The sequence below is a fragment of the Falco biarmicus genome, chromosome 5 (assembly GCF_023638135.1).
Source record: "Falco biarmicus isolate bFalBia1 chromosome 5, bFalBia1.pri, whole genome shotgun sequence".
NCBI lineage: Eukaryota > Metazoa > Chordata > Aves > Falconiformes > Falconidae > Falco > Falco biarmicus.
The window spans coordinates 83,047,626-83,118,596 of NC_079292.1; the positions used below are offsets into that span (position 1 = coordinate 83,047,626).

Genomic DNA, 70,971 nt, shown 5'->3' on the forward strand with positions numbered 1-70,971 from the left:
TATCTAGAATGTTTTATTAGGTCTTGTGGCTTTTTCTTATGACCCCAATTTCTAGAACTAGAGATTATGGAAGAATCTTTGCCATCACAGAAAAGAAAAAAAAAACAAACCACAAAAAAACCCAAAAGCTTGAAAGTGAGACTTCAGTGTCCAAACTTAAAAGTAATTAAATGTACTACTGTTTTTAAGCTCATGTGTTTCAGAGGATCCTTGCTGATGGTATGCTGAGGTTTACGCTGGCAACGTAGCAACCATCGCATCAGGATGCCATCCAACAACTTGCTACATTAGTATTTTACCTCCTTATCAGAAGGCTCCATCTTATCACCTGCCGTCTTGAAGATCCATATCAACCATAGCTCTGCCTCAAACTCCAGCTTAGACTGCACTAACCACTCAAAGAAACCTCCATCACTGGGAAGAGAAAATGCACAGGAAAGTCTCTGACAACTTCTCAGAAGTGCTTTTTCCTTCACACCCAGGTGGTTTTGACTTGATGGTGACTCCAGAGGATTTCTGGGAGGAAAGCTTATGCAAATGAAGCTCTATCACTGATCCCTCCCCTTAATCAGCAACAGGTGGGAGCAGACAGCTCCCTCATCAAAGCAGTGCCTCCCAACCTCCCCCTAGCCCCTGCCCTCCTTGCAGAGAGGTCTCTTCCATCCTTCCTAATACTGGCAGGAGAAAAGAAGCTACTGTCAGGCTCACAACCTCACCCATACCCCACTTAAGGTTGTGATCTGTAACTGGGAAGTTACTACTGTGTCACAGGAGGAAAAAGCTTTATCAAAAATGTCACACAATTAAACACCTCAAAAGTGGTTGAAACAAAGCAGGATGGTGCCTACCAACAAAAGGCACTTAGGCTCCCAGAGACTTCAAGGGACACAACAGGCATGCACCTTTTCTTATGGAATACCATGCGCTTTAGCAAGGTTAAATTCCATCTGCCCTTCCAATCCTCTTTCCTTTGCTTTTCCCCAGTGAAGATGAAGCTTCAGAAACCTACTAAGAAGAGATTATAACTAAATGGGAAAACTCCCAGAGGGAGAAAATTATGCCTCTGACTGGAGTCCATTGGCATCAGCATCACGTCCTTGGGAGTCAAAAAGAGGATCGAACTGCTTTTCATTTGCACCAGCTGATGAATACCGTGCTTCCATGAAAACCATGGGGTTTGCCTTTCCCTGGTCAGCCACGGTTTGAAGGCAGATGTGGGTCACCATGCAGAGCTCCTCAGAGCGCTGAAACTTCCAGCGTCCCTGGCCAGTGGTCATGCTGACAGTCTCTGAACATGAGCACTCTGCTGACAGACAGAGCCTTTTGAAGCTGTTCAGTGAAGAACCAATTTTTAGGATCAACAGGGAAGTAAAAACCCTGTTAGTGCAGTAGATGACCATCCCAGTGAAGTCATTGATCTACCCCACTCTTCCATGATACGGTCTTCCCATGGCCTTGCTTTGGGCTTTTCCTGTAGGATTTTCTTCTGGAGTGCTAAAAAACCTTCTGAGCTGTGGAGGGGACCTTGGGAATAAATGTTTGATGAACCCCTTTGAGCTCAGCACCTTTGTTCAGTGGCCTGTGATTTGCAGAGGACTTGCCTTGGTGATGAAGGTGATCCCTTCCAATGCCATGCTACTTTTTAGAGCAAAAATTTTATTTCTTTTGTTTACAAAGTACTGTCCCCATTAATAATGTTTTATAGATTATAAGAATTCCTTGGTGCAAAATATTAAGTATATAATATATCACTGTGTAAGCAATCCCCTCAAGATATTTTGTTTGCTTTAAGCTTTAGCTAAAAGCATTTTATAACATTTGGGTTGTTGCTGATACTGTGTTCCTTCACCTCCTTGGTTTGCTCAGATTACTGCCAGATTTCTTAATTCCCCTTCATGCCAACTGAGATGATGCAGTATCTCCAGGCCAGTACCATGTTGCAGCCTGTCAAAATGTGATGGAAGATGGCCCTGAAGCCTTCCTTGACTTAAACTGCAGCTGTCGTTTTCCATCAGTGCCCACTGTTGTAGCTTAGCTCCTGCTGGCACAGCACCCTATGCAGAGTTTAAGCTGTGCTTTTCACTGCAGGTCTCCACTTTTCACACAACTGACACTTTTAACTCTCCCCCTTTCCCACCACCGAAAAGCTTCCTCTTGCTCCTCTGACTTTTCTTCTCTGACCCTGTTCCTTCCATGCCTGAGGTCCCACACTGTTCTCTCCCCTCACTCACACTGCCCCATCCATGCTTTCTCCACAGTATTAAGCCATCATTACTGGGAGCAGAAAACAAAAGCTTTCAGAGGAACATCTTCCTAGGCTCTCAATGTCAAATGAAGAGTATTTGCAATAAGGGACAGGTACCAGCAACGTCTCTCCAATATCAGATCCTGCTCTTAAGATGACAATTCATCCACACTGACTGAAGAGCACCATCCCAAGCAGGGCTGGTAACTATAACCTGGGCTCCCATTATGGTACCGGCCACACATGCAGCAGTACAATGAGAGGCAGCAGGTGGGTCTGAACTGAAGGGCAAGGAGCCCAGGGAAGAAATTAGATGGTACCATTCAGCATGCTGAGCTGCAGTCACAGGACACCAGATGCACTGCGACTGCCAAGTTTCTGCAGGGGTCGAGGAAGAGAAGAGCAGCATGGAAAGGTCTGCGGGATGGTGAAGAGGCTCTGCTACGTTTTATAAGGAGCACTTTCCCCTTGTAAAGACCGGTAGAGGAGAAAGGGCACATTTTTTGGGAAGTGCCAACAGTGGACTAGCGGTGTCCCATATATCGCTTACCCCTTTATGCTTCTTTTCCTCATCCCCTTCAATTACATGTCCTGATCTCACTGATAGGACGAACATGGAAAATAACTTTTCCAGCACAGAAGCTGGCATTATGTCAGGCTACATGAGAGCTAATTCAGCCAGAGCATTACATTTTTTTCAGTTGACTGCAAGATAAATGCCTCTCAAGTCTGCTTCTCCTTCACAAGGCTGTAATGCACGTAGACCTACACCAACAGAGCAATGCGTCTTGGCAGGCTGACATATGCCCAAGGCTGGCTTCACTGTCTTAAGCTGTTAAAAACCACATAATATTTTCACTCTGTCCTTCTATCTGTTGCAAGCATTTTGTATAACAGGTGAACGCCAGAGAAACATTCACATGTTTCTCCTCACAGCTCTTGTCGCTGGGGAAGTGGACCACAGGTCTAAAATGACTGGGCTGCCCTAAGAGAAGATGGAGCTGAACCCAGGTCTCCTTGCCAGCACATGGACATGTGTCCCTGGGTGTCTGAGCCTGCACAAACACAAATCCATGGCACAATCTTTTCCCCAGCAACCTTGCAATGCCGCATGTAAGACAAGAGACAGATGAAGCAAAGCAGGAAAATGGGACACAGTTGAGCCACTTCAGACCAAGGATCCACCTAGCCCTGTAGCTTGTCTCCAGCTATTCCCAAATTTCTTTTATTGCTTTCTTTTCCTGTTCCAGTATCAGGCCTGGGTTTGGTGCTTCCCCCTGTCTCCCACTACGCTCACACCAGAGCCCACCACTGGCAGTGTCCCAAGCAGCTGTGACACAGCACTCTCTCAGGGAGGCTGAGCAGAGCTGGGCATAACCCTTCTACCCTCCCTTGTCCATCTGTCTGCATATCCCTCCCCCCATCCTGAGCCCACACTGCTCTCCTCAGCACACACAAATGTCCATGCTGGCAAAGCCCCTTGGCAGAGGGGGCAAAGGGTGGCCAGCTCTGTGCCAAACCCATCGTTATACACCCTGGCCTTCCCCTTCCCTCATCAAAAAAGCCTCCTACACTTTGCTTGGGTTGAGCTGACCAGAGAATTCCCCATGGTGCCCCCTCCCATGGCACCGGGATCTGCCTCTGTCCTTGTGCTCACTTGTGCAAGAGTGGACAGTGGATGGTGCCAGCTGAATGGGTCAGTTGCTGCTGCTTTGGGTTTTTTTCTCATATGTGTGGAAGGATTACTTCAAGAATGGAAAAAACAGTTAAGGAAACATGAAAAACAAACAAAGCAAGCTGATGTCCCCAGGGTCCACAGGAAAAACCCAGAGCTGTAAGGAAACATGAGAGATGCAGGAACGGGACAAGTGCACACGATACTTCCCCACGTACACTCCCATTTCCATCCTGCTCAGGAGACAATGGCAGCCAGTGTGCCTGGCTGAGCCCACCGTTCCCTGCCTGCTGAACAGCTGGCAAAATTTACTGAATCAAACCTCAAAGCGCGCCAAAGATGGACATACATCGAGATAACTGTATCTGCTTTCCTTGTAGACAGAGGGGAGCTATGTGATTCGCATGTGTCAGAGCTGGAACCACCCAGGAAGCCCTGATCCTCTTGTAAGCCCTGACCATAAAAACAGGGGCTCCCCTTAGAAGGCAACATCCAAGTTAAATGGCAGAAAGAAATGTAAGCATTAGTCTGTGAGACAGCATTTCCCTTTCTGTCACATGAAAGACGAGTTCATTATAGAACATCCTCTCTCAAGCCTGTAGGGAAAAGCTTGGAGGCTCACAGATAAAACAGATTGAGTTATGTCTTCCTTCATTTTCAGTGAGTACAAGTACAAGGATTTTTATTGTCCACAATGTTAGCAACATTGCATCGTCCAAAAGACCTTGTTCATTTATCAGCTTTCTTCAAAATCTTTTGTTCACAAGCCTGCTTGTGTGTGAACACAGAAAAAATCCAGCTCTATCTAGTATCAGCCTGCAGCTGTTCAGTGACAGAAGGATTCAAAAGCTACGGATATGAACATGGGAAAATCCACCCAAAGCAGAAGGAAGACACTGTAAGCAACAGCTGCATGACAAGAATATGCTGTTTCTGTACTGTGAGAAGAAGGAAAAAAAAAAAAAAGCTACAGTTACAGTAAGCATCAGAAAGTTGTCAGCAAACATTACAACTGTGATTCCAGTCAGAAGAGAAGCAAAATTACTTCTCCTTCTAACTTTCTCTAGGTATCTGATGCTCTTCTGGACATATGTTCTGATTCCCAGCAGGGTCTGGAAACTCTGAGCCAGGAGCTGGGTCCTTTGAACCATCTTCTAAGTGCTGGAGTCAGCAGATTTCAATCTGTCCCTGACTTTCACAGGAAAAAGGATAAAAAGAGCAAAAAAATAACCCACAGTCCCCCAGACCTGCTAAATCCTTTCAAACCCCTACACATAATATTCTCATTAATCATAATAAGGCTGTGTTTGGGTCATAGTATGTTGGACACATGCTTTTTATGCTTCCTTAAACCAAACAGATCCCAGGCACAGTAGATTTCTAAGCGTGTTCTCAGTGCACAGGTCTTCCCTCAAGTACTTCTCCCTGAGACCCCACAGCCAGACCCAGAGACTAACAGTGGCTTTCCCAGCTCTCCAGGAGTTTCAGCTTATGTTTCTGCATGCACTCCACTCTTGTAGGTCCTCTACTGTATATTTTACCACCTCAGGGATAAATAGCTATTAAAATACATACCAGATCGACTCTGTCACATTTGCAAAAATTATCACTCTCTCCTTGAGATGCACAAGAAAATACACAGAGATAAATAATGCAACAGAAGACCCCACGTGCACTTCCCTGCACCTGGTTCTTCACTATCCCTTTCCAGGTCCTCTCAGGAGGACCTTCTGTCACTCCTGCACAAGGTGTCACCACATCAAATTGAAACCTTTCTTCTGTAGCTCGCCTTCACAGGTGCTGTCTCATTATAAAGTATTCTGGTTTGCAGAAGTATGTTCCTCTCTTGTTTTTTACCCTCCTAAGCTTTCTTTTAGCCCTTCTTAGCTTCTAAGGGAATGCTTGTCCCTGTATCCCAGCCCACTCCAGAGAATCTGGATAGCCTGACCTTCTCAAGATGGAGCAATTCCTTTGTTATCTGAAGATAATGAGCCCGTTCAGGTGCCAGCAGTCTCTAATAGTCCATCTGTTCACAGACAGAGAAACCAGTTCCCTTCCTTCTTTCCTAGTGCAACGTTTGTGAGATAAAGGCACAGCAGAAGAAAGTGCTACAACGTAAGGGTGGGAACCATCTGTAAAATGAAACAGGGATTCTATACTGCACATAGATTCTTTAAAAATACTACCTATCCCATCCACTTTGATGAGGGAGATACTCAGGTATTACTCTGACATCCGAAAGGCAGTAGTACTCCAAGATATGCTGTGAAGCTCCTGTAGGCTGTAGCTTTACACCACAGAGCCTCAGCTGCCCATTTCTAAAACAGAAATTACACCTCCCTAACCTGCAGGTCATTTTGAAGCATCTGTTCTGAGGATGGTGGTTGCTACCAATGAGCCTTATAAACAAAAATTTGAAACCCAAGAAAGAAATAGTTCATGCCTGGACATCAGAACAGCCACCCAGGCAAAAGGTCCCCTAAGCCAGTGCTCTGACTCTGCCAGCAGACAGTACCTAGGAAAGAACTGAAGAACCCGATGAGGAGCTAGCAACACTGCCCCAGGAACCAGCTCCCTGTTCAAAGAGGCTACTGCTGCATTAAGATGAGGCGGAAAGCCCAGGTGAGAGTTTCAGCATACAGAGAAATGAGACAGTACAAGTTTTGCTAGGGGTACGGATCTGCAGTAATCAGGGATGAAGGAAGAACATAGCTCACTACCAAGAATGGAGCTGAGGGAGGAGACAAGTGGAGGATATCTGGAGATTTCAATGAAGGAGAGCAGTGTGGAACATGTGCTAGTGATTTTCTTAGTTAATAAAGCAGTTTAGTTCAATTTACCAATAAACCCCACATCTACAGATCCTGCACACTACATCCTGAGCTATGTATATGGAGTTATGCCAATGGACAGCAAGCAGCTACCACTGCTTCTTGCTGTTCCTCAAATACTCGGGAAACTTCAAGGTGATAGACAAACACTGCAGCCAGGCAAACTCTGACCAGGCACAAGTGAAAGGTTCTTCCCTGAGACTGATGCAGCACTGAGACAGATTACTCAGAGAGGCTAGGGCATCTCCATCCTTGGATATTTTGGCTGGACAAGGCCCTGAGCCACCCAATCTAGCTTGGAAGGTGGCCCCGCTGTGAGCAGTGGATTGGGCTGGATGACTTCCAACCTAACTTTCTATGAGCAATGTTTCTCCCAGAGTTGTGTATATTTACATCCAGTAAGACAGCTGAAGGGCAGCACCACCCTTTAGGGAGCATCAAACCACACACAGGAAGCTGTGTACGCCTGTGAGCACCAACTTCAGAATCAGGGAAAACAGTAATCGAGCAAAAGTGTCTCCTAGCCAAGAGCAAAGCAGAATGCTGTAGAAGTGAGGTAGCAGAGCTGCAGAGAGAAGAGAAGGGCATCTCTTCTGACAGCCCTGGGGAGAGGTAGCTCTTGAGAAATTGCACGCCATTGCTCAGCTGGTGCAGAAGTGTTTTGCTTGTGTGGGGTAATGGAGGAGCTTTGGGAATTCTCCAGGGGCAGCAGCAGTGAATTTTGCAGAAACTGGTGAGAATTTCTTTCCACTTCATCAGGAGAGCAACTATCATTTCAGCTGCCTTCCTGTCTCGGTCCCTGCACAAATGACCTTCTTACCCACATCAGGAGTTTTGCCCGGACCAAACAGGAACCTCTTTAGATTTTGGATGTAACTCAGACAAAGCAGACATGACTTTCACCATGCCTAGTGAGACACCCCAGTCAGCCAGAAGCTACCTGTATGAAAGTGCTAGGAGCTTAGATCTGAAACAGCTGAGGGTAGGGCTTGAAGCAAAGATGTTCATCGCCCCATTGTGCCAAGGCAGAGGGCCAGTCCCTGAGGTCTTTGTTCTCCACTACTAGGGTAAGCACCCAGCAAAACCTCAGCAAGGGCAGCAGTGCTGAGCATGAGGACTTGGGGTAGCAAGGGATGCTAACATGCTCGTACGTGAGAGGGGTTTCACACCACCCACATTTTCTTACTGAAAAAAAGAAAAACATGTCTTCAAAAGCCATGTGGCACTCGGCAAGTGACTGAAGACTCTGGCTGTAATTGCCACTGTGAGAAGGGGCACAGCCTTTCAAAATGCATTAATTTCATGATTAACTTCAAAATGCATACTTCTTCATTTGTAGCACACCGGTGCTGAGACACTCCATTACAGAAATGAAATACCACATTCCCAAAAGAGAATGAGGGAAAAAAGAAGCAAATTATAGTACCACATACAGGTGGTCATTAATATTATATGCAACGTAGTATTTTAGACTATTAATGTGTTTAAAGTAATTCATTTTCCCAGGTGCAGGTGTAATTGACACAGAGAAAAGCAGTAAAATATCTGCACTATTGAACCATGGGAATAGATTTTAATTCAGCAGTTTCAGAAGAGGAAATTAACAAGTAAAACTGTTTACTTCAGTAGAGGACATTTATTTACACTGCTTTATTTTGGTTTACTCTTGTTTTGTTTTTCATGTGCTTGTCAGGCAATAAAACTTTCCATTACATTGGTTTGACCATGTTAAGAAGACCAAAGTCAACAGGTCTAGAGAGCATTTCATAGTCCCTGAAAAGCAAAGAGGACATATAAAATACTGTATTGATGGTTATATAAGCCAGAATACTTGTGAAACTAATATTTCTTTATGAACAGTTTTTGATGCTTTTACAGAGGAAACAAGCCAAGTGCTGAGGGAAAACAATTTTTCTTCCCTTTAAAGATCCCCCTGTTTTCAGAACTCAGTGCTCTGTACATCTGCACAAAATGAGAAGTCCAACTTATCCCCTAAACAAGTTGTCACTTAACACAGTTGTTCACATGGCTTCCGAAACAAAATCTCACACTGATGTAGCTTTGTATAAAATATCTTGCTATTTGCCAGACAATATATGCCTCATATGTTTCAGCAAACTATTCAGCGTGGGAACCTGTATCAGGATAATTCTCTTCCTGCAGATTAACAGAATCATTACCCTTACTTTTAAAATACAGCTGCTTCTGGGATTATTTAGCAGCTCACAGCAATGTTAAGACAAGCAAAGCATGCAGTATCCCTTCCCAACTCCTCATACAGGAGCAATTTGTCCGAAGGTCTTCCTCACCCCTCCCATTTGTATAGACCTGGGCATGTTACACACATATATTGAATGCACAGTCTTTGTCTACATGTAGGCAGAAAGAAAATAAAATGGAATTGAAGCTCCACGTTTGTTTTGGTAAGAGCAGAACCGCATGTGTTGGATCAAGATCAAGAGACCACAGAGAAAAGTCAGAACATTACTTTTGAAGGAAGGTGTGTGTGACAGAAAGACGCTTCAAATGTTGTTGATAAACTGAAGGTCTGGGGACAGACAGTCTTTTAGTAATCTCCCCTAACAGTCCAGAAAGAAAAAAGATTGTGCATTTAACGTCAAAGCCATCTTTGAACTAAGGATTGATACAAACATCCCAGACAGCAGGGAAACCACGGCGGAATGCAAGAGATTAACAGCAAAGTCAATTTTAAGCAGAAAAGCAAGCTGGTTTATAAGCAAAGAAAAAAAAAAGGATTCCTTCAGATCACCTTCAGACACTATTCATGATGAAAGAGATATCAATGTTCATACCTGTAATTTGTCAGAACTGTTCCTGCTCTTTCAAATATCTCCTCCAAAAGCCAATTTTTTTTTCCCAACACCCCTTAGTACAAAAAGAGTAACGGCGTTTATGTACAGTTCTGCATACCGGGGGCCCGATCCTGTAAAAAATCTCAAGAGCTCTCCCTTTCAGTTGACTTCCTGGCTTGTGGGAGGCACCTGTTAAGTGTTCCTGTACCCTGTAAATGAACAGCAGCCTTATCACCCAGCTCACCAAGGACAGGATCGAGTCGGCAGCACTTGCTGCAAAGTACGTGGCACCTCTGCAAGATAAGGCTATGGCACTGGGAGAGTTTAAGCAACACAAAATTTTCCCTGTCTCCCTTATAGCAAGAAAAATGCCAATCCCAGACTTCCAGCTCCAGCAGAAATTTCTCATCCGTTTGAACTCTGTTGCTGCAGAAAAAACTGCAACATCTCACCTTAATTGTGCACGTGGCTGTGCTACCACAGGTTGTAGGTTCTATACAGATTCACAGATCGCCAGAAGGCAACACAATGATTATGGATCTGGGTTTTTTTGGTGTAACACTGGTCACAGAACCCCATGTAGTAACTCCTCCTTCAACTCTGTGACTGTGATTTGTGGTAGAATATACTTTTCAGGATTTAACCCCACCTAACCTTAAAGACACAGCCCTAAATGAAATACCAAAGGATTAATTAAACTCGTAGTTGAAAAGTTCACATTATTGTTAGGCTCAATGTACCACCATCACCTCTACCATCCTAAATTTCCCTGAATTTCTCTAGATTTCTCTAGCTTGCATTCATGTCAAACCTGGGATTGTCTTTGGGCTAACGGTGATGAATTTATGAAGTCTTCCAGCCTAAAACATGAGTCGCGGGTACGTGATCATTCTTGTAGCTCTTTTTTGAGTCCCTTCCCATCCTGCCTAATAAAAAAATCTATGAGTGGAGTTGCATGCTCCTTGCACTGGGCATTGCACAAACACAGTTTCTAATTACTGCCCTGACGAAGTTTAAGTTAAGGAATGAGAAAGGATAAAAAAGAAACTTTGCATGAAACAGAAAGGAGTAAATACTTCAAAACCTGTTAAGCAATCATACAGAATTCATTAGTTAATGCTGTAACTGTTGTGCCTGCATAAAATCACCCTCTAAAGGCAAGTATAATTTTATTACAGGATATATTTCACATGCTCAGTAATTACGTTGTTTAAGGTGGCTGTTAATGATAACACTGCCACTGCACAGGTATTTAGAGTCAAAATTTGCCTGTACAATTAAAAATAACTCCTTGAAAATACACAGGCAATGCACAGCAGTTCCTGCAGTATCCAAATCCTTTCCTTGTCTTTAATCAGAAACCAGAGGAAGGAAAAAATAATCTTTATTGTGTTGTTCATGTTGAATGCACAGCATGGAATTACGGAATTTACCTTTGGACAGCTAAAAGTCAGATATTAAAAAAACCCAAACAACCAACCTCCAAGACAGACTGCTTCCAGTGACTGAAGTTGGAATAATTTTATTTCAAATCTATCGCACATTTTATTATTCACGGTGTTTGTTTGCTTTCAGGGATTTCCTCAGCTTGGACAGTGGCAACACATTCATCTGTTTCTTTTTTGGCTTCCAGTCGGTTTCACTTTCAGATTCTCATGTTTCACACTCCAGCCTTCAGGTTTCAAGCACTGCAAGGGAATACTCATTTCATTTAAACAAACAAAAAAACTGCGGCCGGCGGGCGCACAGGCAGCATGTCTGTCGGTCAGCAGTTCAAACGCAAAGCTTAATCCCATGCTGTCCCCCGAAGCATCTTCACGATGGTTCTCTGGGCTTTGCAAAGGAAAGGAGTGAAATAAATCGGAGTGATGACGAATTAAGGATCTATTAAAAAGAAAAACCAAGAGTCACCGCGTTTCGCTGCGCTCTCGGACCAACACCGATAAAATACCATTACACATTACCGATGCCCTGACAACCGCGCGTCGGATTAACGCCGAGGAGCCCCGACACCAGGCTTGATGACCTGAAGAAGAGGGGCTCCCAAGGCACAAGCAGCGACCCCGGCGGCATGGCCCCGCGGGCAGCGGTGGCGGCAGGACAGCCCCCTGCCCGCCGGGCTGCGGGGGGCGGCGGCGGCTCCGCGCAGGGCGCAGCGCGGCTCCGCGGGAGCGCCCGCCGGGGGCTGCGCGCACCGCCGCCCCGAGCCGCCGGGGGAAGCAACGGTGATTTAATCACTTGTGCTTTTAAACGGGCGAAGCGGCTCCGCAGAAGAAGGGGAGCGAGTGCGAAAAGTTTTTTTTTTTCTTTTCCGGAGGGAGGGTGGTATTTAACATATGGCACTCGGTAATCTCTACACGGAGGCTGTTAAAACATCTGCTGCCTCCAAACGCATGCGGCAGCGCCCGTGGGCACGGGGACAAGGCGAAGGGGCACCTCGGGCACGCTGGCTTCCGCGGCCGCGGGTCCCCGCCGCCCGCCCCGGCTGCCCGCCCGCGGCCGGCGGCTCCCCGTTGGAAACGGGTACCGCGTATGTAAAAGCCGTCGAACCGGGGAAAAACAGAGGTTGTGGTGGTTTTTTTTTTTTTTACGACGTCGCTGCACATCAACGGCACCTCCGCGTGCAGAGCTGGCATCCTTCCATTTATTGATTTTCGTGGGGGTTTTTTCCTAACGGGACACACACCCCCGCCAAGGTGGCGGAGAGGCAACGGCACGCCAGCGGGGGCCACGGCCGTTCCCCCGGCGGCCGCCCCATCGCGGAGCGCAGGGGGCCCCCGCATCCCTCCCCCGGTCCCCGCGGCTCCCCGCCGCCGGCAGCCGCGCCGTGCCCCAGACATCACCCCACTTCGGAAAGTCGGTGCCGGACAATTAGGACACCCGTTGTCCTCCCCCCCGAAACGCACATAAATCACAATCGCTGCATTGTCGGGCTACAAAGCCAGACGGGAGCGCTTATGAATTTAAGTTTGGAGAAGGAAAACGTGCGCTGACACAACACGCTCCCTGTTCACAGGAGTAGCCAGGAAGGGGAAATGAATGGTGGAAGTTAAAGAGCCTTTCATTGCGGAGCACGCCGCGCCGCAGCGGGTACCCGATCGCCGCCCTCGACGTACGGCGGGGGGGTGCCCCCTCCTCGCTCCCTTCCTTCGCCCTCCGCAAACGCGAGCCTCGCCGGCCAAAGCTCTGCCCAAATCCGCCTGCGGCGGGCTCGCCCCCGGTAAGCTTCCGCCTCGGGGGGATGGGGGTGCGAGGGGCCACACACGGTGCCCGACAGCTCCCAGACGACGCTTCGTTTTGGCGGTGGCCGGGAGCTGCTCGCTTCGGGGACGGGACGGGACGAGGCAGGCGCGGAACTGGTTTCGCGGAGACATGCTGCTAGCAAGGCGTGGGGGGCTCGGCTGTCCTGGCCCAGCCCCGCGTTTATCGGGGGTTGGGTGTGGGGGCGCCGGGGCTGGGGGGGAGGCCTGCTGGCGTTTTAGTGGTGCAGTGGCCCTTTGCTCCGACGGGCGGGTTAGGTGCGGGGCCGTCCCAGCCGGTTTTTGCAAGGGAGCCGCTGGACTCCGCAGATATGCAACCCTCGGCAAAGCCGGTCCCATCCCGCCCGTCCGTTTTGATGCAGAGGGGCGAGGGCTGGCGTGGGAGGGGGCGCGTTTGCCCACTCGCGGGCAACGACGGCCGGTCGCCAGCCTTCCCCGATACCGGCAGGGCCCGTGCGGTTCCCGGGACCGGCGGTGCGGCCAGGTGAGGACGCCCCACCTCGCCCCCTTCCCTCCCGGGCTGCTTTCGATGCCGGGCAGCATGCGTCCTTAAAATATAATCTGCCCGGTAACAATCAGCGCGCAGCGGCGAGAGCCCCAGAGCTATTGGCTATGCAAATGGAGGGAGGGGAAGCGGCGCCCCAAACTCCCCACTCAGCCTTTAAGGCGGTATTTTTTTCCCCACCGCCAAGCCCACCTCCGCGGCGCCCCGGCGGGGAGCAGGGGGAGGCAGGACGCCCCCCCCCCCCTCCCCCCCCCCCCCCCCCCGGCAGCCCTGCTCCTCGCATGCCCCGGGGTGGGCGGCTCATCCCCGGCTGGCCCCGGGCAGCTCCTTCCCCCTCGGGAGCCTCTGCTCTGCAGCGGCAGAGACCTCGCAAAGTTGACACATTTCAGGCGGGGAGCGACTGCGACGCCGGCGAAGTGGAGGGTGGAAGTCACCCGGTGCGGGGCATAACTCCTCTCCCCCCCCCCCCCCCCCTTCCTGCGCGGCGTTTCCTAGAAAGTTATATCAGTGTGGCCATGCAGTGCTAAAACGGTTCGCCTGCTAGAAACACGTATATGTGCCGGAGGAAGTAGCGTGGTGATTATTGTTAGATTTCACCCCGAAAAAGCCGAGGAACCCCCACTCGTCACGGGTCATTTTCGGGTTTGCCGTGAGGCTGCAGTTCGCAGGGAGCTCTGTACCCCTCCAGCTGCAGATTAAGGGGGTGCCAGAGGGGAGAGTGGGTCAAGGGCTGGAGGGGTGGGGGTCGGGATGTGGAGCTGGCACCCTGCTAAGCCAGGGCGTTTCATCCTTTACCCCAGTCGTCTCAGTGGGTACCGAAGGGGAGCCCTTAGTTTCCTGCAATAAGAAAAGGAGGGGGAAATACATTCAGATGGGCTCCCAGAGAAGGAAAGCGTGGAGCGGATTTCATTTGGTGGCTGGAAGGAAGAAAAAGAGAAGCTGTCATTTGTGTGCGTGTGTGTCCCTATACGAGGGCCTCCTGGTTCCTTGTTAGCTTATAGAGAGGAGGGGAAAAAAAAAAACCCGCGTTTGATGTTACGTCTGACCAGCTGCTGTTCTCCATAATAACAAGAGAGAACTGCTGCCCTGAGAGTTGCGTCACTTTGCTTCAACTTTAGGCTAGAAATCGAGAGAGGGAGAGACGAGCTTCAAGGGAGGCAGGAGCGAGCTGGAAAGCCCTGCCGTCTTCCTCCCACCCACCTACCCCTCCTCCTTTACCCCTCTCCTTTCCCCACCCCCTTTCCCCCCTCCGAAAAAAAAAAAACTTTTCCATCAGAGAAAGAGGGAGATCTCTTTGGAAACATGGAGCTGCTGTGCTGCGAGGTGGATCCCGTGAGGAGAGCTCTGCCTGACCCAAAACTTGCTCTACGATGACCGCGTTTTGCACAACTTACTAACCATAGAGGAGAGGTATCTGCCCCAATGCTCCTACTTCAAGTGCGTCCAGAAGGACATCCAGCCCTTCATGAGGAGGATGGTGGCCACTTGGATGCTGGAGGTTTGTATCCCGGCTCCTTCCCCCGGCCCCTCGGAGCGGTGCCGGCCGGGGCGGGGGGAGGCAGGGCGGCCGGCTGCGGGCTCCCCGCCGCGGGCAGCACCTCCGCCGCGCCTCGTCCGCGCTCCCCCCTGCAGCCCCTCGCCCCTCCGGTCACGGTGGGGTTTCTTCTTGTATCCCCCCCCCACCTCCTCCTCCTCCCCCCCACCCTCCTGAGCTCACCCGGTGCGGTGCGGTGGGGGAAGGGGCGCGGGGAGCGTGGACAGCCCGCGGTGGAAATGGCCCCTTCCGGGGGGCTGCTGCAAAGCGGGGTGCAGGAGGGGAGGAAGCAGAGCGGTGGTGGTGGGGAGGGAGAGTTGGAAAAGTCATTTGCAATTAAAAAGCAAAGAAAAGCCGCCTCCGGCTGCGGCCAGCCGGGAGCGCTTGAGATTGAGGGTTTTCTGGGAAAAGGGAGCTGCGCCCGGGGCAGGGCGAGGGACGGGGGGTGCTCGGTGCCCCCCGCGTTTTGCCCAGCCAGGATTTCGTGCCCACGTATGCAGTAGTGAGGACGTGCCTTTTTTTCGCCATGTTGCGTTGCATGCAACTCTGCTCCGAGGCGCCGAGCCCGTCTGCCCCCCTTCCTTTGCAAGAAGGGGCTGGGGACTGCCCCCCGCCGCTGCGGCGCGGCCCCCGGCCTGGCGGGGGGCTGTCGGGAGGCCCGAGCAGGCGGCGGAGCCCCCCTTCGCCCCGATACTTAAGGCGGGGCGGCAGCGGGCCCAGGTCCCCGCAGACTCGCTTGCCTTGCCCTGGCCCCACCACCCATCATTTGCCCCTTCGGATCTCCTTTGGGGGGGACTTTTCGCGGACCAAACCCCTTGGGTTGGAAAGACCAGACTCCCCGCTTGGTTTTCATGTGCGATTTGTGCTTTTTCTCCCCGGCTCCGATTTTTGGTAAATTTTTGAAATAATTTTTTCGCTCGCTCCTGCTAAAAGGATCCGGGCTGCTCGGGCTCTCCCCACCCCACCTCGCCCTCGCTGTGTCTCCCGTCCTTACCCCCCCCCGCCGCCGGATCGGGGGCGCAGGGCTGGGGGACACCCCCCGCGGGAATTTTTGCAATTGTCGGAAACGATAGGGGATCGTCCTGGGATGCCACCGGCACCAAAATCGGGACCCCCGGGGAAGTTGTAATATTTTTATCGATTTTTTGAAAATATGACGAAATAAAAAAAAAAAAAAGAAGAAAAATTGGGTCGCAAAAAAAAAAAAAAAAAGTCGGAGACTGCTCGCTTGCTGCTGGATGGGGCTTTTCGGCTCTCCCACACAGTGTCTTGAATTCATTTCTTACTGAATGAACTAAAGGAATGTGAAAGCCGATTGACAGCCTTCCCAGCCTCTCCAGAGATCTCCCCCTCCCCCAAAATTTAGCTCCCCGGGAAACAAAAATAGCAGGAGCCATAGCAGGCAGGCAGTGGTCTGTTTCGTGGGATCACTCATTTATTTATTTTTTCCTTCTTGTCTCTTTCTCTCTTCCTCCACCGCCCCCCCCCCCTCCCGCCGTCCCATCCTCCCCTCCCCATGCTCCTCGCTTGCAGGTCTGTGAAGAGCAGAAGTGCGAAGAAGAAGTTTTCCCTCTGGCCATGAATTACTTGGACAGATTCTTAGCTGTGGTGCCCACCCGAAAGTGCCATCTGCAGCTGCTGGGGGCGGTGTGCATGTTCCTGGCCTCCAAGCTGAAAGAGACAATCCCCCTCACAGCCGAGAAGCTGTGCATATATACGGACAATTCCATCAAACCCCAAGAGCTGCTGGTAAGCAGCCCCCTTCCACCTTCCCCCCGCTGGCCCCGCACCGGCCGCCTTCTCCCTGCCTCTCCCTGTCCCCTGTCTCCCCATCACTGTTGCCACCCCCACCCCCCCCCCCGCCTTTTTAAAAAGTCACTCTTCCCACGGGTTCTTGAGCATTCTATGCATTGTCAGAAAGGGCTAAAGACACCGAGGAGGGTCGACCCGAGCCCGCAGGCACACGGTGCTGGGGGGGATGCTCAGCACCTCCCGGTCGGCTGCTCCGATGCTGTCCCATGCGGTGCGGCGCAGACCCGCCTCCAGCTGCAGTCGCGGGCGCAGCGCTGCCGGCGGGACCCCGCGGGGGCTGGGGTGGCCGCGGGGATCTGCTCCACGCCGCGTGTCCCACCCTCCCCCTCCGTGGGCGCGGGTGTCCCCGCAAGGGACCTCGCCGGGAGGGAGGCGCCGGGCGCACGTGCGCGGGGCGGGCGGCGCGGGGCGGGGGCGCCACCTGGCGGCAGACACGCGGCGCCGGGCGTGACTTCACCCCCCGAGCGGCTGCCAGGCGGCCCCGCGCCCCCGGCCGGGCAGGGGCGGGCGGGGCGGGGCGGGGCCGGGCCGGGGGGCGCCGCCGCGGGCGGTGTGTGGCCGGGGCAGCGGCGGTGGGTGCGCGGCCGCCTCCCCCGGCTGGGTGAGCTCCCCTCCGTGCTGAAACCGGGGGGGACCGCGGCTGTGGGGTGGCGCCCGGGAGGGCTCGTGGCTGCGGTGCCGAGGTGGGAGGCCGCGGCCTCGTCCGGTGGCTCCTGGGGCGTGGTGGCCGCTGGTCAGCGCCGAGGCAGGCGACGGGACAATTCAGCTCGCTTAAACAGCCCCCTGAGCAAAAGTCTGTCTCTGGTACATCTGCGGAGCAAGTCCAACATCAGTTCAGACGTAGCGAAAGCAGAAAGTTAAAAAATATCAGAGTGATTTCAGGGAATAACTTAGTATTTGCAAAGCGCTTCGTGGCGCGGAGCCGCTAGACGAGCACTCGGGCCTCCCGGTGCGGTGTTACTCAGCCGGCCAGCTTTGCTCTCACAGATCACAGGCAAATCCCAGGAGAATTTCTCCTGTGAATCACTGGGTGATGGCAGTGGGAATTCCCCCGGGAAGGCTGGGAGCTCCGGCTTCTGCGGAGCGAAGAGCTTTGCACTGCAAACGCTGCCATGGCTGTCGCAGCCGTCAGGTGTCCCTTGGTGTACGGACCCTGTCGGGGCAGGCGCCGCGGCCCCGCGAGAAGGTGTGGAAGGCTGTGCCTGCCCTTGTGCGCCATGTGGATTTAAGCGTGTGTTTTAAGCGCTTTCCAGTATTCAGTCCTCTAGATTAAAGTGGTCTTCTATGTCAGTATCTGTCACATTAGCAATGTTGGGAAGATCGGTCCTTAGTTAACATGATTGCCATTATATTCAAACATTTTCCAGGTTTTCTCGAGAAACAGAAAAACCCGATCTGCTTTCCAGGGCCTTTTACATACGTGAATGTGAGATTTTTCAAGCTATAGAGGGCTCTGTCATAATCCAGTAGGAATGTCTGTAGGAAAGTAACTTGCTGTTAAAGTGGGCATCTATTCAGAGAAACGACTGCAGAAATGGCATTGTGGGGTCCATGTTTATGGTTTCTCAGCAACGCTGGTTGACGTCTCCTCGGCTGCAAAATTAAAGGACTTTTTTTTGACTTGCCAGCTCTACAAGCTTAGCTGGGGCTCCCCACCACGCTGGGCTCCATCAGGCGCACGCATCATCGGGACTCAAGAATCAGTGCATGGAATTTAGTTAATAGCTAATACTTGATACAGAAATGAGTTCAAGGCCTGAGCTTTGTCCTCTCTGTGGTGCACTGTAAGGTATTCAGGACTTATTTTAAATGTTGAAGCATGCAGGTCTAGCCCTGCTTGAACACCACGGCTGGGTTTGTGGATGAGGTACCGTTTCTACGTGTAGTCACGTTGCAGGGAATGACCAGTAGTTACATACGTGCCCAAGCCTTCCTTTGATTTCACTGGGAGTTTTGGGCGTTCAAAGAATGTGGGAATGGATCGTACATGATTTATTGGCAGATAATTTACACAGACTACTTGGCTGCATTACGTGCATTTCCTTTCTGCAAAGCCTGTCTTGGAGTAGTTTAAGCACCATCAGATTTATCTGCAGAAGCTTTTGAATACGGTTTTGGGAGAGAATGCCATCAAGCTAACTTCCCCAGTTCTGAAAAAAAGAATGTATATCTAGGTTATTTTTGTGCATGGTTATCCCTAGGGCTTGAAATGGCTATAAAGTAAGGACTATAGCCATTTAAAAGAAGTTACTAGGAAAGGACCACAGTGACCTTGGCAATATCTAATTGCAGGCTAAACTTTCTGGGTGGGCATTCAGCACTGGATACAAAAAAAGTAAAATCTTGGCAGGAGCTGCCAGGTCTCATTATTTTCAGTAGAGCCTGACATTTCCAGTGATTTTTTTTTTTTTTTAAAAAAAAAAGAATAAAAAGAACAAAGTCGACAACTTCAAAGCAGTAGGGGCATACAGAAAAAATGTTTGAGCAAAACCAATTTAGCAGTGATATAATTACAATCAGAGAAATAAGAAAGTGGGTTTTTTTTCAGGCTTGCTTATGGCTTTTCTTCTTTTCTCCTCTCCCCGTGCCCCCCTGCAGGAATGGGAGCTGGTGGTGCTGGGGAAGTTGAAGTGGAACCTTGCAGCCATCACCCCGCACGATTTCATTGAACACATCTTAAGGAAGCTGCCTGTACCTAAAGACAAGTTGCTTTTGATCCGGAAGCATGCACAAACGTTCATTGCCCTTTGTGCCACAGGTAGGCCAAGGTGCTCTGGGTGTGTCTGCTGCTTGCCGTGTGGTTGGAAGTGCAGATTAGTCACTGGTGGTGCGAAACCTTTTCACCCCCTCCATCCTTACATGATGCGGGAAGAGTGGCTGAAGGCAATGGGACTGTTTGCAAAGGGCATCGTGAATTAGGTCCAAAATTGCATATAAACAGAATCCTTGCCATTGGGAACTGTAGTGCAGTTGCAGTACTGCTCCTAACGCATGCGGTATTTTTGCAGTGAAGTCAGTAAGAGGAGATTAAACGGTACAATTTTCTACTTTGCCCATTCACTAATTTTTTTAAAGGGCCACAGATCATTTGTAAGGGCAGCCAAATTACTGGAAGCTCTTATGGCCCATTAGCCCCAAGTGCATTGAGCTAATTCATTAAATGAATGTAAATTTTTCATTAACTGGACGCTGTCCATATGCAAGGTAAAAATTGTATTTTAATATGTATGTGATACTACCATATTATTGAAGCGTAGGGAACAACAATCGAAAAAGTAATGCCTTTTTTAATAAACATTTGGATACTTTCTCTTCACTCCAAGAAAGCAGTGAAACTGGTCTGTTTCATAGGGAACCGTTACACTCTCCTTTTGTCATATGTTTGGTTGAATACAGTTTCTGAAGATTTAGATGAGAGTAATTGCTTCAGTGGAAGAGAGGCTTTTAATGTATACCAGGCTGAAAACCCCTGTTTTTTGTTTGGCTTTTTTTTTTTTTCCCCCATTGACTTTTAGAAATCAACGTGCTCCAATTTTCATCCAAAGGATTATCAGTTAGACCACTTCTTAGAAGCTAGACCTGGAACAGATAAACAGTATGCAGTGTTTTTCCAGGGTTATTACCGAATAGTGTATGGCTCAATGTTTGAATTCACTACAGTTTGACATACGTGGTCCTTTGTGATAGGAACTGTTCTGCCTGCCTGTTTGCAGAGGCGGTAGGAAGACAGGGTGCCGCTTTTGGGTATGAATGTCTACTGCTATGCTTACTTCTCAATATTTGAGATGTAGTGACTGCTTTTACAATGTAGGCCAGTTTTTACTGCCTCAGTCGATCAGTTTTAGAGAATTGTACATGGGCTGTGTTAGGATAATTGACTTTTTGGTTACCAAGATGTTCAAGCTTTTCCTTCTTTTCCTACCACTGTGTGATCCTTTTCAGGCAAAAAAACACAGGACTCAGTAGAAGTACTACACAGTCTGCAGGATAACCCTTGGTAATTCATCAGACATTTCTGGACTAATTAGCTTTTAACTTCAGGATTAATCTGTTACATGAGCTTTGCTTTCTTTCTTTGCCTTCTCCCCTTATCCAGGATTCATTCACACCATCCTTTGTCTTCTGTAAAAGATAGTCTTTCCTGTGGACATTTCTCTGGATCCTCACAACACCATGAGACATCAACCTCCATCATACCTGGATGTTGTCTTCCAAACCAGACCAGTCTTCCTTCTCTTTTGTTGCTTTCATCTCTCACAACACTGTATTGGTTTATTTTTTTTTTTTATCCAAGGGGACATTTTCTTGAGTGACCTAGGTTTCATTATGATCTAACTTTTCAAATTCTGGTCTGTAATTCTTTGCCGTTGAAGTTTTCCATATAACCAAATCATTGCAGGACTGTGGGCTGCAAAGGAGTTTCCAAAATCCATGGCTTCTTTCCACTCTTTCTCCATGAATTCTTTGACCGTTAGCACCATGTTAGCACTAGTCCATTTACTGAGATCCAAAACAGCAGCCCCTTTCCAATCCTTAGCCCAGTTGTGCACTTCTGTCATGTTTCCCTTGTGTGATCTGCTTTGCATGTCTCCAATGCATCAACCAAAGTCCTTTACGTAGAGTTTAAAGAGGCAACAAGTCAGTTTCTTTTCTTGCAAGTGAAAGACATAATTGACTGTATATGGGGCTTCCCAAGACAGGGCACCACACTGCTGGCTGTAGATTTTGCTTTTTATTTTATTTTCTTCTCACCCCGTTTTCCACAAACCACTCTGTTGGCATTTAGCTTTGGGAAGGACCCATAATCCCTTGCAGTTTTGAAAGCAGAGCTCTTACCCAAGCCCTTGTTCCAAGTTTTCTACCTCACTCCCAGTTTACTAGCAAGTTACTGCCCCCACTGGCATTATAGGTATGTTGTTACTACTGTATTTCACTTTCACTGCCACCCTTCTCGAAGTCATTCTTCCCTCCTCTGTGAAGAAAAGCCCCTTCTCATCAGACTTCCTTCCAGATCCAGTTGTCATTTCCTTTTCTTGTCCTGATTGTTGTAGGGCTGTCATCAGCCGCTGTGTTTCTTCTTTCTCTTTCTCCCTCAAAGCTTCTGCTCTCCACCAGCTTGGGTTAAGCCTGGTGTTTCATTTCCCCATTTGCCACCTTTTGGCAATATGACCTCCTTTGGCATTTGTCTGCCTCTTCCTTTGCTTCTTCCATGGATGTTTTTAGCCCTGTTTTGACTCTCTACTGTTACCAGACCTGACCTCACAGACTGGCTAACAGCTCTGGTCTGGAGCACAGCAATGAATCGCTTTATTTTCTGATTCACCTCAGTGCAGCTTTCTCTGCTTTCAAGTATTTTTTCTTCTTCATTAGTGCAACGTGCAAAATCTGGCATATTTTGCACGTTTTTTCCTCTAGCCTGACTTGTTCTTCACCAACTGCTCCATTTTAATTTCCCAGCAAAAGCGTTATGCCAGAAATTCCCAAGTGTTCCCTGCTTCGACAGAGCCGGCTGTGATCTTGGTCCTGCAATACTTTGTGTCAGCAAATGGAGAGGGAGGTGGCCATTAACAGTTCTGGATGTTGTGCTGGATACGTGGGATCACTTTGATACTCATCTCCATTCTCTCCATTTGAACGTTATGCAAAAGATGATACTTGGCTCTTTTGTATATTCCTTTCAGTCATGTTTTATCATTTTGGCACTCTTATCTGTTTCTCCATCTTTTTTTTGAGCTCAGTTTCTGAAACAAGCTGTGTGGATGTAAATCCACAGCCTCTCCCCAGTCCTTGCGGTGATTAATGATTCACATGAGCATGACTGAAACTGGAATGTATCCCTTTTTGCCCTTGGTCCCATCAGAACATACAGCAGCTGAGCAAGACAGAAGCCTATTCCGTGAATAAAGTTTTCTCTTTCCCCTGCCCTTCACTGTCAATGCTTTCAGGACCCTCCTTCTCTGCTGGAAGTGGCTGACAGCAGCGTCCACCCACAGCCCATCCCTGGCTGTGCTGCCAGTGCTGTAGCCATGCAAACAAGGTACTGTCATTAAGCGAGAGCTGGATCTGTTGGCTGGGAATTGCCCATGCGTAGGACAGCTTTCTTCACGCTGCCTTGCTCACTGCACATAAGAGCATGTAGATTGAGACACACTGGCCTAGCCTAGTTTGTCATGATGTCATTTGTTTTCTCATCCCACTGGTGGCTCCCCATGCAAACTAAAATCCCTTTCAGGAGTCTTCTGAATTTTAAAGGCGTGAAGAGGCTGCATCTGGAGCCCTCGTCATTACAATATAGCTTGGCAACATTGATGCTCTACTGCTTTCTTAGCATGGGAGGATCCTGTTTATCCATGAGCCCAATGGGGATCATCCTTTTGCTCTCTGGGATCATGTTGCTCTGACTCCACCTCTGTCTGTTCGTTACTTTGCACCCTTCGTTCCTCCTCTGTCTCGTTGTACAGAGGGAAATATTTTCTCGGGGGTTGCGTGTTTGCTTGTGTGTGCCATGCTCCAAGCCAGGGAATCACTCCTGGAGGAGTGGGAGAAGGCAGCAGTTATAGAGCTGCATGCAGACCGTGCCACACTGCTGATGAAGAGAACTGTGCATTATTTCCTTGACTTCAGCATGCTCTTCATTTCTTCTTTTTCCAGGCTGTTCAGTCACAGATGCTCAGCTGCTTCCTTGCTTTGCGCTCTCTTGTTGGAGGCTGTACATGCCACTGTCTTGGTGCAGGGTACCCCTTTTTATGGCAGAGCCTGTAAGGGAATGGGTTTTGGGGGAGGAAAGGCTGTGCAAATCAGGCTTTCAGGAAGAGGAGCTGTGCGTCTCTGAATGTAAGCTGTAATGGAGAGACTAATCTCAGTGAGGAGGTTTTCAGTGTTTTATTTAAGTGGCAAGCAAAAAGCTTTGCAGACTTGCAGAGACAGAAGACAACTTGTGTAGATCCCTAGACTCAGTCCTTTACGTGGTCTCTTCTGTGCTTCAGCCGGGTCCTGTGGCAGGTGAGATGTTCCCATGACGGATACAATGCAGCATCTCATAGACCGGTAGCTTTGAAAGCCTGTGTCTGCAAAGAGGCTAAGAAAGAGAAGGAAAATTTCAGCTTTAAGTCAGTTTTGTACAGTGTGCCAAACCTCTGCCTGCCCACTGTTTCTGGGACATTAATCATCTACATTTGAAAGCTGAGAAGGCTTTTTTTTTTTTTTTTTAACTTCTGGGCCAAATCCTGGGTCCTTACTCAGACAGAAGTTCTGTGGAAGTCAATGGGAGTGTTGTCTGACCAAAGACTGCAAGATGAGGCCCACAGCCCTAGTAGTGATCTGGAAGGTAACCACACAGAATGCTTAGTAACACCAAGAGACATGTTTGGTCCTCAGGACTCCTGGGCAAGTCTACTATGCATCCTTCCCCTCTCAGCCAATATAAGAGTTACTGGGCTGTGTCCCTGCAGAGGCTAAAAGTGATACGAGCTTTATTGAGGACCTGTTCTTTGCAGAGGGAAAGAAGGACATTCACAGAGGTTTTGTTGTGTGGATTAATCTCTTAGAAATAAAATACATGTTGCAAAGTGGCAGTGGTTGCACGAATACTTCTTGCATGATAGAAAGAAGAATAATGCACGTGAATTTATTGACATACAAAAGAAGGCTCTTGATTGTTCCTGGGAGAGGCAGCTCATATCAGTGTATTGACCTTTGAAGCCACAAGAACCGTAGAAGCTCCATCAACAAGTAAGCAGGGCCTGGGGCATGTATTGTACAAGCAGACTCGCTCCTTAAGTTGTAGGACCCATCAAATCTGGGAAGATGATGTGGAAGGAAATGGAGGAAGAGAGACTTTGCTGATACAGACTGGCATAATTCCAGCACTGCTAGATAAGTTGTCCTCCTTCCTTCCAGCTCAGATCTGACCTCTTGGTGGTTCAAGTGCTAACAGAATCCTGGTCCTTGGTTATGCTTCCTTTTGTGAAGACGTAGAACAAGTGAAAATAATAATAAGTGCAAGCAGTTGTTCAGAAACAGTGTTTATGATCAGCTAATAAGTGTATTGTAGTGAGTGCTCATATGCTCTACATAGACTGTTCAACGTGTTTTTCTGTCTCTACCTCACTTGGGTGGTTATGATGGAGCATTAGCATTTAGGATACTTCAGACCCATTTGCATAAAGGCCAAATAATTTTGCCTTAATTTAGCCCAGGAACAGAATTAGGTGTCTGCTGTCTTGCTTACTCAAAGAACAGAAGCAGGTCTGCATCCTATTTTACTTGAGAGTTTTTTGTTTGGTTGTACTTGGCACTGCCATGCCCTTTTTTGAAGGGCTGAAGAGTCATCTGGTTTTGCCTTTGAAAGCAGAAATAGTTAACATGGGGAAAAAGTTGCAGTGTCTTGTAGAAATAGGAGAGCAAGAGAAAAAAATGGCCAATGCAGTTAAAACCAACTGCCTTTGTAAAAAAAAAAAAAAAAAGTAGCACACTGACATGGAGTTGCATTTGGATCAAAACAGACAAGAATTAAATTCACTACTTATATTGCTTTCCTTAGACCTTTCTTTTAAACTTAGGTGGTTAAATATAGATCCATCCTTGTCTTCGTAGTACAGTCAGACATTGGCTGGGTGAAATTTGAGGCTGGGTAAAATTTGGCCATTACCTGTATCATTTTAAACACCAGCACTGATGACTGTCATGATTCTGTTCTGATGAAGGTAATATTCCTTCTTTCCCACCCCCACCCCCAGCCCCCGCCCCCGTGAGAAGCATTACCTTCCTCAAGACAGCAGTTTCCAATTCTACATTCACAACTCTGGAAAGAAACCTCTATCAAATTATAGAGATTAAAACTGCTATTAAAAAAAACCAGCCAGCAGCCAGAGTAGTAACAAGGGTCATGTAAGAAAGTAGAGTTCCCACCTGGCTTTGACACACTGGGCACGTTCAGCCCAGATATTTGTGAGGCTCTTTTCCTTCCGGCAGTTTTTATTTATTGGCTGTGAGTTAGGTCTTCCCCTTGCAGGACCTCTCTGGGTCCCTGCCTCCAGTTCCCTCCTGCTTTAGACTGACTGTCAACCTTGCATTTTCTTGGCTCAGCGGTAGTGAAGTCCACTGGATCAGGAGACAGCCAGCAAAACAGCCTGGCCACGGTGTGCAGGGTCCTAGATCATGGATTACATGTGCCGCACGTGCAGAAAAATGTCCTCGGCACGTGCATGCATTCATGCCCTGACCGTGTGAGCTCCAGTCTGCAAGCAGGGTGCGCGTTCAGGGTACCCTGAATTTGCTTGGTAACTCTGGCTGAGTGGTCCAGAGGTGGCGTGTTTCAAAGGGCAGTGTTTCTTGTATCACCTTTTTTTATTTCCAGCACTGAAAGCAGTGGGGTTGTTCAAGACTGGCCCCTTGTTTTTAAGGTCCTTTATGAAAAAGTTGATGCCAAAACAGGAATGAGATGGTTGCTAGTGTTTATTGCCTGGAAATAGAAGGTAAAACAAGTCCTGCTTTCTGACAGCCCAGTATCTTCCCTTGAAGTGTTCATGTGCTCCCATTTTCATAGACGACATGTTGTTGCACTGCTTCTCTGACAAGAAACAAGACTCTTGTACTTTCTCATGGAATTGCATGAATCACAACAAAGTTAGAGTCAGAGCCATACCTTCTGTGCAGACTCTGTGTGCCAGTTAACCAAGGCTGCACGTACATCCAAAAGAAGGATTTAGCTTTGCTTCAGGTTTCCAGTAAGAAGTACCTTTTATAAGATTCCCTCTGTAATTCAGGGTTCATCAACTCCAACAAGAAATTAAAATAAAAGCTTATGTTTCAGCTTCAAATGTTTAGGTCATCTCTCTCCTCCTTTTATTTTGATTTTTATTTTTTAAAAGCTCAGGGCAAGCTTTTGACTTAATTCTGGGGGCAGTTTTACCTGGGTTAAAACTGAGTCAGGATGGTGGGACTTGGTTTGTTGTCATGGAGGGAGCAGGGATAGAAGGTTATAATTGAAAACAACATGTAAAAAGCTTGGTTTGAATTTCTTGATGGAATGTAAGAGACTCGGGGGGTTCTGCATCCCCTCAGATACGGTACTTAATATTTATGCTTTCGTTGCACCTTGACAAACATTTCACGTAGTTATTGCTTTGCTTGAATATGGAAATATGTTAATTACGGCCTTTATTCCACTGCCTGCTCTTTTCCTCAGCCTTTTCTATTCAACCCTCTAGGTGGCCCAGCACAATGTGGCTTCTTTTCTTTCAATGAGCTCTTTCCACACTAATAGGGTCCAGGGTGATGTGGAGAACCATGTGCACAAAATTGGTGCACCACCCCCCATCCCTTTGTGGGCATGTCAGGTTAAATTCATATCAGCAGGAGGGTCACTGCCATGATTTTCAATAGTGCGAGATGAGGTGATGACTTCAGACAATGGCGCCACACTCTCCAGTTGGAGACACTTGCCTCACCAGTTGCAGTAGTTAATTAATATGCTAAAAATAGAAGCCAGTGATACAAATCGCTGCCTGTTGTACAACAAAGACTGGGCATGTGTAGCTTTGATAGCCAAGTTTATGGTGCTTGTTATGGAGGGAAGTTAGTTTAGAGCTAGAGGCAACGTAAGACTTTCTGGATGCTGAGCTTTAGTCACTCCGGGCCTCTGGCCATTTGCTCGCTGTCTCATTTGCATTATGAATGACATTAAGGGAACTAACAAGGTTATTGGGCATAGAAATGTTCGCATGTGACCCCACGTGGAAGCAGACCTACAGCAGTGCTAGTTGGCAGGGGCACTGTGGCTCTTTATTCGGCTTCCTAGGAAGACGGCTTCTGGGAGTAGATACAAAATCAACCACGAGAAAACTGGTGTTCGGATAATGTGAAGGTCTTGATGCAAGCCCCTCAGAGGCAAGGAAGTTCAGAGGGCAGGCTGGATCTGTGTCCTTCACTCAGCCTGCTGTGCCTGGCCGGTGCTGAGTGTTGGGCGCAAGACGTGGGAGCTCCAGGTTGCTTGGGTCTCCCCACCAGCCGCTCAGGGCTGGGTGAAGCTGCTCCGTGGGGGCTCAGTGGCTGTGCATGAGGGTGTGGGTCCATCTGGGCCTCTGCGTGGGTCCGTTTCCCCCTGCTGCTGGCTCAAGTGACGTGTGGGAGGGGATGGACTTTGGTTCTTGCCCACTGCATCATAGCTTCCATAGGGACTGTCCAAACACCAGCAGAGATTGAGAGGTGTCACGTCATCTGTTTATTACATCTTCCCAAAATCGAGACAAGGAGGGGTAAATGATAGGAAGTTCATTGCCACCTTGTAGTTCCCATGCGTAACTAGGAGACAGGTTGTCAGGTCCAAAGGTTAAACGTGGGAGTCACTTCCCAACTTAGGGCCATGTTGGCCCAAGCGCAGCCTCGTTCACACTAATGCAAGCACATGGCATTCACAGACCCAAGCAAAATGCAGTGTGCACAAGAGGAGAAACTGACTCACGGAGACGTAGTCTGCTTTAATTTATCCCTTTTCTAAAGAGATTAGTGGGATTGCTGATGAATCACTGTATGTAGATGAGAGCAAATTTCACATTTGAACATTCTTAAATCTTATAGATGTTTGTTATTTGCCTGGCGGACCAGGAGGAGACTGGACGGTCACACAAGCCCATAAACATTTACAGTCTTTATAAAAACCTCTCATTATTGGAGTCCTTTAACCATTCCTGCTCTTCGTATTGGACTTTGTAAACTGGTAGCCCAGCGATCATGCTGGCTACCAGATCAACCCACAGGAACGAGCTACTGCAGCAGTCACCAAGGGCTGAGTCCTGGCCCCCCCGTCAATAGCAATGAATGAGAATCACAGAATGGTCGGGGTTGGAAGGGGCCTCTGGAGATCATCTAGTCCAACCCCCTGCTAAAGCAGGTTGCACACAATCGTGTGCAGGCAGGTTTTGAATGTCTCCAGAGAAGGAAACACCAAAACCTATCTGGGCAAAAAGAAGAGAGGCAAAACGGCATAAAATGAGGGTAGTTTTGAGGGCTTAAAATCCCACTGTATTTATGGCCTTGTCTTGATGTCTGGCCCGATGATAAGTGCAACCACAGGCTGAGGCACTGGGGATAGGGCAGGCTCTGTGGGGAGTGCATGTGCTGTGTGCAGGTAACTTTATCTGTTTTCCCTGTTCATCCATTTACAGGCTGGATGGGGCTACACCTTGTGTGCGTGTGTATGAATCCATGTGAGGTAAATGTGAAAGTGATTCTGATCATGAAAGTGCAGTTCACGTTACCTTGACGTGCTGAGATCAGCATCCTCAGGGCTGGTCCTGCACTGATGCGTAGGAGTCAAGGCTTTCCTGTTGACTCATTCATTAGTGGGGGCAGTATAACTTAATTTTCAAAGTCATCAGCTTTCCTATCTACAGTGGGTTCTTACTATTACAATAGTGCATAATTACTATTTTTTAATAATGGCAGTCCATATTTGTTGCTTCAGTCACTGGGAATTTGCTCCTTCAGAAGTGTTTTTCAGAAAGAGTATGATGTCTGCTGGGGTTCCCTGGTAGGAAGCAGCCTGTAACAGTGGGCTTACAGATGGTCACCTGCTGGTGGCTTTGTGAGACAGATAAGTCCATGTCAGGGTCTCAGCTCCTTCTTTTCTCTTCCCCCATCTGACATCCCCCCTTCAGTTCATCTGGATGAACGTTATGACCCAAGTTCCATTCTTACCTGGCTACTTCTTTCCTTGCGGGTCCCAGTGACGTATTCCAGTCTGGGGAGGAACATGCCATCTCCACAGCTATTGCAGTATCTGCCAGCTCAGAGTCTGGGTGGCTGATAACAGCTCTGTGTGTCTAAACTTGAACGGTTATGCAGACGTCAGCAGGGTTACAGAATTTGTGCTGGGTGAACAGAGAGGATTTGGGATCTGCCCTTAACAGAAGGGCAGTTTTCTGTAACAATCTGTTTCTATAAATAGACTGAATGTATTGATTATGGTTTATTTCATGTTAAATATTACTTGGGTTTCCTCTTCCTTCTCCTCCAGTCCCCCCAAATGAAAACTGGTAGGGAAGGATTTGTTAATGAGTTGTTGTTGAAACAAAGAACTTGCAAACCAAGTTTCATTTTAGGAAGATATTAGTAACCTAGAAAATCTCCTGAAAATGGTATTTAGTAAGACATGCCTGGTAAACCGGTGGCTGTGGCAGTATCATAAACCGTAAGATTGCCTTATAAAGGTAACAAGAACATTTAATTTTATTTCCATTTCTCTCCTCATCTCCACAGATGTGTGAGTGGAAGTTTTGAAATGTATTTTCAACTTGTTTAGTAAGAAATAGTAATGACAAATGCGATCTTTGTTTTTTCTTTGATTACGTAGCTATGGGCTGTAAGTGTTCTCACTTCCTAATTGCAAAGGTGGTAAAGATGAACTGTTAATTAAAATCTCTTTCTCGGACAGGTCTTTAAATGCTCCAGTTAATTAAGTCTTTAAAAACTGACGTGACTAAAAATCTCAGTTTGGTCCTTTGTGATACCTTATTCCAGTTAGTTTTCCAGTTAGAGAGCTCTAATGTGACCAAGACCCAAATTTCTGACACAAATTACAGAAGGCCTCCTTCTTCTCTTTCATTTTCTTTAAAACTAAGGAGAGACTATTAAAAATTGTCCAGGTTTATTTTATGCATCAGTGAGAATAAAAGACCAAACCGCATTTCCATTTTAATTTGCAGATCTGTTACCCCTCCTTTGACTGCTTGTGATGAGCAGTGTGACTAATGAGCTCCGCTGGACCCAAAAGAGTGGCACTTTTCCCTTTCTTCTACTTCCCTGTTTTTTATTCTTGGGTGTGGTTTTTTATGTTGCTTGCCTCTGATGTTTTGCAGCTTTTCTGGTCTGGGCTTGGACTAATTCCCAGATCTATTCTTGCAGATTTTAACTTCGCCATGTACCCACCGTCAATGATAGCAACTGGAAGTGTGGGAGCAGCCATCTGTGGCCTTCAGCTTGATGATGGGGACAGCCTCACGGACCTCCTGGCCAAGATCACGAACACAGATGTGGTGAGTGTCCTGCATTCCTCTTCTCCTTTCACTTCTGAGGGCGTGGTGGAGAACTGGGCCATCAAACCCGGCCTGTTCCTGAAAGCCCAGCGGAGTGAAGGAGGGGCATGCTCCCAGAGTGAGTGGGTTGCAGGTGTGCACCCAGCACCTTGGTTGCGGCGCTTTGAATGTCTAAAGTGCCTTGGCCTCCTGGGATCGATTTTCATTCATGCTTTATCCAGCAGCTTGGTGGGGAGAGTGTGCTCTTCCTGCCCTGGCTGATGGTCAGGCATGCTACAGGGGTGAGCTGCCTTGGGTACCACCTTGGGCGATGGAGCGAGCAGGCAGACAGCATCCCCCAGGGCATAAGGTAAACCGGTATGTGTGCTGGTCCCTTGTTCACAACCTTGAAACTGCTCTTCTGGCCCTTGTTGAGGTATCATCTAAAAATCCTTGACTTTAAGGAAGTGAATAATGAGCTAATCCTCTGGCACTGGCACAGTGTGAGGCAGGTGCAACCCAGGCTGCCTGTGTTTTTGTCTGTAACTTCACTAAGCTCGCCCCATGAAAGGCGTTTCTTGGCTTGTCAGAAAGTCCTGTCATCAGTAAGACAGGTGAATCTGATGTCGTTTCAGTGGTGTTCAAACTCACTCAGAAGCGATTTTTTTCGTCTGGGGTCAGCTTCTATTGGGGACATCAGAAAAACCCCAACCTGACAGCTCTGTGTGGCAGTCTCAGCAGGAAGCTGGGAGGACCGAAAGGAGCGCTGGGAGTGCCTTCCCCAAGGGGTAGTGCCTCTTCTGCCTGCTCCTGTGTTGGGGGGACACGGGAGAGCTTACACTCCTGCGGGTCCAAACCACTTGGTCTATGGATAAACAGGTTTCATCTCTTGCAAAGCTGACATGTTTTGCCGTGATGAAATTCACTCAAAAGGAAGGAAGATGAGTGAGGCTTTCTGAAGTGCAGGCCACTAGTAAGATAATGCTTTTTTTTTACCATAAAAATGCCAGTATCCAATGTGTAATGTGCTAACCATAAAACTTTTAATTGTTTTTACTTCGCAAATACCCTGTGCAGTTATTATTTCCTGCAAATATTCAGCATTTTTGTTAAATAGGAATAATCTAGTTTAACCAAAAAGGGAAGAACTCCACTATTTCTTTTTTTCTTTCAATCAAATTGATCCTGATTTTCAAGTGCAGTTCCAGGGCTTCCCGTTTCTTTTGCTTGGAACTGGGTTTTGCACAGAAAAATGAATATTTCCGGTTCTGAATGATTATAATGTAAATCAAGTAGCTACTGAAATTTAGCATATTTATTTCAGTGTAAATGAAAATTTTATACAGATAGTTGCTCATTTGTGTCTGTTTGGTAAGTGTGGAGAAACAGAGTGGTGATACATTACAGTAAGCAGCAGGAGCGTGCAAGAAGAAAAATCCTATGTAACAATTCAGACAGCATGGCCTGGTGCAAGTATTGCACAAAGCTTATTTGAACAGTTGTTACATTTAGACTGCATAAATACATTAAGTTTACTTCATTTATGTCGATAACAATCACTATCTGTTGCTGGTACCGATACTGGCATTATTGACTGAATGAAATTTTCTCCCTGGATGTTTGTCTCACTGGATATAACATGATGAGTTCTGGATGCTGCATCTAGCAAATGACTCTTGAGTGGGCAGATGTGAGAAGGGCATTAGAAACCAGTCAGAGGAAGATGAGGATTTTGAATGAGACTTAACATCCTGTTAGCAAAGGTGCTGTCTTCAGCCAAGGTGGTGAATATCCACAGAGTAAAGAAAACAGTGCTAACCACTAGGAGCTTCTTGTGTAATTCTATGTCTTAACTCCATGGAATGGGTGTCCCACTGCTGTGATTTTCCCTGTTACATGCTGATGCCAGGTGAAGTTGTTCCTGCTCGGCTGCTGCTCATTTTCAGGCATGTTTTTGCTCATGTATGCTCATACAACTGTTCATATCCTTGTGTTTCAAGCCCATCCTGGAATTGAGCCAGCTTAAAGAAGGGGGGAAGAACCACTTGTTGGTTTGGATTTAGGGGGTATGGGGGGCTTGTTTGCTTTCTCAGCCAATCAGTTCACTGATAGATTTCCAAGAACAGCCTCACAAACAGCTGGGAGAGCTGAGCACTAGCACAGGGCAGGAGATGGGGATGAGAAGAATTTCTGTAACCACTGTTGGCAGTTCTTGGGCTGCAGCTTTACAAATTGCAGCCTGACAGACCAACTTGGTAGTCAGCAGGACAAGGATAATGATGAGAGCAAAAGAATGCCAGTGTGAGGTGAGGAACAGGAACACAAATAGCCCTTACTGTGGCAGGGGAGGGACAGGGAGGCTTGCAGAGTGCAGGGGGAGTGAATAACTGGAAAGTTCAGAGGGAGCTTTCAGAAGGTTGATGCCTGCTTCCACAGCTGTGAAGCACATCACTGCCCACAGAAGTCCATGGGTAGTCATTTGGAAGGTCCTTTTTGAGGACAGAAGCAAGGGGTGCTGAGGCACCACCAAACCCCAGACCTAGAACAGCTACCCTCAGCAGAGCTTATTGCTTTGTTCCTGTGCCATCTGATTAGCCATGCAGTCTTTCCATCACTGGACCGTGTTCCCCATATTGGTAAGCTCCAGATAAAACTTCCGATACTGTTTCCACAGTCTTTTAGTACTTTTTAGAAGGGAGATGCTAAGGTAGCCCTTGCTGGTATATCTGTATTTTAGATGTTTGGCGAGTTGTGATCAACTGTTGAGTAGCTGGGTTCTGTCTTTGTGGAGATTCCAGGGAGTTGTTCAGGGTGGTTCTTCCATCTCCTCTAAAGAGCTTCCCTGTGCAGTCACAAGGTTCTTGTCCCTTCTAGCTCTTCTTCAGCATGGGCAGGAGGTTTGGTAGCAGTGACAGCGTGGTGCTGACAATACTCAGCATTTAGGTGAGGGCAAGCAAGCTCAACACACGGGCCAGAAAGGCTACATCATTGGGATCCTGCAAGGTACTTAGCTGTGCCTAGATTCTCTGGTCACAGGGGAGAGCATTTCCCTCCCTCACCTGTCATTTTTGCAAAGGGATTTTGAGTATCCCTTCTTGATGCAGCCCTTGCTGCAGTAATCTGTTCCTTAGTCACTGTTCAGTTGGGTTAGTGCAGTTCGTGCTGCATGGGGATGATGATGCTCAGAAGGTCCCACAAGGCAAGGTGCAGCTGTTCGCTCATACAGCCGCTCCTTACAGTAGGGATTACACCCACGGGTTTTCCTGCTGCGCTTTTCTGCGTGTTTCTGGTTGCTGGCTGCTGCCTCGCTGCTCTACCGGTGAAGCCCTGCTTGAATCGGGATCCCATCTGATCTTCCCATGCCCAGTCTGTGTACTGGGGATGTTTGTGAAGGCTTGTAGGGGCAGAAGAAAAGTCACAGTAGGGTGGCTTTTCTGGTGGAATTATTTCTCCTTGGTGTGGTAGAGCCATGTTAATTGACCCCCCAAGCATATACTACACACAGTGACACTTGGGAAGGGAATACATGGCTCTTTTTGCTGTCGGGAGTTTTTCTGGATTCTCTTCATTTAGTACTTACAGATACACACTTAAAGCTCATGTTCTTTATTATAGGTGATACTGAGGCTTTCTTAGGCATCCCAGTGCTTCTTAATGTAAGGCCTTTATGCAGCATCTCGCAGACTGGACAAACTTTGTGTCTCAGGCTGAATTTTTCTATGCTGATTGTTTCAGTCTGAAAGAAAATACCTTCCAAAACAGCTTAGTAGTTCTTAAGTGGTTAGAAGAAAAAAAAAAGATACTGATTTTTGCATTGAAAATTTCTTCACACCTTTTCTTTGAAATTTAACAGATGGGGTTTTGTCAGAAATGTGCTTTTTGCCATCCTGGTGAAAATCTTCCCAGATCTGACTGAGCTTATATGCCTTTGGGGGAAGGGAAAAAAAATCACTCTTCCCAAATAACAAAGAACTCTTTGCATTTCACTGGTCACATCTCTGCTCCAGGAGTCTGTCAGCGCTGGGTAGAGACAAGCTTTCTTCCCTTTGCTCCTGGTCTCAGCCCACAGCAGCACAGACTGTGGAGGAGAGTCTTACTTGGCCCCCAGGTCAGAGCACGCTCAGGACAAAAGGAGCTTCTGGATAATTTAATTGCTGAAAAATTTAAGTCTTTGCAGAAGTTACAGGTGCTGTCATTTTTTCGAAGACATTTCTGTTCTTGTGGTAGTGGTAGCCTTAACTCAAAATCCATCACCTGCAAGCTGTGAAGTCTCAGCCCAACCATAGGTGGCCAGAACTTCTAACTTGGGCAAAATAGTGTATTTTTCATTAGCCAGCTATTTGGAAATGGGAGAAATATTTTGGTAGAAACTAACTTTCATCCCACATGTTAAAGCTTAAGAGATAAGCAACTGAAGACAGGGTCTCAGAGAAGTATGGAGCAGTCTTAGCAATAGGTAGTAATACCAGCTTCATCTGTAAAATGTAGATTAGTAAAAGATTGTGTACAAGTTATCCCAGGGCTGCGTTAATGAAGAGTAAAGACTATCGTAATACATTTTATGCTGATATTTAATTAAAGTTGAATGAACAGCTTCAGTTCTCTCACTTCCTAATTTCAGATGCCTGAGAGCTGTTCCTGCAGTGACACAATTAATTCATCATTGTTGCAGCACTCTCCAAACTATTAAGCTGCAACAAGGTCTTTTTACCATCTCATACCAACATACTCTTCATGCCAGTCCCTCTGCTGCCTTCTCCTTGTCCTTCCTCACCCAGGGCACCCTCTTCCTTGGCCCCTCTCTCTTCATTGGCTGCCCAACGTCGTAACTTCACCAGCCACACCTGCTCCTTATCTACACCAGCCAACCCACCACCCCTGAAGCCAGCCCACAGTTATCTATTATCAATGCTAATTAACCCAGCTTCATTCCTCTACACATCATCACTGTATGAATGCTTTTGTTTTCAAAGAGGAGGTTAGGGAAGAGGAAGAAATGAGAGTTCCTAGGCTTCAGGAGTATCATGCAGCGGAAAAGCGAGGGAATTCACAGAAATAGCAGTTCTGCAGAAGAAAAACTTGCTCCCACCGTGCCTTCTGGTAGCCCATAGGAAACCGCAGAGCTGGGGGAGAGTCCTTCCCAACCAGAGGGTCCCAGGGGCTTCTGCTGCTTTTTCTTTTGGTGTGTGTGATTGCTTAGCATGGAAACAAGATGATGGGACTTGCTTATTGGCTTTCCAAAATAATGTCACTGTCTGATGTGAAGCATGAAAAATTTCAGCTTCAAAGTTGCAAGCATATAAAAATAGAGAATGATAATGAAATCCTGATGCAACTTAACGGCAATGAGATTTTTCTGAGCTTTTACTGTTTTATAATGATAATTTGAGGGTGCTATCTGTTTGCTAGGAAATAGCAGCATAAACCAGGAGGCCAGAATCAATGGAGTTATTTTAGATTTACAGTGGTGTAACTGAGACTGGAGTTTGGCATTTAGCGCTATAATGTTTTTAATGGAAGTTTCATTAAAACTAGACCAAAAATATGTTATTAATAAACAGCATTTAATTTAGAACCCAGCTGTTGGATAAGCAAACAACCAACACACGAGTGTATCTTTCAAAAACACATTGGTGTTGGCTATCCCTGTATGAATCCAAAGCAGTGCTCCAGACTTTAGACAAGATAGTACAAGGCATTCTGCCAGTGTCATTCTAGCGATAACAGTTATTTCTGATAAATAGCTGCGCTGGGCCATTTGATGAAGGTTGAATCACAGTTTGAAGAGATGGTGACGAGGCCATGCAAACCTCAGTTTCATTACTCCTTCCACCTACCAAAATAGCAAGGAGCTACTCTTGGAGAAGTTGAGCAGCCTTAGGGGTAGTGAAAATAGCTCTGCATGGTATAGCTGAATTGCCTTTTCTGGTCATTATTGTCCCAAAGAGTCATTAAGTGCTAGTCCCACACACCTTCACACAGCTCTACAGGATGGCACTGCGTGTTCTGATCTGTTTCGCTGCCGCAGGCTGCCACACATTTCCTTCGCTGTTGCTTGGAGAGGAGAGGAGAGGCTGGTGGGCAAAGAGTTAAGGAGACCTACTTACAGGAGGCGGTGAGCTCCCTATGCATCTCTTGGTGGGTTATTGCAATGGAAAAATAAACAACTCAGGAAGTCAGGAATTTCCATACCACCCCAGACCTGCATCCACTGCACTCAGTATCCTGTCCCTGGTGGAGCCACATTCTTCAGAAAAGGATATGAGCATCCCCGCTGAGTACAATTACGGGATGTGAGGAAGGGTAGCTGAATAGGTAGGGCACGTTATTGCAATCGATACTCTGCTTTTGCCACAGAACCTGTCTGGGGCGAATCTATCTCCTCACCTCCTGGAAGAGCAGCCATCAGTGTGTCAGCTCACTAGCCATGGGTCTGGAAACGGCCATGCCTGGGAGCATTTTCATAAATCATGTGCAGGGCATGCACGCGCTGGCCTGGCTACTGGTTGTACCTCCCTTTAGTCTGTACTAGGTCCTTACATTCTCTGGTAGCCCAGATCTCCTCACAGAGGACAAATACATTAAGGTTTCTTGAGGACCTCAAAAAACTACGGCAGGAGTAGGTAGATGAGGTCTTTACCTGTTACAGAGCACCTTGGACCAGTATTTTGTAGGTAAACTCAGGGAGAATTAGGCACACAACTAAGTTTTAAAGCAGAAGTTTGAGCAGAAGGTTGTGTTAGGTGACCTCCAGAGGTTCCTTTCAACCTCTTTCTGTGAGGCCGAGTGCACTGAAATGTAGAAATTATCTTGTACTAAAAATGTTCAGACTTACACCACTGGCAAAAGCTGGCAAGGTTAGATACCAGATTAAGCTGGTTAGTAGCTGTTTCTGTAATAAACTCTGTAGCATCATAGCTGCCAGAAGGGCTAGCCTGGTTCACTCTGTGGTAGAGAGGGTTGTATTTTCACGTAAGGAGCATCTTCTTCCTAGAGCCCAGCTCTCAAGGTTGCCTCCCCAGCGTCAGCAGCTGGGGAAAGGTTTTCAGGCAGAGCCAATGTGTAGGCTTGTACATGGGCACAAGTTGTTTTTAAAAGTTTGTTCCCAGATGGGAACTAGTGTGTATTGAGTGGTTTTGAAAATCCAAAGCATATTTAAGGGCCTGAGGTAGAAAGAGAAAAGGAACTGAGCTTTTCTTAAAAATCTTGTCGAAACAGCTGGCTGTGAGCCCTTGAAAATATGGAGTCAGGCTGTTTTTGAAGACTGGATCCATAATAAATGGCATTGAAAATATCTCCACTTAAATGTGCTACATCTGTCAGTGCTGGGATTTTTTTTTCCTCCCAAGGTCTGCGAAGTTCCTTCAAAAAGATCTCTGTAAATTCTGCACAGAAACAACATTCAGAACCATCACACTCAAGAATTCAGTTTCTGTTGAGCCACAGTATAAAATCATGGAAATCTATCTTGAATGGATAGCATTTGAACATTGTCCCTACAGCACATAAACCATTTATTCCCTGCTTTGTAGTGTTTAGGGCCTGTGGTTTTGGAACCAAGTAACAGGACTTGCTGTATCTTATCCTGCCTTATTTGTTGCAGACCACATTTTGTATGCAAGGAAACAACAGACAAAATAGCCTCCAAAAGAAAGGAAGAATGAGATAGTTTCCTAAGTTGTCTTTGCCTGAGTTGGCAGCTGCTCCGCTTCATTCAGCTTTTTGTTCCCCAGTGAGTGCTGTGCGTGTGTAGCAACAATGGGGTGATGCAGTTACACCGCGGGCTCATGGCGGAGTTCCGTCAGATCCATTCATAAATACAGCCTCGGCCGGCGCGCTGAGGAAGCCAGGCCCCCCGAGGAACCGGCTCCACAGCCCAAGCATTGCCGCCGGCAGAGCTCACGGGCCGCCAATGGACAGTCTGGTCAGAGACTTGCCCCCGACCTCCGGTGGGCAATCTTTGCTCGGCTCATACGGCTTTGTATAATGCAGGCAGGTTGTCACAGTTTTTTTAAAATCCCATTTTTCAATAAATGCTCGCGGCACTTATACAGCAGGGTAAATTTGTTTCTCACAGTTGCAAAATATACCTGTTAGAGATTATCAGCTTGAAATCCCAAGTCACATTAAGCAGGAAGTATAATTTCAGGCATGGCATGTGCCCCTGGATCACCCTGCCAGTGTTTTGGCTTTACTCTCACTTTTTCCAGTTCTGAAAACATTGTTCTGGCCTGTTGCTATGAGAAATACCCACATGAGCAACAGGAAACCAACAAACTGACTGTTGAAGCAAACAGTGGAACTGAATCTAGAAAGTACACTGTTGAAAGTACTGAAAAGACAGAAATTGCAGAGAAAATTGTGCCTGTTAGTCATTTTATATATTGCATTATTACAATAATGTAGCAGTAGTAAGTGGAGAAATTCTGGCATAGATGATAATTTTTTGGTGGGTTTTTTTTTTTTCGTTAGTCTGCATGAAATGCCCTTTGGAACGGCAAATCACTATTTTTTGCACTTGCAGATGGAAAAATAGAGACGTATCTGTAATTGATGCTCTTTGTTATAGTAGCAAAAATAGACACATTTAGGAGGGAAAATATTTCTGTTTTTAAACAGCCTCCATTAGATATGAGATCACTGAGATACAGTAAATGTAGTAAATGGGCATGATATTCCCACAGCAGCTTTTCAGACGCTTGTTTTGGAGAACATCAGCGAGCTAAAGGCCAGCACTCGGCACACGAAGGCCCCGCTCTGGGAAGGAATCCCTGTTTATGTCAACAATGAAGCATGTGCTTTGGAGAGGTTTGAATTGGGGCTTAAAAGTGAACCAGCGGAGGAATCCAGACATCTTTTGTATTTAGGAGTACAGATGACACGTTCCATGCTGGAATTTATGTAAATCCCAACGCTTTAATGCATGTCTGCTTGCTGCTTTCTTAGATTATCCAAGCAATGCATACATGACCGGAGAACAGTATTGTCACTTCAAATATCTCCAGAATCCTTTCCATTTATCATAACAGGTCCTCCACCTAAAAAAAGTCCCTTTCTGGCTTCCATTTTGCGATTCGTTTTAAGAAAGAGGTAGAGATCAGGGCTGTTAACCATTATTTGTGAACTCATGAATGTGTATGTGGAAAACCAACCACCCTGTAACACAAAAATGGCAGAAGGCTTTTGTAGCATTCCCAGCTTTGAGACTTCGAGCACTCAGGAAAGCACCCAGGGTTTGAATCTAGGCTCCTAAATCTGGTCAGGAAATGCAAGAGCGTCAAGAAGTATCCAGTGGAGTTACAGCTCGGTATTTTGCAGTGTTTGTGTGCATATGTTATATATAACAACAGTTCTACTGTTACTCTTCCGCTGCTGATTGTAGAGGAGAGTAGGGTTGCAGTCTGGCTTTTGAAAGCCCTTAAGAAATGACCCACTCAGTGACTGAGCAGGATTGTCCTTAGCCTCAGCACTGCACAGCAGTTCATGACTCTGCCTTGATGCTGGTCTGAGCGCGGCGCAGCTTGGGCTGTGGTGGTGATGGCGGGCATGCCGATCCCTGCCGACTTCCTTTGGGTTACCAGGCTGAGTTCTTGGCAGCTGGACATCTGTACATCCAAGGTGGGGCTCTCAGGTGTGGTGTCACTTCTCTTCAGTTGTTTCTTTCTGGTCTGATCAAAGGTTTTTCACTCGTTCACGCTTTGGCTGGTGCTGGCCTTACTTATTCTGTGGTTGCAGATGCACGACACCTCACCATAAAGCTAAGATCTTGTGAAGGGTTAAGCGATTTTACATTTAACAGAATTAAAATGGAACCTTGTTAAACAGTAGTTTTGCAGTGTTTGGTTTCTTCACTAAATGCTGCCATAATGCATTTTCTCTGGACATGGTAGTCCTAAATAAGTGCCATCTTGGATGCGCAAAAGCTGGGTGGCTGCAAGACTCAGGCCAGTTTCCACGTACCTGCATGTTTCTCTAAATTTAGTTTTTGATAAACAAACAAACATCAGGAGGCTTGCTGGTGTAAGCTTTCTTATTTCTTCTCCCAGGGAAGACCAAAACTGAGATGCACAAGGGGAATCTAAAAACCACAATACAAAAAAGCACTGTGTCCTGAGGCACTGTGGAAGAGATCAGAGCTAAGTTCATCACTTCTGCACGGCACGCCTCCCTGCCTGCTGGAGTCAATGAGCAGCAACGCTGTGGTGGTTGCTGATACAAGGAGTGCACAGTCTGGTAGACCTGGGTGTTACGTGACCAGTTTGGATCCAGGGGTGCACTATCATTTCTCAGCCCTGCATGGCTGTGAAATTAATCTGGTGTCTTAAACCTGGTTTAGAGTGGTTGTCATCGTGGGAGTAAGTGCAATGAATGCACAGCTGCAGTTTCCTTATGGTCACAGAAGCTCTGCATTGATTAAAAATGGAGAAAGAGATTAAAGATGCATGGCTGAAGTGTTCTACCTTCTTGTGATAGCCCTCTCTATTAGCATTTGATAGGAGTGATCTTTTTTGTTGTGGAGAAGGTGGTGTACTGCTACTCAGTTGCTGCGGGATCTGATGCAGAGCCCATTGTCATCTGGAAGGTACCATCTATCAGCCTCGGTTTGGAAGGGCTGCCAAGAAAAACTTGAAAATGGCTATATAAAGTCTATGGCAGAAACACAACCCAAGTTACTAAAACTGCTATAAAATGTCTTTTCAATACCCTCCTTTTTTTTTTTTCTTCCTCTTTTTTTTTCCTCCCCCCATTTTTTTTCTCTCCTTTTTTAAAATTTAATTTATTTATCGGTCCAGTCATGATCTTACAGGATGGAGAGGATGTCTTGCACCTGTGTAACTCAGTAAGGCTGGGGTGACAGGCTTCATGGGTCACGGTGAGGTAGTCCTGAAGCTTGGAGCAGTCAGGACTGAAAATCCCAGTAATTACTGGTGCAAAGTTAAGAGCCTGTTGGTTGAGTTGAGTGAGATGCCCCCTTCTAATAGCTTGCCAATGCACTATGAACATCAGTTTAAAACTGGAAGCTGGGATGATGCAGTATAGGGCATATATATTAAAGAGGTGTTGAGAAGTTTGAGAAAATGAATTATGCGTAATACTCTGCAGGATCTTTGCTAGTGTTTGTGCTTTCTTTCAAGATTGCCATGAATGGAAATTGAAATAATCGATTTGTATTACTTAAATAAGTAGATGCTGCCATAGCGCTGCTGATTCCTCCTTCCAGTCATTTTCGCTGCCAGCATTTCCATCGCAGCCATGAGGGTACCTCATCAGACAGAAAAGCATTTCCTTTCCTTCAAATGCATGTTGAGTGTGCTAGTAAAATCATCCAGGGATGAAAAACTTTCAGAAAAAAAAAAAAACAAACAAAAAACCCCCCAAAGTTAATTGCTTTTTTAGTTCTGTACATGCTGAAGTAAAAATAAAACTATGGAATGGAAAGTACCTGAACTATTTTAATCATTAAAACTACTAGACCATATAGAAGAATGGGGAAGTTGATCCATGTGACACACACTTAAAAATCTTTTTTATAAAAACAACAAAGGCAACCCTACAATATTATGAAGGAATGGCTCAGTCCCTGTATTGCAAAATCTAGGGCCGTAACTTCAGTGCATTATAGCGTTCTTTCAAGGAAGATTTGCTGAAAATAGTCCGATTCTTTTTTTTTTTTTCTTTGGTAAGTTTTTTAAAGCTTTAATTCTCTCTTGTCAGTGCTATCTAGAGTCTGCAAAGCTAAAGTCCACCAGTAAAATATGTACACATGCAGCAGATCCACATGAAACTTGGAGGGGTTAAAAACACTGCATCATGGAAGGGCCAACCTGTTTGTCCTGATAGGGTTTTTGTATGTTTTGTATTGTGTCACTTTGGATTTACAGAAAGTTCCAGTGAACCAAACAGAAGTGGTAGTTCCATCTATAAAATAAGCCACTTGCTGTGTCACACTGTGACAACTGGGATGATAAGATACTCATAATAAATTAATTTTTTGTCTTTTCACTCATGAGATTACCCTCCAGATGGTGTATTTCATAACATCTTAAAGCTAGTTGTGACTCTGACCGTGGTTCAGGTGCACAACAAATGTGATTTTAGGACTTCTCATCTAAGAGTACAAACACTTTGCTCATGTGCCACATTGGCCAGGTGTAAACTTCTGCTGCCAAGTCCAGTTTATTAAAAAAGCCATTGACAGATTTAGTTGGCATCTCATCTGGCATAAAACACATTGCTCAGATCTGTCCGCAGCACTCTGACATTGTGCTGTGCCACGTATCACCTGTTGTCCGGCAGCTTCCACGGTGAGTAAAAACCCATCTGTGACCTGAATACCTGGGCAGAAGCAGCCGTGTGGGCCTGTGTGTGATCTTCAGCAAACCAGGCAGGCGGGCTGATGGGGTAGTGTGCAGAGCCAGGATTAATGATTGCACAGCCAACAGCCACAGGTAGATGAGTTTGTTGTATCTCCATCATCAGTACTGGAGAGTTCGGGCTGCATCTGCTGGTGTGTTCCAGCTCGTTTTGCTGCATGACTGAGGTTCTCTCCTGAATCTGGCACTGGGGTTTTTTTTCCTTGCTAGATTTTGTTTGTAGAATTTGCCAACCTGCAAAATCAAGGTTTCACCGTTTTTAGTTTGTGCTGGCCAGGCAATTTTAAGCTCCTGGATGAATGCTTCATAGACAAGACTAATTAAACAGAATGTATTACTCAAGACTAATAAAAACTTGAGTTTTAATATGCAAATAGCAACTCCTTTTCAGAAAGCTATTTAATGTTGAATGCAACATGCTGGTCGTTTTACCATAGTATTCTTTGTTTTAAAGAATTCAGTGGTACATTATTTTAAGTTCAAAATGTAAGTCTAGACCAGAGCTAACACATGACAGAAGAAATCTATCAGTGGCCTGTGGATCCCTGTACAAAATAAAATCCATGCAAACTGTGACAGTTCCAGTCTGGGCCTCTTCAGAAATGACCCATTTCTCTATAAGATTGCCTAGAGATTTAATTAACCTCTTCATACATTAAATGAAGTGGCATATTGACCATCAGAAGTTTGTATAATATGTAACGGTGTAAATGATCATATTTAAGGGTGTTTAGAAACAAAAAATTGGCTCGAAATGCTGAAGCCTTCTGTTCCGTGTGTCACCACCCTTCCTTCCCCAAGGCTGGCTGCAAGGAAATTGCCTCATTAAGCTCTCCAGTCTGAAGCTGCTTGTAAAAACTCTGGCTTATTTTCAGAGCAACATACTACTTTGAAATTGGGCACCACTGTGCTTTAAAAGAAGAGATTCTTATACCCAAAACTCCCTGCATTACGAGTGTAGTCTGTTACAAGAGTCTCCAAGCTGGTGTCCCTGCGCTTCCTTCCATTTGAAAATGCCTTGACCGTTGACATGACTTGTTGCCCTCTCACAAACAGGTGAATGTTTACAATAGACCTAAAACTTGCCCAGGCTAATAACAGGGAATTTTCTTTATCTGAGTTTCTGATAGCTTTTGCTAGGTAAGTACTTTGGAAAAAAGATGAGGGGTATTTCCAGCTCCCATCATTAAACAAGCAATTTCCAGTATTAGGAAATTACTGAGCCCCTGGTAATACAAGAGCAAGTCCCAGCTGTAAAAAAAATGTTTACCTGGTTAAACAGAAGTACATATTCTTGCCTTAAAAAAATCAGTTTTACCAGCAGCAGCAGGAAAGTGTCAGCAGTCAGGGAAGCCCATCTCCTTAGCTTTTACTAAATAAAGGAAGAACGTAATGAGGTGAGGAAGGTTAAATTTTGCTTATCTGTGCTGGATCTCATCACCAGAAGATCCACTGTGCTCACGTTTTACTGCGTCTTCAAGGCATTTGTCTCAGCCTCTCACTTCTGAGGCTTCCTGCTCTACTCCAGATAAATTAGATACAAAAGTTTCCCTTCTCTCCAGGAGTGGGACTCCAGCAGATGGCAGCCCCCAGCTGATGGGAGTGCAGGCAGGAATGGGCTGCTGCCCAGTGCTCTGCCTGCCAGGCAGCTCCGGGAGGCTGGGTTTAGGTGTGCCCTCCTCCACCAAACTCCAGCTGTAATGGAGCCTGCGCATGAACCATGTGTTTGGTAACGGTGTGGCTTTTTGATGAACCTTCTGCTGGCGTGGTTGCCGCAGGAGGAGCTGTGCAGCAGCTGGGATGCTGGGAAAGGCAGTGGGCACTGGTGTGTGGATGGAGGAAGAGATGCAGCCCAGTGTGCGTCTACCCAGGGCCACAGCCTAGGTGCTGGGATGAGCTGGTGTCCTGTCTCAGGGCAGGGGAAGCAGTGACCTGGCACACCGAGACCAGTGTTTTCCAACACAGCCTTCCTGCTGTTTCTCTCGAGCGGTCATTTCTTTAGTACACCAATAATATCTGCATCCCACTGAGCTGACTTGACGTTTTGGGTGCTCTGTGGTTCCAAGCTCCATGGTTATTCACTGGTTGCAAATGATTGTGATTATGTGGTGGCTGTGACAATGCAGTGGTAGTGCCCATGAGGTACCTCTGCTCTTCCAAGAGCATCATTGCTGCTCACAGAGCATCAGGATGAATTGCAGGAGTGATAGAAATCAGGGCACGACCTAAAGGTGGCTACAAAGAGCTTGGGGTGATCTCTGTAATACGTCTAATGCAGGAGACGTTCCAGTGTACAGGCAAGGACTGGTACAACCAAGAGCAGGGTGCCACACTCTGTTGCTATATTGTGGGCTACACTGGTGCCTGCTGGAGCTCAGGAGCAGAGTGCGGTGCTCCATGAGATGGCCTGCAACCAGTCACCTGAATTCAGTGTTCAGTGCTTCCCAGGCCAACTTCAAAAAACCCTCCACGTCCCAGCTTCCCTTGGCATCATGCTTCATTTGTATTCTGACTGTGCCAGTGGTATGGCACATACGTTCCGTTTTTCCTATAATGAGGAGGGAAACGTGGGTGTCTGCGCTGGCAAGAGAACTCCTGTGCACCCCTACAAGGACACTCCTGTGCTCAGCCAAGCATAGAAGCAAACAGGATGGTGGTTGCCTTCCTCCAAAGCACAGGCCTCCTCCACCATAAGGGCTTTGAATGAATGCAACGTGCAATTTTCTGAGGCATGTGTCCTTGTAGAAGAATGAAGCTGAGTTAATTATCCTTGATAATATACAGCTTATATTATCAAAATAATATTATCAAGGATAATTAACCCAGCTTCATTCTTCTATATGTCCTTACTAACCTTGGGCTGCATTTCTTGAGGACACCAAAAAGTATTTGACCCCCCCTTTCATATGCCGTGCCAAATTCTAATTACACTTAATCTCAGAAAAATACAACAGTGGGAAACTGGTTAGGAGCTAGCTGATGTTGGTAAAATCGCCAGCTTTCCTTAACTCTTTCCTTGGATATAGCAGCACTTTCTGTTGTTGTTGTGGTTTCTCCCCTTCCATAAAAAAGCCAGTCTGAGGCAGAGGGCAAAGTGTGGGACAGTTGATCTCCAGTGACTGTTGCTTGGGAGAGGTGCTGGCAGTGAGCAGAATTGCTTACATGCCCTGGGCTGGGTGCGGGATGGCTGCAAGCCACTTAGCGTGACCACAGCTCCTCTCCCAGGGACAGCCCCACAGTCCCTGGCTCTTGGGACAAAAGGTGAACGTGCGGAAGGCTTGGTCTGCCTGCCACATGCATACGGTGTTGCAGCAGAGGTTTTTCATGTCGCCGTGCCCCGTACTTTGTTTCGCCATGGCGTCACTCACCATGCTGAGGGAAAAAACTTCTGAGTCAGGTTGTACATGAGTAGTCCAGACACTCAGGAGATTTCAATGACATTTCACTCTGGCTTTAGCTGGTGTCATCCATCACTATGAATACTTTAGTCTCCAATACAGCCAGCATCTTGTCCAACCCCTTTTTCCTGGGTCAGTTTGAGAAACTGTCCCTCACGGCCTCCCTTTGGCTGATGCACCTTCAGAGAAACGTTGTGATACTTCATTATATTAAGCAGGGCAGTTTCATGACAAGGAGAGGACATGGTTTTGCAGCTGGCAGCTGATGGCTAGTAGCCAAGGAAAATGGGTGTTCGTGACCCACTGGAGCTAATTGCGCTCATCACAAACATAAATGTCGTCAGTGGGACATATACTCTGCATTTGACGTGTTTTCCCAGTCGGGCTAGGATGACAAATTAAACCTCTACACATGAATATTTCAAACTCTCCTGAATAACCTGGTATTGTGTAGAGAAAGTGGGCATGTTGGTCAGAGCCCAGCTCCCCAGCATTGCAGTCGCATCCCATACTGGGTTCCAGGGATGACACAAGCGCCTGTGGAACCCCATGGAGGTCAGTGCCCAGCTCTGTTCTTCACCTCCCCTGCCTGAGAGTGGGAATGGGAAAGTGGTCTCATCGCCCCTGCCAGATGCTGCCAGAGCTCTGGTTAAAATACTCTGCTTTAAAACTCCTGCTACCAAAACCTGTGTTTCTCAACTGCCTGAGGTCTTTGGGAGAGACCCAGCTCTTATGCAGGCCAAGGCTTCAGTCAATGTGCAGTATTGGTACCTTTTCCATTATTGTAGAAGGACTCCTCAGGGCTGCATTTAGAAAAAGCCATTTATCCATCATAGCACCACCTGCCCACCTACACAGCGTTGTATTGATATGCTCACATTCCCAGCACACTGCACATAATTGGCATTGTGTTTATACGGTCATGGCTTGGCTTCTATTTTGCAATTTTTGTTACAACCAAGTGTTCATCAATGTTTTCTCACTCTTTGTTTAAATTATCATATTATTAGGTCTTCCAGCGTATTACAAAAATGTGGAACATCCTGTAGTATTTTCATAGTTGTCTTCTTCATCACTGTAACTGGTTTAAGCATGGTGAATCCTTCACATTTATTTGTTTATTCATACTTTATGTTTATCGCAGGACTTCTAATGTGCAGGGCCACAATTCTGTGTTGTTGTACTGTGTCCTGCTCTTTCTCCAACTGTTATGTAGTATAATTCGTAATGTAGTGGTCTCTGAGGCTTGGTTGTGTGTTTTTGACTTGCATCTTTTTCTATTACCTGTCTTTGCTTTAATGTCTTCTCTGAATTACTGCCAGTAGCTATTCCTGGGGCTGTTAAAATCATCATGCTCTCAGAAAGAAGGTGTGGGAGCGTACCCTACACCTCCTCTTCTTCCCTCCTCTGCTGCTGAAATCACTTTTCGTCTCTGGAATGTGCTCAGAGAACAATAATGTGGCTGCATGTTTGGGGCTGCATTGTTCTTTCCCCTTGCATCAATTTCCACAGATAAACAGACTCTTCTTTTGCCTTTGCCTCCAGGACCCAAATGCATGACTGATTAAAACTCAGCTGCAGAGCACTGCGCATTTTCAGGGACCTCAGAACTTCTTCTCTTTGATTTACCATCCATTTGCCTAACAGTAAAACTGAAGTGCCCCTGTCTGTGTGACCTCGGTAGCACACGTTGGTTATTTCAGGAGAAACATGCAGCTTTTCTGTACTGAAGACCCACCCAAGTTACTGAACCCTGCATAGGAGAATGCAAAATTTCATACACCTTGCCCTACGTTTTTTACATCACTTTGGATTCCTGCTCAAGAAAACCACACAAAGGAGCAAGGACAGGTAAAATACTAAGATTTGGAGAGTCTAATAAACGTGGCATTAGCATTGTTTAACCCAGGGAATTTGTACGCAGTGATTACCTGTGAGAGAGAATTCAGGGTCATTTTCTGTCACAGCAGACACTCCTTGGGAATACCAGATCGATGCTTTTCCAGCTTCTGCTAACGCAGTAAGGAAAAAAAGCCTTATCTCCATTAACAGATCAATTTGCTTTTTATCCTCTAGGACTGCCTTAAAGCTTGTCAAGAACAGATCGAAGCGGTGCTAGTAAACAGCCTTAGGCAAGTCCGGCAGCAGCAACAGCAAAGCAATCCTTCTAAGACGGTGGACGAACTGGACCAGGCCAGCACTCCCACAGATGTGAGAGATATCAACCTGTGAGGACATCAGCACAGAAAGTCACGCTTGCTCCCCGAGCCCTTTTATTTTTGTTATTATTTTTAGAATGATTTTTTTTTTAATCTGCTCCCACATAGAACGTATTTAAAGCTCTTTTAGGTAAAAAAAAATATACAAAAACTGAATAATGAAAAAAAAAAAAAAGCATTTGGTGCCTGTGATGTTCTACAGAAGGGAATCCCACAATATATTTGGTAATCGCTATTTGATTATGTATCAGTGATATTAAATGCTTATAAAAGCATACAAACTAGCTAGATAAATGTAAGCCTGCATTTGTGGGAACAAAGTAGAGTGTACTTGTCTGTGTTATTATGACCTAGTGCATACACCCCTTTTTTAGATTCAAGAAAGGAATCGTGTGTGCGATTTTATGGCTTGACTAGATTGCAAAGCAATAGAATAAGGGGTTTAGGGCAAAGTGGGAAAAGATCCCTGAAGCAATTGAACCATTCTGAATGCAGAAGAGATTTGCTGATCTGTCACCTCTGTTATTAGTCAGAAGTGTTTGTTGGATCTCTGTATGTTAGTTTTGTTTACTCTTGCTGTCTGTGGTAGCTGCTACCTAAGAAAGAAGATGCTTTATTTTGCCAGCCAGAAGAGCAGGTGGTTTTTTGTTTTTGTTTGTTTGGTTTTGGTTTTTTTGTTGATTTTTCTTTTTTTTTTTTTTTCAAATTCCCCTCTCCCCTCTTGACTTTTTCTACTTTTCCTTCAGAGATGGTTCATTCTAAACACAGCAGCATCTTTGGCATAAGGGCAATTCCATTTACCCAGCTGTGGGCCAAGCCAAAGTTACCGAGTGTTCATGTTAGATGGGGGAAACGCACCAATTAATTCCGACCAGTTGGCTAATCAGACCGCCTTTGGATTGCAAGATGCGGTGGATCGTCTGTGAAAAGCATTATATTCCTTTACAGTGCTAATGCTTCACGTCAATGTTAACTTTTGGCAGCTCCTTAGCTCGGCTGTAAAGACATTTAAATGATGCTCTGTCCATCTTCCTTTTTAACATAACCTCACTGTGTTAAAGAAGATGAGATTTGGTTTGATCCCTCTTCTATCTACCCACCTTCCCCCACCACCCCCGCACACTTTTTCAGCATTTCATTAACTTTATTGATCCACAGTGAGTGTTTTTGTAAACCATTTCATTCGAAAAGCACTTTGAAAATTGTTCCTAAGGGATTAAATGAGATGGTTTATGACGATTTTGCTGAGCAAAAAAAAAAAAAAAAAAAAAAAAGGGAAAAAAAGAAAAAAAAAAAAAGAAGTCACAAAAGCAAAGCATATAGCTTTTTATAGTCGATATTTTCCAGTATCTGGTGTACTTGGTTAGTTGCGGTGTTGCTGGAAATACCAACACCTGCTTCAGATGACATTCCTGTCATGACATTCCGGATAAAAGCCTAATGATTTGTATTGTTCAGTGTCACAGAAGGATCTTAATACCACCTGCATGCATATCTATGGACAACGAAAGAAAAGTGCTGGTGCAAAACGACACGAGTGGTAAACATCAAGGTGTGTGACTTGGAGTTTTATTACAAAAGCGTATTCAGTGTACTTGAATTTATTTTTCTGCTCCATCTGTAACGAAGAGGCATTTAGATGGCAAAGGAGTGTTGGAGCAAATTTTTTTTTTTTTTTTGCACAGTCGTATTAACAGTTTGCAAATATACAGTATGAAGCTGTTGGTTGAAATGTTAATGTTTGCATTTTTAAGACAAAAATCCAGAAAGAACATGCTACTTCAAAGAATATTATATGAATGGACTCAGCCGTATTTGGCTAGATGAGGGTAGAAAATGGAGTAAGATTCTAAGGTTTTGTTGGTTTTTTGGGTTTTGGGGGGTTTTTGGTTTTGGTTTTTTTTTTTTTTTGCGCTGCTAAGAAGCTATGATTTGTTTCATTCTTATTCACATTAACAGTACTTAGCTGTATTGTTTCACTGAGTGTGCTGCTATTTTATAAACATTTTTATAATATATTATTTTACTGCTTAAATTTCAAATCCTGAAGTAGATGGTTAAGTGGAGATATGATGAGTTCTTTGATTTACTGGAAATGCCCTGTACAGTTGTTTTTTTCCTAATAGCGTGTTCATGATTATTTTTTTTTTAATTTTATTTTATTTTTTCCTTCTTTCTTTTTTTTTTTTTTCCTTCCTTCCTGATCACATCCTGCAAAGATGGTATACTTACCTCAGGTTTACTGGACAAAACAGAAATGGTTCCCATTTTCACAATACCTCACAACGTGACAGTTTGGTTTTTGCGGCCAGCGCTCCGGCCGTGCCGGGGAGAGGTTGCAGGCAGCCGGGGCACTGGCTCTCTTTCGGTCTTCGGTATCCTTTTCATAGTGGAAAAAATACACTGACTCTCCACCGGCAGCTTCGCCGGAGCAGGTCCATGTTTTCCAAAACCAGTGGTGGGGACAGACTTGTTACTCTCACCGCTGTCACCTCTCGCCTCGATGTTCCACGTTGGGAGCACCTGAAGTTCAGCAATGGTGTCTCTCCTGGAGGAAAAAAAAACAGTTAATTTTGTGGAAGCAAGACTCTGGAACTACACTCAGCATGTATATGACAGATCAGATCATTCCCTGACAGCCTTCATATGTTAGCAAACGTGGCTTCACGGGGAGGCGTGCCAGAGGGTCCCCAGATGGTGGGGTGACCTCTCTGTGCGCTGGGCTGTCATGCAGCTGCCCACAGCAAGCGTAGGCACCACGTCCATCATGTTTGCTTGGTTTGTTCCCCTCCACGCTGTAGGTCGTAGGTCGAGTGTAGGAGGGGGGAGCACTGATGTTGCGTGCTCCTGCCCCCCATCCCATCTCCTGTGGTGCCCCAGTCCCATGTGGGGATCCCCTCCTGCAGTATTGTCCCCCTAGGGTGCTGCAGCACTGTTGGGGAAGGGGCCCGAGGTCTGCCACCAAGCTCAGCTCCTCACGCGGCAGTCGGAGGGGTGGGCTGTGCTGGAAGGGGCAGCACTGTTCAGCAGCTCTGATGCTTCACAGGGACCCAGCAGGTCTGCGTGTGTCACTGCTGGGGGTAAGAGTGTCCTCGGCTGCAGTGATGTACTCAAAACATGCTAACTGTCTGGTTACACCCAGCAGAGTACTGTATTTGAAGTCTGGAAAACCTAGAACTTGAGCATTTTCACAGTAGCATTCACAATAAAAATAATGCCTAGTTACTCCTTTTTAACAGATACTAAAAAAAGTATACTATTATTGCAAATGAGGTGTGAGATTTTTTGGCCTGAATTGCAGAAATCATAACCTTTCCTGTTGATTAATTCAAAAAAATACATCGCTGTTTATACCTTCGCAAGTGCCAAAGGATTGGCGCGGTTGCTAAAAGCGTTTCTCTCTCGGCTTCCTATTGATGGTACTTGGGTGACCTTCCCCTCCCTCCCGTTATTGTAGTGAAGGAGCACCTCGTAATCTATTTATTTATATTCCCAACCTGCTTGTGAAAGAGAAAAATACTATTAATCCCATTTCAATGTCAGTGATTTATGCTTGAATAATCGGACAGCTCCTAATTACTCAGCAGACCACCTGGCCACTGGATTTTTTCCACTATGTTTATTACCATGTTCTCATGTACCTCAGAAATCACTCTCGGTTGCACAGTTTCTGTTCTCAAACTTTTTTTTTTTTTTTTTTTTTCTTTATTGAGTGTGATGCCATATCAAGTCAACGTTATTCTCTCACAATGTGCTCTTTAAGAGGTGTGGATGTTTATATGGTCAGGGGATGCTAGAAAGTGCGGTAGTAGACATGTTCAGTGTAAACAAAAGTATTTAGAAAGTACGGGAGGTTGTTTTTGATGGATAAGACTCTGATACAGTGTAGTCTTGATTACCTTTTTAAAGGTCTTCTTTGTTCAGTGTTGTCATTTTTATTAATAACCTGTTGTTTTGACTAGTTTAAAGATGGTTTTAAGAAAAGTGTTTTGGCAGGATTAGGTATGCTGTATGGACAATAAACTCACCTTGACCTAAATTTGCCTGTCTTGGTTTTATTCATTCAGTGTGAAGATGGTGCCAAAGCAGCCTCTGATCTAGACAGGTGGTGTTAGCAGGCATATAAAACGTGAACAATCAAATGTTGCAGGCACAGAACAAGTTTTCCTCTAAAGCGTAGCTTGTTGCCTGCTGGACAGGCAAATTTTGACATGTTTCTTCAGTGAAACAATCCTGTGAGATTTAAGGAGAACAGTCCTAAAAAACAGTAAGTTGCTGGATCAAATAATTTTGTGTAAATTAAATGTAACTAGTGGAAAAGTTCTCATAAGTACACGGGAATGCACATTTTTGCAACTAATTGAAATATTATTTAAATCTGCACTCAGTTATTTGTTACGTTTAAATGCTACTGCAAAAAATTATGTTATTTTTCTTCTATGAGCTTTGGGCAAACTGTAAGTGAAAGGAGATGGCTTTGTGGTGAAGCCGGGGGAAGAGATGAGCCTCCACGTGCCAGTCTCCTTTCTCAGCCTGCAGCCAGAAGGCAGGATGCTCGCCCTCTCCCTCTCCCATATCTTGGGGGTGCTTGCTGTGGAGTGAGCAGTGTAATGTGCTTGGCCCGATCTCGGTGCCTTTCCTTCACTGCCATCCAGTAGCAGTCCTAGATTTCAGTCCTTGGGGCACCCCTGGGGAGAGCAAAGAGGCACCGAGGAATGAAGAAGAGGTATTTGGGCAGAGACATGGAGGAAAAGGTAACACCATCATGAAGGGAATAATACAGCCAAAACAAGAGAAATTAGAAGAAGAAAAAAGAAACCCCAAGGTGTAATGAGCAGGGAGAAGGAAGAATACTCAAAAGGTAAAACATGTTGCTATAATGAGGAAACATACAAGCAAAAATAAATAGATACAAACAAATAGGAAAAAAGTCGTGAATGGGATAGGGAATGTGAACTACATCGTGGGGTTGTGAGTCAGGTGGTACAGATCTTTCTAGCCTGTGGCTAGGGACCTGTGGCTTTAGGCAAATCTTAAGACGTCTTTGCAGTGACCCGTGAGCCTCATACTTCACAGGTTGTCTGCACCAAAGGCAGAGATTTTAAAGCATAGTGAGTACTCGTGTTCCTCTGGTCACCATTTAGCAACATGACCAGCAAGCTGCAGCATTCTGTTGGTGTAACGTAAGAGCCTGTGAGCCTATGAAGAACTGGAACTTGTGAGGGTTGTTCTTCCATTTGTGGTTTAAAGCTCAAAGGGGTGCTCTCCGGCCTAATCTCACGTTTTGGGGGATGAATTCCTTTCTGACTATAATATCACCAGTAGTCCTCCTGGAACTGCAGGGATGTGCTCTGCAGCATTGTGTTTTAAGAGCTTTTACTAAATCTAGATTTAACAAAAAAGAGATTTTCTGTTGTCATTTTAAGTAAGTGTGTGTTTTCAGAATTGGTGGATATAGGGCGCAGACGCTAAAATTGAAATTAATTGGACAACAGCCTGTTCCCTTCTTTCAAAGAAAGCTGGGTGAATGCGGAGAAGCCACACACAATAGGGTTAAGTTCCATTATTATGTGGCCTGTGAAATTGTTTTGTATTGTTGTCTTCTTACCATCTGCAAACAATTTCTGCCCATCATGATCCTATACTTTACATAAGGCCAGCCCAAGGATTTTAAGGAGGGACGACACAGCAAAATAATGCTTTAAAACAGCTGCATGGTGGACTGACTTTTGTGTTTAAGGAAATTTCTGAGGCAAAAGAAAGAAAGCTTTAGCACTGAGATTCAAGCAAAAAAATGCAGCCACACAATTACTCGGTGTTTCCAGTCTCTGTGTATGAGTTAGATTATATTTCCCCAAATCTTTTTGTAGGGGCTAAAAATGCAGTTTATCTTTTGAAGCAGGGAATCTTCCTTTGTTTCAAAGAAGGGATCCTCAATGCTTGTTTCAGGAGCCTTTTCAAACACTTCTATTGCAACTGCTATATTTTTTAATTAGTCCATGAACTAGGTAGCCACACTTCATTCTGTGCTGTTCTAAAAAAGCAAAATACCCTACAAATCTCATGCAACCAGCACAAGCAGAATTAAATTCTATCCCTGCTGAAGACAGTGGGAGCTCCACTGCTGACTTTTAATAGGTTTAATAATTTTCCCACCAACTCCAGTTCATTCTTGCCATATACTGTAAATTACTAGTCACATCAGTAACTGTAAAGCTGATGTAAAGGCAGGTAGAATTTCTGCTAAGTCTGGCCAAGTTGTCACAGCACTCTCCATCTAGCCGGCTGCAACATCTTTTACCGTCACATACCAACATATTCTTCATGCCAGTCCCTCTGCTGCCTTCTCCTCGTCTCTCCTCATCCAGGGCATGCGCTCTCTCTCTTCTCTCTGCTTCTTCCTAACCTTTTAACAAATAAACTTTTCATACAGTCCTCTATAATTCCTCTACAATTCCCCCCTTTTTTTCTTTTTTCATTTTTCTTTTCCTTTTTAACATTTCATACCTTATGTTTTTAACAATCACCACAACCTTTTTACAAATAAACTTTTCATACAGTCCTCTATAATTCCTCTACACCAAGTCATTTCCCTTTCTTCAGCAGGCAAATCAGAATTTAGCTGCAAAAGGTATGAGAGATGTGGATTCCATCTTTCTCAATATGGTGTTAACCCTTGAGCATTAATTACATCGGTCTTTCATCCTATTAAAATGGGCACGCAGGACTTGGGTCGTTGAAGCTCACTGTCTCTAGTCACAGCCCATCAGTCACCCATACTCCTAGAAGGGTGCACAGAAAGATGCACAGAAGGATGCATGAATGACGAGCATTTTCAAACATACCGTAACTCCAATGTCCCATGGGTAAACAGTGGGAGAGACAAAGCATGCACTGTCAAGTACATGGACTGCTTAACGGCAATGTAGATAATAAGGTAGAAAAGGTGTATTTTAACCTTATGTTTCACGGGGAAGAAACAGGCCAGGAAAGCATATGGCTTTGTTCATGTAGGCAACCGTTGCTGATGCACTTTTGCACCCTTCTGCAGTCCCTTGCAGGCATAACCGTAAGAGTAGTTGCATTCAGTTTTTAGAGGATTGTTTTAGAGCCTTCTCTGTGCTGTTTGCAAATCGAAGCCAGCCAGCTGGCACGAAGGGAAACAGGCTATGCTCTACTTCTTTGCCCCCCACAGCACACTGAATCGTTTCTCCCAATTAAGGGAAAGTTTATTTTAAAAAGACTTTGGGGATCCCTTTAGATCTTTGGAGAAAGCTAGCTGTACCACATTTACTTTGTACCTCCTTGAAATATTAACAAAAAACCCCCCCACACTTTCATTTTTCTTAATAAAATGGTATCTTTAACAGGGTTCTCAAAGGTGATTTGCATTTCAACTGTGTGCAGCCACAGGGGCACAGGTACCACAATACTTTTAAACCAAAAAGAGCACGTGGCAGCTGATGTTACCGCTGATGCTGCCAGGAGAGAACAGTGAAAATTGTGGGGGTCTTAGTACAGACACTTGTCAGGAAGAACTTCAGGCCAGGGCTCAGCTGGGCTTCAGGTGCACTGTGGGGAAGGGCATCCATGCGCAGCACATACACTAAATCAAGACCTATCAGGCTTACAAATTAAGGTGAGTAAAGCTGAAGTATTTACACTTAGGTATGAGGTCTGTATGCAATATGCCTGGTACGAGGGTCTGCTCTGAGTGTTGCTGCAACCTGCTGAAGAGAGAGAAAGGAGCTGAGGCAAAGAGGGGAAAAAAAGGGTTGGGGTGGGGGGGTGGAATCTCTGTCTCCTTAAATGTCTGTCCTGTGAAAATGATGCAGTGATAGCTCTGTCTTGGTATTGAGTTTTCTCTAAAAATAAACTGGGATGTTATTTGAGCTCTTCCAAAATGTAACGTGCAGAAACTACAAGAAGAATTAGGGCAGAGCGGTGAAGGAGAGAGAGAAAGGTCAGCAGACTGGCCACGTTTGGGATTGTGGCTGCTCAGATTACTTGGTAATGCTTCTTAGAGCAAAAACCCTGGTTTGTCTGGCAGGAGACTAGCAAGCATCCCTGAAGAGCAATAGACTGACCTTTCTGATGACTAGGGTTTTCAGAACTTTAACAAAACCGTGAGTGGGACATAACCAGCCGGAGGATGAGGAACGAATTCAAGATTGTTACCCAGCACACCCAAACAAAACTTTCTCTCAACTTTTCCCAGCTTCCTCAAGTTAAACGTCTTTACTTCTCCAAGAAGTTTTTTGTTTCAATTTCTTTGGATTTGCTTCTTACAGACGACAAAGTATTGATGTTTCTGGAGTGGTATTACTTAGTTTCCCAAGTTTAGCTATTAAAGCCTGGCCTAACGTTATAGAACTTTGCAACAGAAATGAAATAAAATTTGGATGTGATTCTCCTTGATGGCTAGCAGCACCAGAGCAAAAGACTTACATATGTAATCGAAGAGAAATGCAAAGCTTGTTGAATGGGAACTAGAAGCGGAGTGTAAAACCCGAGGGTGCAGGCTGCAGGAGGGCCGCTAGATGACGGTAACGTAACTCCTACAGCGGCAGCTATTCCCGGAGCCCCTCCAGGAGCTGCCCGGGCTTTCCGAAACCTTCTGAAAAGTAAGATGTTTAACTGAACCTTCTCGCTTCTCTGACAGCTCACCTGAACGCCTTCATCAACCAGAAAGCCTGCAGCCATCACCTGAACTTTTACACTTGGGGGTTTGGGCAATGGGTCTGCAGCGCTGTCGCAGGAGCGTGGAAGGTTTTCTGTTCACCTGGACCGTCACAAGGGGCTGGCTCTGCTCCCCGTTTGCGGCTGGTGTATCATGCTGAAAGCCATCTTAAAAATAATGAAACATTTTCCCAAAGTTACTTTTCCAGTTGATGTAGGTGCCACAAAGGTATCGCACAACTGGTTCTGCAGCCCGTCCAATTCGAGAACTGTCCACAGCACAATATCTGTGCTAAGTTTTGACCAAGTTATGAATTTCTTCATGCCAGCATGTTCTTTAGAGGCATATTACACAGGGAGAGGACTGGGTGAGGAAAAAACCGAAGAAATTCAGCCTAGGTTTCTGCTGGGCTAGCATACTTGTCAGAGCAGGAACCAAGATCGGATCCCAAATGACAAGCGGGGCTGCAGGGAACACAGCCCAGCTGATAGTTTCAGTCTTGTGTTCCTAATTGCCAACTTGGAAGTTTCATGGAGACTAGATAACTTGCCCTGGATTGGTGATACTGTCTGATGTTAGTGATACGCGATCCATATGATAATGACTTTACTAGATAGTCAACATCATTCAAATTTAAAATTTGTATTAGAATTTTCTCATTCAGAAATGTTTAATTTCCAGCTCGACAAAAGCTTTTCTTCCTAAGATGACTTCCTCAAAATATTATTCCTCATCTGATGAGCTTCTGTGCTCATGTGAGTAGTTGTGCTTTATAAACACTTGGTTTCAGCAGGTCAATTTACAAAACAGGCTCATGAACACCGACTGGCATAATGTGCTACAGCAGATCAGGGAAATTACTGAGGAGGAATAAATGAAAAATAAGAATGTTAATGCTCAGGAAAAAACTGTGCACATGCTATGAAGATGAAGACAGGAGCAAAGATAAGAGGCCTAAACAATGGAAAAAGGAAACATGATCTAGTAGGCAAACCACAAGTCAGAAGCTGCAAGCCTTTTGAGCCATTTTCCTCACAAACCCAAATTTCAAAGTCTCTTTAAAACTTTTCCTGAAGGGTTACCAGTTTTGCAAAGGGACCTGTATCAAAACAGGCACTTATTGGAATATAGATGCTAACAGTGTTGGCTCATATTTGTTTCTTGTCTTTCTAAAACATGCTTGAAACACAGCTGGGGTCTTTATCATCATAGAAAAACATAGTTGTTTTTAATGGTGATACAATAGAAATAGGTCAGAGCTGAGTCATTTGGCACTGGCCCGTTTAGAGGCTAGACATGTCACTAGTCTCACCCTTTGAAAATGTCAGTTCTGAAATCTGTGGAGAGGCACTGCAGGTTATGCCACACTGCCAAAGGAAGATAAAAAGGGAATTAATCAGGCCCACTGTGGCATTAAATATCTAATTTTGCATCTGTTTTAAACTGCTATCTAATGAAACAAATTCTGTTTTAGTCTTCATTTAGAATATGTTTGGTGTTAAAGCACAAATCAGTTTCAAAGTTAGGTCTAAGTTGCAGCCTAACCAGATCTCTGGGCAACCCAGAATTTCTCTAATTTTTAGATAGCATTTATTCCACACGGTTGTTAAATCCTAAAGGAAATACATTCAGCTATCGGACCAACTAATATTTTGGTTAAGCAGATTGTCTGTAAGCCATAAAACTTCAGCTTTTTGAGGGCAAAAGGATGATTTGCAGTCACTTCTTCTGTTACTTTGTCCATTTTACCAGCAGTACTTTCACAAAGCTATTATTTAATAATTGCAATTGGGTCATTGCTCTCATTGTCTATTAGAAATCACCATTAGCAAAACAATTAAATTTTTAATTTTAAATGCTACTTTCTCAGTTTCTGTGTGCTATTACAGCTCCTTGGGTGTTTTTGTTCACCCCTAAGTAACGTTCCCATTTCTTTCCTTGCTTTTTGCAACCACAAAATATGTATTACTTATAGTTTTCTACATCAATAACACAGTGATGATTTGACCAAATATTTATGGTTAATTTCCTAAAATATCAACCATTTTGAATCCGTAGTATTTCTGGCCAGCAGGACCTTCCCTGAGGTGAACGTTGTATTATTTTTGCGTTCAGGAAAACATCTTCTATGCTGTATCCTTGCAGTTAGCTGAAATGTACACGTGCTTTTTCATGAGTCTTCAAAAACAGGAAGTGTGGAAGGAACAGCCAAGTAAATTTCTACTTTTGTAAGACTTTTTTTTTTTTTCTTTGCCTTTTCACTCTTACTAGGGAAAGTGAGAGTCTGAATGTCAAATCCTGGCAACTGAAGGAAGAATCCCCTTACTCACCCAGCAAATAATGCATAGGCAACAAGACTGTCAACTAGTAAATGCAGATGTCTTGTATCTTCCCACAGATGCTGTCAGCTGGTCCACAAAGAACACTGCCAGGCAAAAGAGGAGAGCCGACTTACTGTATCTAGCCAAGATGTCAGCTTTACTCCTGAGTTTGAAAACATCACTGTGATACAGAGAGTCTGCAGGTGGTAGGTTTGCTTTTCTCTTGCCCCCCAACTTCCCTAATTCCTCAATTTCCCCAAGTATGATGGTGGCTGTGGAGCAGAAGTAGCCTCTGCCCAACAAATCAATCTGCAACAGCCTTAATACAAAGCTCACCCATATGGATCCCAAAATTGTATTCCACCAATCTCCCATTTAGACCCCAGGAGCTGAAATGATTTTGGTAAATAGGACCTGAAGATGATGACAATCTGTCCCATTTTTCAGAAAATACATGGAGGCTCTGGACTTCTGCAGCACATGACCAGCATGGCCCCAGCGGGCTGTGGATGCCGGCGTTGCGGATGCCTCGTGCACTGCGTGCTTTGCCTGTAAACTGCTGGTCTGAAATGGTTGCTTTGGAAGGGCTCCCATCTTCGCCAACGATTACTCGAGGGATTTGGCTTCCAAGACTTTTAATTGACTTGTAATTAGTGTAATTGATCCAACTAATGATACTACTCTGAACAAAGTCCTGTTAGGAATGCATGTTCTGAATTTAGTTGACATAACAAGACTGAACATCCTCAAATATTACGTCTTCTGCGATGTGGTAAACTTACTCAACTCTGTGCTCCCAGAATCATGAGATGATGAGAAAACTGGAGTTTTAAGGTGAAAGCCATCAGATCACAATGGTAAAGGAAGAACACAGAATCATTTAGGCTTGAAAAGACGTGTAAAATCAAGCCCAACCGTTAGCCTAACGCTGCCCAGTCTCACTAAACCATGTACCCAGGGGCCACGTATCGACACCTCCAGGGATGGTGACTCAACCCCCTCCCTGGGCAGCCTGTCCAGTGCTTGACCACCCTTTCAGTGAAAAAGTATCTCCTGATATCCAACCTAAACCTCCCCTGGCGCAACTTGAGGCCATCTCCTCATGCCCTGTCACTTGTTATGTGGAGGAAGAGACGACATCCCCCCGCCTGCATCCCCCCATTAGGTAAGGGGCACAAGGCCCCCCCCCAGCTCCGCTCCAGGCCCGACAGCCCCGGCCCCTTCGGCTGCTCCCCACAGGACCTGCCCTCAGCGTCGCCGCCAGACCTTAGAAAATGCGTCACCGCACACACCATGCCTTTAATTTTTAAACAGAATGTGGCAAATACCCAAGTTTCTAGGCCGGGCGGGCGCCCTGCCCGCACCTGCAGCCACAGAGAGCTGCAGCCCCTTACCCCCAGGCCTGCGCCCCCAGCCCCGTAGGGAAGCGATGCGCGGCCCCTGCGCGGCGCTGAGCGCCGGGAGGTTTCTGGGGCGCTCCCGCAGAACGCGGGTTTGCGGCCACAAGCTGCGTGTTGGGGGGTTGCGGCCACAAACCGCGTCTTGGGGCGGCGCGGGGGCCGCCCCGGGACGGACGCGCTGCCGCCGGCGCGGGCCCGCGGCGCTCCCCCTCCCGCCCCCTCCCCTCCGTGCCGGGGCGGGGCCATGACGTCACCGGCGGGCGCGGGGCGGCCGAGCGCCGCAGTGCGGGCAGGAGGCGGGCGGCGGCGGTGAGGCCGCGCCATGGTTCGCTTCGGGCTGACCGTCGTCCGGCAGTGAGTACCGCGGCGCCCGCCGCTGCCGGGCCTTGCGCTTTTTCCCGGCCTCCCCGCTGCCGTCCCCCCCCCCTCCCCCCCCCCCCGCTCCGGTGCTGTGACGCCAGCAGTTCCGCCCCCCCGGGCGGTCCGTGCGGCGCGGCGCCCTCAGGGGTGGCGGGCGGGGCGCCGTGAGGGGCGCGAGGCTCCAGGCCCGGCCCCGGGGGCGGCGGGGTGGCCGCGGCGGGGCCCGGACGCTTGGCCCGCGGGGGCCGTGTGGTTAGTGCTTCGGGTGTTGCTAGGCCTGTGAGCCCGGTGTGCTTCGGCTAACCGGGTAACGCAAACCACAGCGGCACGGTTTGGCCCTGGTGTGGCGTGGGGTTATCCGTAACGTCAGCAAGCGCTGTTTGGGAGCTCGCTCCTAGGACCGTTTTTCTGCCAAAAGCTCTCTGGTGTGGCAGAGAGCTCGTTTAGGAATGGTTGTCTGACATTTCTACCGTGAAACATTACAGAATTGGCATTTGTGACTTAGGGTGAGGGTTTTTTTCCAGCTGCAGGGGATATTGGCAAAGATTTGTAGTTAATTAGGCTAAGTAGCTCCAGCCTCCTGCAGCTGACAGTAGTTAACTGTTTAATTTTCATGAAAGAGAAACTTTTTTTCTCCTTTAGCATAAAACACTTTGCTCCAGTTGCACTGATCAAGTATCAGGGAACGGTTATTTTGGTGGGGTTTTTTCCCCCTGTTCTGTCTGATTTTCTTCCTGTTAAAGAGTTACTATTGACTTCCCTTAAAGACCTGGATCTGCTGACTTGGTGCTGCAGTTGCAGCCTAACTTTCACATCAGCTAAGAAACATGGGAGCCAGAAACAATTTGTTGAAGTCTTCAGGTGGGACTCTTGCAGACACTTCAGAAGGATCCCAGTTCATTCATCAGGAAATGGACAGGAGTTCATCAGTCAGACTGTGCTTGCATCCACTGTGCTATCTTAGTGCAACTTGGGAAACTGCTCTTTCCTCACCTCCAACTCGTGGCGAGCAGGGTGGACTCCATCCGTCCTGCTGCATTTTCCTTTTGAGGCTGGAAGTAGCTGTCATGACATGTGGTGAGCCTGAAGAATTAAATTGCTGCCCCCTGTGCAGGAAAGAGTTGAAAGCATACTAAAATGCAGTGGTTTGTCTTAAAAGTACTGGACTTCTGTCATCAGTTAGCTATCGGGGGCTCATTTTGAGGGCTTCAGCACACCAGTGTTAATAGCCCTCTGTATAATAAGGAAGCAGCACACTTGGCCTTATTGCTGCAAAAACTTAAGCACATGATACTTCAGTCAGGTGAGGAGTCTCAGTAAAGTCAGCACGCTTAACTTTGTACATGTCAAGTTTAGTTGTTAGATCTTTCCCTCCAAAGTAAATCTGCATATGATTTTAGTTGCTCTTCTCTTGAAATACATGCCATCAGTTATGGTTTTCAAGGTAGAATATTTTAGTTCCTAAAGGCCATTCTACCACTTTTTCTACAGCTCTGTGCTCTGTTTCTTTAAGGTGTGCAGCCTGCTCTGCTGCTGTCTTTGATAATCTCTTGAATTGGCTTCCCTTTAAAGTACAGAGGTCCAGTTGGCTAGCATACGCTTTTCCTAAGAGGGCTCCAGAGTCTTCCTGCAGCTTCACCCTCTCCAGCATGGAGATGTAATTGTAATAGATAAATTATGCTGCATTTATGATAAATTTAAGAAATTACTTCCCATCCTTTTATTCCAGGCAGGTTTGTCGTGGTGAATATTGACAGCATGGTTGGGGTTGGCTACTTGAAAATTTTTTGATTTTTTTGTTGTAAAGTCTTTAGATACTTTTTTTTTTTTTTTTTGAAAAGAGGCTGTGCTGTTATCTCATTTTTCATATTCAGTCAGCTGTTTCCTGTTGGTATTAATAATGTTTTTGAATGTTCAGTAAAATCGTTTTAAGTTAATTTTTTTTTAATTTATATTCTTTTTCAGTGGAGAAACAAGATACAACAAAGACAAGATACTGCAAGGTCAGTATCAGTTATTCTGCTAGCTTGTTAGAGATGGAAAATTATTCTTCCCTGCAAAATGTAAAATCCTGTAACCAACTGCTGAACTGTTAAATAGTGTTGCAGAATAATACTGTAAACCATAAGAGACTTTATTTGTAAGCCAGGACATTATCTTGATAGCTTTACAGAACTATCTGAGTTGGTCTCCACAGAATATCAACAAACAGTGATGCATTTCTGGTATCAACAGGAGTATTAGAATAGTTCCTTCTTTGAAATGGGGGGGAAGCTACCTTGTTGTGATTTAACCCTGGCTGGTAATTAAGTACCACGCAGCCGCTTGCTCACTCCCCCCTCACCCAGAGGGATAGGGATGAGAGTTGGAAAGGAATGTAAAACTTGAGGGTTGAGATAAGAATAGAATAGAATAAAATAAAAGTGAAAGAACAATAATAACAATGATGACAGCAACAGTTATAATGAAGAGGGAAAGAATAACATCCAGAGGGAAAGGAAGACAGGAACACGTGGTGCACAACACAACTGCTCACCACCCACCGACCGATGCCCAGCCAGTCACCCAGCTATATATACCAGGCATGGCATCCCATGGTATGGAATACCTCTTTGGCTAGTTCGGGTCAGCAGACCTGGCTGCGTCCCTTCCCAATTCCTTGTGCTCCTCCAGTGTTTTTGCTAACATGGCCTGAGGAACTGAAAAGTCTCACATCAAAGCCAAAACACAGCACCATACTAGCTCCTAAGAGGATAATTAACTCCATCTCAGCTGAAACCAGGACACACCTGTAATCAAATAAAGTGATAGCAGCACCACAGTGCCTGTTACTAAGTGTCCCCTAGCACTGTAGTAAATCTCAGTAGTATGAAGCCTGGACAAAGGGCTTCTGGGGCTCAGATGAGAAGTGACAGTTGCAGCTGTGGTGAAGAACCAGCCAGGTGCACGTTTGTACAATGGGAGTTGGTAAGGAGCCACAGAAGCAGGTCAAGATCATGTGTAAAGGAAGATGTTGCCTTAAGGTAATCTGTCACTTGCAAAAAAAGTCTACAGTAAAGCAAGAAAGAATAAAGAGTAACGTTCTTTTTAAATGCTCGAATTGTTGAATCCCAGCTCTTTCTAGGAAGGTAGTCTTTAGACACAACTTTTTGAACCAGACTTCTTAATGACTATTGACTTGTACACCCAGAACTTAAAGCACTGAGCTGCTTGGATGTCTGTTGTAGAAAAACAGAGGCTCACTGCTACAAGGAACCTAGTGGGGTTGTACTCTGATCAAGTAAACTTTATACAATGCTGCGTGCTGTAAGGGAGACACATTTTTTGATGTTGCAATTTACAGTTCTTGCAACTTCCCCTGCTTTATGTTCTTAAAAATCCCAATGATGTCTTTGAAATTCCTAGCTCTCTGGGTCAAATGGCATGCAATAGGCTCCTCTCCCCCCTCCAGTGTAGAAAGTGAACACTGCCTTGTGTTTTGAGAGGTGTAAGACCTATAGCAGCATGTTGGGGTCTGAGGTCTCGCATGGCTGAATTACGAGGTGCTCAGAACTCATGTTCTGGACCTCTGCTGCCCTGTCTTTTGCTACTGGAAGTGTATAAATGATTGTGCATTTGGTTGGTGAAAATTCTTTTTGTTGTTGTTCTGGGTCTGATGAGAATTGCACGCGCTCTGCTTTGACTCCCTACAAAAGTAAAATAGGTGATACAATTGTGGACATAGCAATTTGTTACAGGTTTGTTCCTCTGCCACAGTTCTTGGTTCTCATGGAGATTGAGCTGTGACAGGGAGACACCCATTTCATGCAAGCTGGATTCCCAAAGTGCTGGTCCTAGAGCTCTGTGTCCAGCTAGTTTCACAGGCTCCTTTGGCTGAAAACAATTTTTGGAAGGGTTGCTGCTTTTCAGCTAGGTTTATTCCATCAACATGCACGCTGTGCAGCTGCAAGATCATTGGTGTTGGTGTGCAAGGTGGAGTATGGGGCGGAAAGAGACCACAACAGATTGTGTTTGCATCAACTGTAAAATTCTTGTGAAACTGACTTTGGCAAAGAGTGTGTGCTGCTTTCCGTATTACGCAAAATCCCTTCTTGTTGCCTCATTTCTTCAAGGCATTGTCAATGTTAGGGAATGGGGAGGAGCAGGCATTTCATAGTTGTCAGGACTTGAGTCTCCTGATGTGCGTTTTTTTCCCCGGTATACATATTTTAGTATCAACAACACTATCTCAATTGTATTGTCCTTTTCCTTACAATCAGCAAATCTGTTTATAGAGTTTCAGTTGTGAGATACCTCTTGCAGGAAGCCTACCAGTGACCGTTCTAAAAAGGACAAGTGATTTGAAATGACTACTCATGTTTAGAAAATGTAGGTCTCTTGTTTTATGTTTATATTTGTCACATGCATACATTAATATAAATATCATTAGTAATGGTCCTTCTGTCTTCCTAGCCTGTACTTCCTTTTTTCATACAATTTGTGTGACTGAATTTAGGGAAGATTACTTTTACTAATGGATGGTGTTACTGAAGGAGAAGCATTTTATTGTGACTGAGCAGATTCTTTATTGCTGTTATGCTTGTCTAGTTGCTAAATGATCTAAAATTTGCATGTCTTAATGTTGATGGGGGTTTTTATTTTGTAGGTCAAGGAGTAGATGAGCCGCTCTCTGCAACTGGCTTCAGACAAGCAGATGCTGCTGGTTTATTTCTCAGTAACGTGAAGTTTACTCATGTCTTTTCAAGTGACCTCCTCCGAGCAAAGCAGGCAAGTTCTTCTAGAGGCAACTGAATGTAAATACAAGCTTCAGAATTTGCCATTTATTTGCTGTTGATGATGCAAAAATAATACAGTGATGGAGAGCCAAAGGCTATTTTGATAGACTTTAGAACTGAAGTTTGAGTTGTGTAGAATTCAGCAAGGCCTCTATGAATAAGGATGTTTTAGTACGAACAGCTCAGTTAGGAATCAGTGAAGGCCAGCTTGCTTCGCAGGATGCCATGCAGTGTGTTCTTCTGTATTTGGTGTTACTCGGTGTGTGGGTACGTTCTTGCTAAAGGAGTAATCAGGACTTAGAAGTAACACAGACTGAAGTCCGTTTTTCTTTGAAGAAACAAACCAAACTGGCTGCTGCGTTACTGTACTGTCTTATGCATTGTGACTGTATGCTGTATTTTTCTGAGGAATGCAGACCAATATAGGCAAGATCAAGTTCTGCTGTAAAGCCAGTATAAGGGTTATTAAATGTACAGAGAGGCTGATTTTTTGGCAGGAACATAATAGCACTCCTTGAGGCACTATTTTAACGGGTTAATTAAAGAGGAAAAAATGTTAATTGCTGAGTGGGATTACATGTGATTTCATGTGCAAGATTACAAAATACTAAAAAAAAAATCAAGGAAACAGAACTTATAAAGGTAGAGGCATAGATCAGCTATTCTAGGAAGGTGGTGTCTCCTGTGGGAGCCCTGTCCTTAGTTCTCTTCTGTTACTGATGCAGTGATTTCAGGAGATCTGTAGGCTTCAGGTGATTGAAACTACTAAATGATTTGTGATAGCCCTGCTGGTTGCTTGCTTTTTGCTCTGTTGTCCTGCTACAAAAGTCTGTGAAGCCTTGCTGTAAACCAGATCAACAAAGTCTAACATAAACCCCGCCCCCTTTTTTTTTTTTTCTTAAAATATTCATCATCACATTGCCCATTAGTTTTGCAGCACGGTCCCATAAACTGTAGTAGCACAACTTAGAAAACAAACCAGAGAGACGGAGAAGGAGGAGTGCAGTCATTGGATATTTGTAAAATGCATAATAACTGCCTTTAAGTGGCAGTGATTATATTTTAAAACATTAATAGTGCTTTATAATGTTCGTAAGACTGTGCTATGTGCCTGCCTTAGGGGAATTGTTTTTGAATGCTCAGCCACTTGAGAGAGAAGGTGATAATTTTTTTCCTTGTATTAAAGACAGCTTTTTCCATGAGAAGCATTTGCACTCATAATGTAGAAGACAGACCCGATTTTGGTCTTTGCATAAAGGAAATGTGTTTTGCCATTTGTTTGACAGGCTATCCAGCTTTGTGGAAGCTTTTCCAAAGATGTGTAAAGCTGCGGTTTCCATTTGCTTGGAACTCCCTTTTCTGGCAGCTGCAAATCTATGAAGAAGTGTCCTTTACTATGCTGTCACTTCATAGCTCAGCTATGAAAGGAATGTACAAGTTCCCTTGCAAAAGAGTAAAAAATGTTTTTTAAAGAAGCTGTTAGTGGTAAAGTTTAGTTTTCCTTGCAAGGTCTCCTGCATCGGCTATAGGCAGGGTGTGTACTGGTTAGTGGAACCAGGAGAGTGGTATGTGGTCCTCTGGCTACTGCCCGTGGCTGACAGCTCCAGTGTTCAAGCCTGAGCAGGAAACGAGAAAACAGGGATGTGTGCAAAGAGAGTTGTACTGGCTGGGGAGGAATTCAGAGAGCTACAGGAGATGCAAAGTGAGCAGGTATAGGAAATGCAGAGAGAGGCTTTGCAGGGAAGTCTGTTTGAGAGAATAAGCCTAGGAGAGGGAGAGTCCAAGACTTGCTTCAGAAAGTAGCAGCGTAGAAGAGAGCAGGCAGACCTGCAATGCGAAAATACAAAAAGACTAGTTGGGCAGACCAGGATGCGGTGTGAACAGAGCACAATGCCCTAAGGCTTGTAATGTTAACAAAGCCTAACACCAAAGTCTGCAGGGGAACGTGAGGCCTACTGTGAGGTGCTCATGCTGTTGGGGTAAGAGCTCTGCAGTAGTGAAGGTAGGTTCAGACTGGGACAGGCTGGGCCCTGAGGAGGAAAAATCTTTTTGAGTCTCTTTTCCATGTATAAAATGGGGTAATATCCCTGCTCTCACTGTGGTATTGTGAAGATTCAGTGATGTTTCTGAAGCATATTGATATTCTAGTAACAGATGGTGTAGGAGAGGTGTGAGGAAGTTAACCTCAGAGTGTATTTTGGTTTCAGCATGGTAAATGAGACTTCACGTTTAATATTTACACTTCAGAATATGAACTAGTGCTCAGTAGGTGAATGTTGTCTCTTTCATGTAGTGAGCGAGATCCCAGTCCTGGAGTAATTTTAGGATATAATCATATAATTAACTGTGCTATTGGTATATACAAGGAATTTGATTCAACTTTATCTGAATTTTGACGTTACCCTGTGGCAGAAATTTAAAGTTGCAACATAAAGCCTTTCCTAAGCAATACATTAAATAGGTCATAAAATCTTGTTAATACAACAAGGCAGCTTATTGTATGCCAGAATCCAATGAGCCTTTTCAAAATTAATTCTGTGAATGTCAGTTCAATTTGATGTGGACATTTGCACAAGACTTCCAGCAGGTATTACCAGTCAAAGCTGTCTGTGAATCCAGTACAGTCTTTGTGCTTTGGTGCATATCAGAACAGCTGCAGGTTAGCTGTCCTTTAGTTCCCATTACTGGCCGTGGCAGCCAGACAGGTGTATAATAGCCAACATGCTAGAACCTGTATAAGGCAATACGTTTTCTAAAGTGATACCAGAATTTCCTCTTGATAGTTGTCTTCTCTACCCTGCACCACCAAAATCACGTTTCCTTGGAAGAAAAAAAGATAAATAGCACACAACTCCAGACATCCAGACTATTGTTAAAAGTGAACTAAGCCCTTTGGGTTTTCTCTCTCTCGGTCATCCTACCAAAAGGCAGGTGAATACAGTAAGTTAGATGATTTTTTTTCCCCCAAGTGTGTCATCCAGTGCATTTTTCCCTTGTAACGTCAAGGCTGACACTTCAGTATGTTGCCAGCCTCCTGGCTTTTAACTGCTTTGAGTATTTGATTTCTGAGGTGCATTAAGTAGCCACTTGCTAGAAGGTAATTTCATTTGTTAGATACTATGTTTTTTGCAATCAGATTAACTGATCAGGTTTTAGGAACATACTGCTTGTGAGTCTGACTCATGTACTGCATGTAAAGAATGTGTCAGCATGATTGCTTTGTGAGTGGCAGTATACTCAAGAGAAGATGTGGGTTTTATCCTGGTAAATCCTGCTGCTGCCGTGTCTTGCTGCCCACCTTTTGTGGGTGCTAAATGTTTTCAGCTGTAATGGACTTTGAGTTGTGAAAGAACTATCAGAGGATTGCATCTTTTGTGGCCTGACACAGGCCACATATCCAGTTCTGACAGAGACTACTAGCTGAACAACTTTTTATATTTTTCCTTTGGGTTGTTGGGTACTACTAATCATTGGCTGTGGTGGTGTAGGATGGTCTAGCTATCCCACGAGAAAACAGGTCATTGATGCAACTGTATATTTACTTTTTAGACTGCTGCCACAATTCTAGGAAAAAATAAGTTTTGCAGAGATTTGGAAATCAAGTATGATGCAAGACTTCGAGAAAGAGTAAGTGCCAGAAGAGTTTGTTTTGATATTGAAAAATTGAAAATGTAACTTACTGCTCGTGGATATCACGGCCTGTTGAGTGGTGAATTTAACAATGGAGAGCACTGTTTGATGTGGTTTTAATCACGGAAAACTGAACTCTTCACGTCAGGTACTATAAATTGTTCACACAATTGTGAAGCAAAGCCAGAATTTAGTGATTAGTGCTGTAACTGTGATGCTTTAGTGATTTAAGTAATATTTACGTATAAAAGGAATTATCTTAAATGTAATAAAAAGCTTAGCTCTGTTTTCTAACCCCATATATCAAGAGTTAAAGATACTCCTTCTCTAGCCTGATGGCACAACGTGATGTTGGCTTTTTAGCTGTTTATACCTTTTAATTTGCACAAAGATACTGGAAAGCTTTCTGCTGTGCATGATACAATCTGCTTTCCTGATTAGCCTCTCTGCCTGGTAACAGGCATAATTGTACATCTTGTTTTAAGTATGTCTTGATCAGAAAAAAACCTCAGATGCTGGCTGTTTCTGCTAATACGAATCACCCTTCAGGTGTTGTACTTAGAGTGTCAGCTGAATTTTAACTAAGGAAATGCTACAAAACCCCAAGTCAGATGGCATATGGCCAGCAGGCAAATAACTGTTTATGGAGCAGAACATGATTGTAGCATTTCCTGTCTGGATCTTCTTTCTCTGTCAAATTCCAATTCTTACCCTGAAACCAGCAAGTCAAATGCCTCCCAGTTCTTCAATTGCTTTACCATCTGATGTTTTTGAAAAATGCTACGGTTCATGATACAGAATTTTAGAAAGAATAATCTTAGCACTCTGTTACACTTCCCCCCCGCCGCCTTTCATGGTGTTTGTATGGAAGTATAGAAATGCCAATACAGCGTCTGCAGGCCACAGGTTGTAAACTGCTCTGGATAACTGGAATTAAGTTTGAATTGCATGAAAAGTAGTAATGTCCTTTAAAAGAACTTATATCATTGACCCTATTCAGCAAGTTTTATTCTCTCATGCCTTTCATGAGAGAATCTGTCTGGAAAAATCTTTAAGATTAGAATTTAATTTTCAGCAGCTTCAGAGCACTTATTTCTTCATTTCTTTCTTAGTATTCCAAAACT

General features: G+C 45.5%; 2 protein-coding genes and 2 long non-coding RNA genes across 5 annotated transcripts in view; 3 read left to right on the forward strand and 1 right to left on the reverse strand.

The window, feature by feature from the left end:
* Nucleotides 1-13,886: 13,886 nt before the first annotated feature.
* LOC130150172 (uncharacterized) lies at nt 13,887-14,863 on the reverse strand. The gene is made up of 2 exons (XR_008822134.1): nt 14,728-14,863; nt 13,887-14,166 (listed from the first exon to the last, which is right to left on the reverse strand). It is a non-coding gene; the product is annotated as an uncharacterized LOC130150172 (long non-coding RNA).
* Nucleotides 14,207-52,720, forward strand: CCND2 (cyclin D2). The gene is given in 6 exon segments (XM_056340828.1): nt 14,207-14,676; nt 14,678-14,827; nt 16,397-16,612; nt 19,274-19,433; nt 30,581-30,711; nt 48,539-52,720. Coding segments are annotated over 6 exon segments (858 nt in total). The 5' UTR covers nt 14,207-14,631; the 3' UTR covers nt 48,695-52,720.
* Nucleotides 52,721-56,208: 3,488 nt separating this feature from the next.
* On the forward strand, nt 56,209-60,418 carry LOC130149361 (uncharacterized). The gene is made up of 3 exons (XR_008821890.1): nt 56,209-56,320; nt 59,760-59,888; nt 60,130-60,418. It is a non-coding gene; the product is annotated as an uncharacterized LOC130149361 (long non-coding RNA).
* Nucleotides 60,419-61,319: 901 nt separating this feature from the next.
* The window catches only part of TIGAR (TP53 induced glycolysis regulatory phosphatase), a 13,007-nt gene continuing 3,355 nt past the window's right edge, over nt 61,320-70,971 (forward strand). The window contains exons 1-4 of one of the 2 annotated variants that reach the window (XM_056341333.1): nt 61,320-61,436; nt 63,408-63,445; nt 66,088-66,209; nt 69,767-69,844. In XM_056341333.1, the coding sequence (XP_056197308.1) occupies nt 61,405-61,436; nt 63,408-63,445; nt 66,088-66,209; nt 69,767-69,844 (270 nt within the window). In that variant the 5' untranslated portion in view covers nt 61,320-61,404. The remainder of the gene's footprint in view (nt 61,437-63,407; nt 63,446-66,087; nt 66,210-69,766; nt 69,845-70,971) is intronic. The other variant, XM_056341334.1, reaches the window with a different exon arrangement.